Source organism: Rhineura floridana, chromosome 4, assembly GCF_030035675.1.
Source record: "Rhineura floridana isolate rRhiFlo1 chromosome 4, rRhiFlo1.hap2, whole genome shotgun sequence".
Lineage (NCBI taxonomy): Eukaryota > Metazoa > Chordata > Lepidosauria > Squamata > Rhineuridae > Rhineura > Rhineura floridana.
The window spans coordinates 204,618,939-204,691,027 of NC_084483.1; the positions used below are offsets into that span (position 1 = coordinate 204,618,939).

General features: G+C 45.8%; 1 protein-coding gene across 3 annotated transcripts; it reads right to left on the bottom strand.

Moving 5' to 3' along the window:
* Positions 1-826: 826 nt before the first annotated feature.
* MTMR9 (myotubularin related protein 9) lies at positions 827-44,434 on the bottom strand. 3 transcript variants are annotated; one of them, XM_061625807.1, is made up of 11 exons: positions 44,291-44,434; positions 42,606-42,975; positions 33,750-33,858; positions 32,201-32,326; positions 29,163-29,336; positions 26,597-26,814; positions 17,596-17,757; positions 16,006-16,147; positions 13,552-13,772; positions 9,569-9,720; positions 827-1,326 (listed from the first exon to the last, which is right to left on the bottom strand). In XM_061625807.1, the coding sequence occupies exons 2-11, from the start codon at positions 42,788-42,790 to the stop codon at positions 1,148-1,150; spliced, it is 1,668 nt and encodes a 555-aa protein (XP_061481791.1). In that variant the 5' UTR covers positions 42,791-42,975; positions 44,291-44,434; the 3' UTR covers positions 827-1,147. The 3 variants fall into 3 exon arrangements, with proteins under 3 accessions (XP_061481791.1, XP_061481790.1, XP_061481792.1); XM_061625806.1 differs by lacking the exon at positions 44,291-44,434 and adding an exon at positions 43,994-44,284; XM_061625808.1 differs by lacking the exons at positions 9,569-9,720; positions 44,291-44,434 and adding an exon at positions 43,994-44,284 and having other exon boundaries at positions 1,199-1,326.
* Between the last annotated feature and the right edge of the window lie 27,655 nt (positions 44,435-72,089).

The following is a 72,089-nucleotide window of genomic DNA, read 5'->3' on the forward strand; positions in this document are numbered from 1 at the left end:
TGCAGGCTTCATCACCTATGGAGCCAATCTACTCAGATTTCATGGTGTTAGCATAAAGGCATGAGGCTATACGCATTGCCTTGCCATCAGGGGCTGACCCCCATTTTCTTCCTACCTAATAAACAATATATGGAACTCTTAGAATGCTCCAGTTTAAGAGATTTGGGGTCCATAATTTTGGCATGCATGCAGACTTGCAGAAAAGGTCTTCCTGCATGGATCCTTGCAGATCCTCATAGCTGAGAGCCAATTGAAAAGGTGTAAAGGGAGTGGGTGGGTGGTGCATGGGACAACCTTCCTAATACCGCACAGCTCCAGAATGCAAGTGAGATGAACCATCAGTTTGGATGTTTCCTCCGCAGCAGAAAGACTCCATGTTCCTGGCAGGCCTCTGAATGTCAAGTCACTGGGGGAACCAACAGGAGAGGGCTACTTGCCTCATGCCCTGCCTGTGGGCTTTCCAGAGGCATCTGACTGGCCACTGTGGGGAATGGGATGCTGGACTACATCTACACCTTTGGTCTGATCCAGTAGGGCTCTTCTCACGTTCTTACATTCTTATGCTCGCTTTCCACATGCGGAGCTTAAGAACAACCTCCCCCACATTTACTTTCTAACTCGGAAACAAAAACATGCATTTGGGAGAAATAATCTCTCTCTCTCTCTCTCTCCACCCCCCCCCAGATACCCTTTTGCAGCCTGTGCAAAGTTTGAAAAACATCTGCCAACCCAGAATGAAATCTCTCTCAAGTCAAAACCAAGGCACCCCTGTTGTAAAAATCACACAAAGTGAGGTTCAGGAGCGGTTCAAGAGCCAGGGCTGACATTGGGACTGTACACACAATTTATTAGAGATGGCAGAGGGGCCGAGGAGGGGACAATCAGCTCAATTAAACCAAGAGTTTTCTCCTGTAAACAAAACAAAAGAAGAAAAGAAATGCCACCTTCCCAAATAGAGGGCGATGACTACAGTGTCAAGTGAGGAACTGAGATGGAAAAAGGAAGGGGGGGGGAAATGTTCAACTCGACTGCACCAAAAGGAGCTTGAGCGCATGCAAGTCTTGGGTGTTTAGTGCTTTCTAGTGTGTAGAGGTGACTCTTGCCCGACAGAGGAGGGACAACCTGGCCCAACGAGCACGGCGTGACGTCAAGGGCTCTCTGGCATCCCATCATCCTGTGTGCCGTCATCCGTCTCCAGCTCTGCCAGCTGCCGCCTCAGCATGTTCACCTTCACTTGGAGTTCCTTGTTGTACTTGATGATGTTGATCATTTCTTCGTAGGATTCATCCAAGAACTTGGACGAGCGGTTCCAGCGGAGGAAGACCCCTGGTACAGCAAAGAAACAGTAGTTTTTAAAAAAGCAGTCTTAACCCAAAGGCAGTGATGGCCACCAACTTGGATGGCTTTAAAAGAAGATTAGACCAATTCATGGAGGAAAAGTCAAAGAGACTAAAGTAATGACAACAGAAGATTTATGTAACTTTAAACTTGACAATGAGGACATTGAACTTATCAAGGATTATCAATACCTTGGCACAGTCATTAACCAAAATGGAGACAACAGTCAAGAAATCAGAAGGCGGCTAGGACTGGAGAGGGCAGCTATGACAGAACTAGAAAAGGTCCTCAAATGCAAAGATGTATCACTGAACACTAAAGTCAGGATCATTCAGACCATGGTATTCCTGATCTCTATGTATGGATGTGAAAGTTGGACAGGGAAACAAGCAGATAAGAGAAAAATCAACGCATTTGAAATGTGGTGTTGGAGGAGAGCTTTGCACATACCATGGACTGCAAAAAAGACCAATAATTGGGTGTTAGAACAAATTAAACCAGAACTATCATTAGAAGCTAAAATGATGAAACTGAGGTTATCATACTTTCGACACATCATGAGAAGACCTGATTCATTAGAAAAGATAATAATGCTGGGAAAAACAGAAGGGAGTAGAAAAAGAGAAAGGCCAAACAAGAGACGGATTGATTCCATAAAGGAAGCCACAGACCCGAACTTACAAGATCTGAACAGGGTGGTTCATGACAGATGCTATTGGAGGTCACTGATTCACAGGGTCGACATAAGTCGTAACTGACTTGAAGGTACATAACAACAACATGGAGGATAAGGCTGTCAATGGCTTCTAGCCAAAATGGCTATGCTCTGCTTCCACAGATGGAGGCAGTATGCTTCTGAATACCAGTTCCTGGAAACGGCAGAAGGGGAGAGTGCTTTGGCAATAAGGCCCTGCTTGCAGGCTTCCCTTTGGGACATCTGGTTGGTTGCTGTGAGAACAGGATGCTGGATTAGATGGGCCTTTGCAAAGCTCTTCCTATGTTCAAAAAAGGTTCAGTCCATTTCCTACATTTGGGAAAGTGATTTTATTTCAGGAGAGACCTGATCGCTGCTGCTATTAACTCTCAAGTGGCTAATCATGCCAAGCACTTTAGAGCACTTTAGAGTGAGGAGTAGCAATGAAGAAAAACAAAGTCCAGAGGGTCACATCACTCGAAAATGCTTGGAAGTTGTTTAAAAACACTACATTAGAAGCTCAACCGGAGTGCATACCGCAGATCAGAAAAGGTACCACCAGGGCCAAGAAGATGCCAGCATGGTTAACGAGCAAAGTCAAGGAAGCTCTTAGAGGCAAAAAGTCTTCCTTCAGAAAATGGAAGTCTTGTCCGAATGAAGAAAATAAAAAAGAACACAAACTCTGGCAAAAGAAATGCAAGAAGACAATAAGGGATGCTAAAAAAGAATTTGAGGAGCACATTGCTAAGAACATAAAAACCAACAACAAAAAATTCTATAAATACATTCAAAGCAGGAGACCATCTAGGGAGGCGATTGGACCCTTGGATGACAAGGGAGTCAAAGGTGTACTAAAGAACGATAAGGAGATTGCAGAGAAGCTAAATGAATTCTTTGCATCTGTCTTCACAGTGGAAGATATAGGGCAGATCCCTGAACCTGAACTAACATTTGCAGGAAGGGATTCTGAGGAACTGAGACAAATAGTGGTAATGAGAGAGGAAGTTCTAGGCTTAATGAACAATTTAAAAACTGACAAATCACCGGGCCCGGATGGCATCCACCCGAGAGTTCTCAAAGAACTCAAATGTGAAATTGCTGATCTGCTAACTAAAATATGTAACCTGTCCCTCGGGTCCTCCTCCGTGCCTGAGGACTGGAAAGTGGCAAATGTAACGCCAATCTTCAAAAAGGGATCCAGAGGGGATCCCGGAAATTACAGGCCAGTTAGCTTATCTTCTGTCCCTGGAAAACTGGTAGAAAGTATTATTAAAGCTAGATTAACTAAGCACATAGAAGAACAAGCCTTGCTGAGGCAGAGCCAGCATGGCTTCTGCAGGGGAAAGTCCTGTCTCAGTAACCTATTAGAATTCTTTGAGAGTGTCAACAAGCATATAGATAGAGGTGATCCAGTGGACATAGTGTACTTAGACTTTCAAAAAGCGTTTGACAAGGTACCTCACCAAAGACTTCTGAGGAAGCTTAGCAGTCATGGAATCAGAGGAGAGGTCCTCTTGTGGATAAGGAATTGGTTAAGAAGCAGAAAGCAGAGAGTAGGAATCAACGGACAGTTCTCCCAATGGAGGGCTGTAGAAAGTGGAGTCCCTCAAGGATTGGTATTGGGACCTGTACTTTTCAACTTGTTCATTAATGACCTAGAATTAGGAGTGAGCAGTGAAGTGGCCAAGTTTGCTGACGACACTAAATTGTTCAGGGTTGTTAAAACAAAAAGGGATTGCGAAGAGCTCCAAAAAGACCTCTCCAAACTGAGTGAATGGGCGGAAAAATGGCAAATGCAATTCAATATAAACAAGTGTAAAATTATGCATATTGGAGCAAAAAATCTGAATTTCACATATACGCTCATGGGGTCTGAACTGACGGTGACCGACCAGGAGAAAGACCTCGGGGTTGTAGTGGACAGCACGATGAAAATGTCGACCCAGTGTGCGGCAGCTGTGAAAAAGGCAAATTCCATGCTAGCGATAATTAGGAAAGGTATTGAAAATAAAACAGTAGATATCATAATGCCGTTGTATAAATCTATGGTGCGGCCGCATTTGGAATACTGTGTACAGTTCTGGTCGCCTCATCTCAAAAAGGATATTATAGAGTTGCAAAAGGTTCAGAAGAGGGCAACCAGAATGATCAAGGGGATGGAGCGACTCCCTTATGAGGAAAGGTTGCAGCATTTGGGGCTTTTTAGTTTAGAGAAAAGGCGGGTCAGAGGAGACATGATAGAAGTGTATAAAATTATGCATGGCATTGTGAAAGTGGATAGAGAAAAGTTCTTCTCCCTCTCTCATAATACTAGAACTCGTGGACATTCAAAGAAGCTGAATGTTGGAAGATTCAGGACAGACAAAAAGAAGTACTTCTTTACTCAGCGCATAGTTAAACTATGGAATTTGCTCCCACAAGATGCGGTAATGGCCACCAGCCTGGATGGCTTTAAAAGAAGATTAGACAAGTTCATGGAGGACAGGGCTATCAATGGCTACTAGCCGTGATGGCTGTGCTCTGCCACCCTAGTCAGAGGCAGCATGCTTCTGAAAACCAGTTGCCGGAAGCCTCAGGAGGGGAGAGTGTCCTTGCACTCGGGTCCTGCTTGCGGGCTTCCCCCAGGCACCTGGTTGGCCACTGTGAGAACAGGATGCTGGACTAGATGGGCCACTGGCCTGATCCAGCAGGCTCTTCTTATGTTCTTATGTTCTTAAGATCAGGTGCCCACACCTCCAACTCTAAACACCTCCAACTCCAAACCGGCTTTCTTTACCTGAAAGGAGGCAGCTTTGAAGTTTCTAAACAGGCACACCTGCCTGAATTTAGGTGTAATATGCAGAAGGGCTCTCACAAAGGAAGGCAGGAATAATAATACCTAACATTAATGTTGCTTCACAAACATATATACTGTATTCCTCACAACAACCCTGCGAGATAAGTTAATAGCATTACCCCCACGGTGCACATGAAGATCTGAGGGTGAGAGACAATGCCTTGCCTAAGCCCACCTAATGGAGTTCACAGCAGAGGAAAGACCTCAACCAAGGACTTCCTGGAGGAATTAGTATAATCATTCTTATTACTGCTACCACTAGCACCTATAGATCCCACCTCTCCTTCTAGGAGCTCAAGGTGGCGTACACAGTTCTCTCTCCTCCACATTTCATCCTCACAACAATCCTGCGAGGTAGGTTAGGCTGAGAGACAATGACTGGCCCCTGGGGGGAGTGAGCATTATGGCTGACTGATCTGAACTCTGGTCTCCCAGGTCCTCGTGCAACCCTCTCTCTCCAGCTGCTTCTCCTGCCCCAGCAGGGGGGGGGGGAGGGAAACAGGCCTGCATTTTTTCTTCCCCCAGTCCAAGGAAAACAGCTTACAGTTATTGAAGCGTGCTAGGCTCACTTGCCAAACCTCTAATGGTAGGAGGAAATGGGGCAGGACCTCTGCTATTGAACATACGGGAAGATAGTTCCAGCAGGCAGTCCTTAAAGTGGGAAGCTTTTTGAACCTCTCCCCTGTTCAGAACAGAAGTGAGGGCGGGGATCCCATCCTGGCATCCAAGGAAATGTGGGCATGTTTAAGGGGGGTGTCCAATGTGGGAGAGGCTGGGCCAGTAACTGAGGAAGAAGAGCTGTCTCCTGTGCACTGTGGATTTTGGAGGGGGATATTTGCTGAGAAGCCTACAGCCATACTACCCTGAAGATGCCCGATCTCATCTGTGTTGGTCAGTGACGCAGGCTGTGAGACTCACAGACAAAGGTTTTTAGCAGAGAGAGTGAAACCTGAAGCAGAAGGGTTAAGCTGTGAGAACAGAGTGCCAGACTATCAAGGTCAGTGGCTGGCTGGAAGTGTGATAAGGTGGGAAACTTGCGGAATCTCAGTGTGGGGGAAGAAATGTCAATGGAGAGAGCTGTGTCTAATGTCTTTGCCTAGTAAAGACTCTTACAAGAAACTTGCCTGGCCTGTCTTATTCCTGTTCTATACGGCGCTTGAATTCATTCCACGTATGACCTATACACGCACTTGCCAACAGGGGTTATGGGCCCAGCTTATCATACGTGGTAGCGGGTTCAAGAGCCGGTGAAGTGGCGTTGTTGCAGAGAGAAACAAAGCGCAAGTAAGAGGCAAGTAAGAGTGGGCAACATGGCTGTAAATCTATCATCCGGGATGCCGATGGAGAGACTGAATGCTGTAAACTACTCCAGCTGGAAGTGGAGAATGAGAGCAGTTCTGATTAAAGAGGATTTGAATGATGTCGTGGAAAAAACCCCTCCGGCAGCTCCTTCAGCAGCGTGGCTGAAGAAAGATGAGAAAGCGAAGGCTTTTATTACTCTGGGGCTATCAGATTCACAACTGTTGCTGGTGAGTAATGAGCCGACAGCTAATCAGATGTGGGAAAAGCTAAGAGCCGCTCATGTGCAACAAACTGCGGGGAGCAGGCTGTGTTTAGCACGGAAACTATATCAGATGCGTTTTACAGAAGAAGTGACTATGGAAGAGCATTTGGCTGAATTTCGTAGATTAAATGCTGAGCTGCAAGATCGAGGCGTGCATCATAATGACCTACAGATGGTCTATCTCCTGTTATCTTCATTTGATCAAAAATGGGAAGTTCTGGTATCTAGTCTGGAAACCCAACCTGACGGGAATCTGAATTTGGACTTTGTGGAACAGAAACTTCAACAAGAGTGGAATAGGAGACAAGAGAATAAGAAAACAGAATTAAAAGAGACTGTGGCTGTACAACAACAACAACATCAAAGAAGCAAGCAAGAGAATAAAATATGTTACTTTTGTGGATCCCGTGGACATATTCAGAGACATTGTTTAAAGAAGAGAAATAACAGGGACTTTGAAAGACAGAGAGCAAGCGTGAACTTTGTTACTAAGGACAATAAACTCATTAACTCTAAGTGGCTTCTTGACAGTGGAGCGTCTAATTGCCTAATCACAGACTCTAGTTTATTTTACACTTCAAAGCCGACGCAGGAGAAGATTTATCTGGCTGACGGATCGACTCAGGACGCGACTGCGAGAGGCACGCTCTGGCTGGGTAATATGGGAACTATTTTAACAGATGTATTATTGATTTCTGGTTTAAAATATAACATTCTATCAGTGAGAAAATTGGCTCAAATAGGTTGCAAAGTTACATTTGAAGGGGATAGATGTTTTGTGAGAAAAGATGGTGAAATATGCATGCAAGGGAAATTACAGAACCAAATGTTTATGGTTGAGTGCAATCTTGATAAACCCACCTGTGCATGGATAGGAGTTAATAAAGATAAACATGATAATTGTTTCCATGAATGGCACAGAAAACTGGCACACGCAAATTTTCAAAAGATACAAAACACCCCAAAGCATAGTCAAGATTTGAAATTAACACACTGTGAGCATGTGGATGACTGTGAGGTATGCTATAAAACAAAAATGACAGTAACTCCAGTAAATAAGAGCTGTGAAAGCACGACTACTGAACCCTATCAGTTCATACATGTGGATTTGGCTGGACCTTTTCAGTGCTCAAAAGGTGGAGCAAGGTTTTATTTAGTGATTGTGGTTGATTTCTCCAGATTTACACATGTGTTCTTATTGAAAAAGAAAAGTGATGCAGAAGAGAAATTAAAGGCATTCATACAGAGAACAGAAACACAACATGGGGTTGTTATCAAGAATATCAGATCAGATAGAGGTGGAGAATTTACCAGTAATTCATTTAAAACATATTTGGAAAAGAAGGGAATAATACAGAGTCTCACTGCTCCCTTCAGCCCATCCTCCAACGGAACGGCAGAGAGGAGGAACCGGTCATTGCAGGATTCAATGAGAGCCATGCTAGCAGATGCTGATATGAATCAATCTTATTGGGGTGAATGTATTCTGTACACTGTTTATATTCAGAACCGCCTGATGCACAGAACAATAGGCATGTCTCCCTATGAGAAACTGACTGGAAGAAAACCCAGGGTGAAACACATAGAACGTTTTGGGGCAAAATGCTGGGTACATGTAGTAAAACAAAGAAGACATGGTAAATTAGGCTCAAGAGCTCAGGCAGGACGCATTTTGGGATTTCAGAATTCATATTATAGAGTTTGATTACCTGAGAAACAACAAGTAGTGTTAAGCAAAAGCATAAAGCTGATAGATAAACCTTGGAGAGACAGTCAAACAGTGATCCTAGATAGTGCAAGCAAGCAGGAAGCTGCAGATGTTCCTTTTGGACAGCAAATTCCATTAAAAACTGCATTAACTGATTTAATACACGGTGGCAAACGTACTTTAAAAAGACTGAGAAGTGAAGACATAGCAACACAAGATACAGAAATGCCAAGTACCAGTGGTGCAGGTCCAAGTAAAATTGAAAGTGAGGAAGAAATGGAAATAGATACTGTCAGGAAATCAGAGAGAAAAACGAAAGGTCAACCACCTCAGAGGTTTGCATTTAATGTTACACAACAGAATAATGAAACAGATGAATATCCAGTAGAATGGGAAAAAGAAGGACCAATAGACAAAGAAACAATGGATCTCATGTGGAAGTTTTGTGTTGAGGAATGAAATATAAATGTATTATCAAATAAAAGTGAACAAACATGACTCAGTGAAACTTGTGTAAATAAAGAAATAAAGAAACTGAACTGAACTGAAAGTGTAAACTGTAAGAAAACAAACCATGTACTGAAATGTATTGTAATGAAAAGTTAATGTTGTAGAAATGTAATAATTGTAACATGAAGGTTTGTAGTCTGTAAGTCTCAGGTGGGGGCTGTTGGTCAGTGACGCAGGCTGTGAGACTCACAGACAAAGGTTTTTAGCAGAGAGAGTGAAACCTGAAGCAGAAGGGTTAAGCTGTGAGAACAGAGTGCCAGACTATCAAGGTCAGTGGCTGGCTGGAAGTGTGATAAGGTGGGAAACTTGCGGAATCTCAGTGTGGGGGAAGAAATGTCAATGGAGAGAGCTGTGTCTAATGTCTTTGCCTAGTAAAGACTCTTACAAGAAACTTGCCTGGCCTGTCTTATTCCTGTTCTATACGGCGCTTGAATTCATTCCACGTATGACCTATACACGCACTCGCCAACAATCTGATCTCGGAAGCTAAGCAGGGTTAGGCCTGGTTCGTGCTTGGATGAGAGAGTACCTGGGAATACTGGGTGCCGTAGGCTTGGAGGAAGGCAACGGTAAACCACCTCTGAATACCTCTTACCATGAAAACCCTATGAATATATCCAAAAAAGATTCACAGGGTCGCCATAAGTCAAAATTGACTTGAAGGCATGTAACAGCAACAATTTGCTGAGACCTATCACAGGCACCAAGGGAGGTACTGCTGTCCGGGCGTCATGTTGGCAACCCCCAATTTGGACGTGAAGGCACGCAGCCAGGAATGTCTATCTTCTCCAGGGAGAGGAAGGAGCTGGCACACCACCCTATGCTGGCAGAAAGCCCAGCTAGCTGCCGCCACTCCCTGAGGACTGCATCAGATCAAAGAATTTCTCGGGACGGATGGCCTGCTTGGGGCCGACCTACCTTCCCAGAGCTGCAGGCTCTGCGGGGCAACGGAAGGCCAGATGACCAGGCTGTTGGCCTCAAAGAGAGGGTTCTTGAACCTGTTGATCTCTTCTGGCCGATTCACCCAGGACCACAGGGACATCGTCTTCTGGGGCAGCTTGAGCTTACACCTGCCGAGAGATCACAAGTGAACCACAAGGCTCTTTTGATAATAATAATAAAAAATCAATAGAAACACCAACTCCATTCACTAAGCGACCCCTGAGGGTTTAGAAAGCATTGAACGTAGGAAAAGTACACAGGAAGCTGCCTTATAGCAAGTCAGGCCCATTGGTCCACCTAGCTCAATACTGTTTACACTGACTATCAGCAGTTCTTTAAAGTCTCTTGAAGGTGTCAGGGATTGAACCTGGGACTTTCTGCAAGCAAAGCAGATGCTCTGTCATTGAGCTATGCTCTCTTTCTCCTAGTTTCTCCGGAACTTTGCAAACAACCTAGAGGAAGGAGGATCTCTTGCTCTGCACAGGGCATCTGAAGAAGGCAGAAACAAAAGACACTCAGGCCCCTTCTGCCTTCTGATCAAGCCCCATGGAAAGTAACAAAAGGGTGCCACACAATGTGCTCGCCAGGATGCCTCGTGGCTTCAGCAGCAAAGATGTGTTTTGTGTCCATGCCAAAGCTGATCTATCCGTCAGCTGTTTCATCGCCTCGGCTGAGCGACTAGCTGCCCTTGCCCTCTCCAGTAGCCACCGTGCTATCAGGCTACCTGCTTCCATTCCAGCTGGTCATGATAAGAACTGTAATTTGAGAACTGGCGCCTGAGCGTGCTTTTTTTCCTTGTTCTTCCCTGTCCCTTTTCCCTTGTGTGTCGTGCATTTTACATTGTTAGCCTAAGAGCAGTTATTTAACTTTTGTATATTGTATTTTGTAAATTGTATTGTTTTATTGATGTATTTTATATTTGTGTTTTTTGTAAGTTGCCTTGAGGGCCTTTGGCCGAAAGGCAGGGTATAAATAAATTAATAACAACAACAACAGCAGCTCCTGTCCCTTTCCAGCATAATCTGACTGGCCAGGAGTGGTTTGGGGAGAGGGAGGTTAATGAGAGAATCAAGGTGATGCCAAATGAACGCCGGGATACCAAACCTGACCCTAGGCAAAACAGTACAGCGTGTGCTCCTGTATATGTAAAATGCAGGTGCAAGGGAATTCTCGTACAGGGTGATAAAAAGCAAGTCTGTAATACACTTTGCAAATGTAGGCATTTAAAAGAAAAGAAAAGGAGAGGAGAAAAGAGAGGTTGGGAGCAGTAAAACAAAACCGACACTTAGAAAAGGTGCCTCTTTGCCACTCTGTATAAATAAAAGTGATGTTTCAGAAAAGCTATCTCCAGCAACGCGATCTAAAGGTTCCCTCTTGTGGCAGGAAACATCAACACGTGGATTAGCGGGCTGTTTCACGAAGCATGTACAGTTCAAGGTCACCTCTGAGATATAAACTTGAAGCACTTGCACAAAATCCAATAAGTGCAAGGACACACACTGCAGGTTGTTATTATGTGCCTTCAGGTCGATTATGACTTATGGCAACCCTACGAATCAGCGACCTCCAAGAGCATCTGTCGTGAACCATCCTGTTCAGATCTTGTAAGTTCAGGTCTGTGGCTTCCTTTACGGAATCAATTCATCTCTTGTTTGGCCTTCCTCTTTTTCTATTCCCTTCTGTTTTTCCCAGCATTACTGTCTTCTCTAGTGAATCCTGTCTTCTCATTATGTGTCCAAAGTATGATAACCTCAGTTTCATCATTTTAGCTTCTAGGGATAGTTCTGGTTTAATTTGTTCTATGACCGAGTTATTTGTCTTTTTCACCGTCTGTGGTGTGCACAAAGCTCTCCTCCAACACCACATTTCAAATGAGCTGATTTTTCTCTTATCTGCCTTTTTCACTGTCCAACTTTCACATCCATACATAGATTGGGAATACCATGGTCTGAATGATCCTGACTTTGGTGTTCAGTGATACATCTTTGCATCTGAGGACCTTTTCTAGTTCTCTCACAGCTGCCCTCCCCAGTCCGAGCCTTCTTCTGATTTCTTGACTATTGTCTCCATTTTGGTTAATGACTGTGCCAAGGTATTGATAATCCTTGACAAATTCAATGTCACTGGAAACTTTGAAGTTCCACTATACAAATTGTATAGGAATTTTTCTACAATGAGAGACCCACAGTCACTAGCTCACAGGACCTCACCTTAGAACAACACATTACCGACAGATGATAGATAGGTACATAGGTAGATACATAGATACATAAATAGATACATAGATAGATTTGTTGTTGTTATGTGCCTGCAAGTCGATTATGACTTATGGTGACCCTATGAATCAGCAACCTCCAAGAGCATCTGTCATGAACCACCCTGATCAGATCTTGTAAGTTCAGGTCTGTGGCTTCCTTTATGGAATCAATCTATCTCTTGTTTGGCCTTCCTCTTTTTCTACTCCCTTCTGTTTTTCCCAGCATTATTGTTTTGTCTAGTGAATCATGCCTTCCCATGATGTGTCCAAAGTATGATAACCTCAGTTTCATCATTTTAGCTTCTAGTGACAGTTCTGGTTTAATTTATTCTAACACCCAAGTATTTGTCTTTTTTGCAGTCCATGGTATCCGCAAAGCTCTCCTCCAGCACATTTCAAATGAGTTGATTTTTCTCTTATCCGCCTTTTTCACTGTCCAACTTTCACATCCATACATAGATATCGGGAATACCATGGTCTGAATGATCCTGACTTTGATGTTCAGTGATACATCTTTGCATTTGAGGACCTTTTCTAGTTCTCTCATAGCCTTCTTCTGATTTCTTGACTATTGTCTCCATTTTTGGTTAATGACTGTGCCGAGGTATTGATGATCCTTGACAACTGCAGGTTACTCGCTCAGACTTTGAGAGGGAAAGACTATTTACTAGGCTGGAGGCTCGGTAAGACGGAACACTGCTGGACGTAAGCACCGGCGTTATGCCAAGTCACACCATCAACGCAGACCTAGATCAGGGATGGGCAACCTCAGGCTTGTAGGACAAATGTAGCCCTCCAAGCCTTTGTATCTGGCCCTGGGGACTCTCACTACGACACCCCTCTCTCCCCAGGCCAAGACCCTCACTGTCCCTGCTGGAGCGCTTTTGTCTGGCATTTTGTCTGAACTCTGATTATGCCACTCACTTCACAGGATGGAGGAGAGAGTGAGTGAATGAGAGAAGGGGCTATGTGAGAGAGTGGCAGGAAGTAGCCCACTGGGCAAAGGTAAGATTTAGATGCATTGCCTCACCCATGTGCCTCTGGCCCTGCCCATCACTGGCAGGTGGCCCCCAAAAGGTTGTCCAGAAGGGAATGCGGCCCTCCGTCTCAAAAATAGGCACCCGCCCCGATTGCAGAGGTAGGCCAAGACATCATCTGAGCCACAGTTCATCAAGAGCATTTCCCCAATTTTATTCAATTTTTATTCATTTATTTACATTTAAATATCTACCCTGCCTTTCTAGCGCCCTTGCACCATTCAGTGTGTTACAATGAATCGAAACCATAAAAAATTAAAAATATTAGAATACACCGCCACACAAAATACACAATATTAAAACCCATTGAAATACAAGAGTAGAGAGCCAGTGTGGTGTAGTGGTTAGAGTGTGGGACTATGACCTGGGAGACCAGGGTTCGAATCCCCACAGCCATGAAGCTCACTGGGTGACCAGTCACTGCCTCTCGGCCTCAGAGGAAGGCAATGGTAAACCCTGTCTGAATACCGCTTACCATGAAAACCCTATTCATAGGGTTGCCATACGTTGGGATCGACTTGAAGGCAGTCCATTTTCAAAAATAGATCAAAGAGCCAAGATTCTCCATTTAATCTCCTCATCCATGGTGTGAAGCACAACTGCCTAGAGTCCCAACATCTCTTCCTCTCTGCTTCCGAGAAGCCCAGAACAAAATGCTGACCTACCTTTCGTTTTCATTGTTGCCCAGAAAAGTGCCGAACTGGGAGGCGTACGAGTGTTCGAAAAGAGTGATGAGGAAGTGGTAGTTGAACTCAAAGGAGCAAGGGAACTGGCGGAGGATCTGCCAGACACAGTCTAAGAACAGCAGGAAAACGGGGGCCTCCCACTTCTGCTTGCTGTTCGAGTAGGCGGATTGGGCACAGCGCTGCTGAAATGGGTGGCCGGCCTGCAGAGGCAAAGCAGACAACATTGCCGTTAGACAAAGTAAGGGTGCAGCCAGGAAAGAGCTTAAACAGTTCTGCAACATGACAAACAACAACAACAACAACAACAAATCCTGCTGGACGGAACACCGGAAAGCTGCACCTTATAAAAAGGTTTCTCCTGGGTTGCACAGAGGAACACATAACAGCAGCAAGGTGCATGGCACTTTACAGAATACGCTAGGAGAGGTCCCTGCCCCAAGGAACATACAATTCCACTCAGGGAAGAAAATCTTGTAGTTATTCTTGTGGACCAGGAACTGGTGAAGGAACAGGAAGCAGAGACTAGGAATAAAGGGACGGTTCTCCCAATGGAGGGGTGTAGAAGGTGGTGTCCCTCAAGGATCAGAATTGGGACCTGTGCCTTTTCACTTGAAATGGAAATGGACTGCCTTCAAGTTGATTCTGACTTATGACGAACCTATGAATAGGGTTTTCATGGTAAGCGGTATTCAGAAGTGGTTTATCATTGCCTGCTTCTGAGCCTTTTAACTTGTTCATACATTCATCTTTTATTTATTTATTTATATCCCACCCTTCCTCCCAGCAGGAGCCCAGGGCAGCAAACAAAAGCACTAAAAACACTTTAAAACATCATAAAAACCGACTTTAAAATACATTAAAACAAAACAAGTTTAAAAACATTTTTTAAAAACAGCTTTCAAAATCTTTTTTTTAAAAAAAGGTTTAAAACATTTAAAAAACAAAACAAAAACCAAGGTTTAAAAACATATTAAAAAGCAATTCCAAACACAGACGCAGATAAATAATCTAGTAGGTGAGCAGTGAGGTGGCCAAATTTACCAAATTGTTCAGGGACTGTGAAAATCTACAGAAAGATCTCTCCAGACTGGGTGAACAGGCAGTAAAATGAGAAGCACAACTTAATACAAGCTAGCGTAAAGTGATGCACATCAGGGCAAAATAATCTTAATTTTATATATACGCCTGTAGGGTCAGTACTGGTGGTGACTGACCAGGAAGACAATCTTGGGATAGCAGTAGCAGTTCCCCATTTGCGGAATGTCCTTCCTGGTGCGAGGCACCTGTCTCCCTCATTATTCACTTTCAAGAGAAATTTAAAGATATTCCCGTCTAGCCAGGCATTTGATGTTTGAAAGATACTGCTACTGAAGACCCTATAATCATTGTTTTTAGATTTTTTTCAAAAAAAATGTTTTATTATTGATATAGTTTTTACCCTAGGGTCCTTTGGGAGGAAGGGCAGGATATAGATTGAATAAATAATACTACTAATAAAATTAGGAAAGGTTATTGAAAATAAAACTGCTAATATCATAATGCTGTTATGCAAATCTATGGTGCGGCCGCATTTGGAATACTGTTTTGGTCGTCTCACCTCAAAAAGGATATTTGCAGAGCTGGAAAAGGTTCAGAAAAAGGTGACCAAAACGATCAAGGGGATGAAGCAACTGCCCTATGAGGGAAGGTTGCAGCGTTTGGAGCTTTTTAGTTTGGAGAAAAGGCGATGGAAGTGTGTAAACATTATGCCTGGCGGGGGGAAGTGGATAAGAGAAGTTTCTCCCTATCCCTCACACACACACACACAATAGTGGGAGATCCAGGACAGACAAAAAGTGTTTCCTCACACAGCGCAGTTAAACTATGGAATTTGCTCCTACAAGAGTTAGAGATGACCACATGAATGTTAAAAAGAGGATTAGAGAGATTCATGGAGGACAAGGCTGTCAGTGGCTACTAGTCATAGTGACTATGTACTGCCTCCAGCGCCAGAGACTGCAGGCCTTTGGATCCCAGTCACTGGGGACCACAAGTGGGAGAGTCCTACTGCCCTCACATCCTGCTTGTGGGCTTCTCATAGGCAGCTGGTTGGCCACGGTGAGTGAGGACAAGAAGCTGGACTAGATGGGCCTTTGCCCTGATCCAGCAGGGCTCCTCTTATGTTCTTAAAAACCCATCTTGTCCGGCATTCTGTCAGATGCCTCTGGGAAGCCCACAAGCAGCACATGAAGGCAACAGCACTCGCATCTTGTTGCTTCCCAAGAACAGGTAACTCGGTGGCAAGCTGCCTCCAAACCTCACTCCACAGCCACTGGGAGACCGCCACGAATTTGCCCGACACCCCTTTTTATCTGCAGCCCGGGTATTTATCAGTGTGGGCTTCTCACCAGGAATGAGCAAGTCATCACCACAGGCAGAAAGGGCGGGTCTTACCTGCAGCCACTCCCTCTCGACCAGAGCTTCAAAGCCGCGTATGGTCCTGCACCTGGGGTCCAGAATGATCTGAGCCAGGGAGGTTACCTGTAGTGTTGAATCGGTGCCTTCAGTCCCGTGGACCAAGACAGACGCTCCCTCCCTAGGAGAGAGACAGGGGCATTTCCAAGACAGGCAAACTTGCTCGGCCGGCCACATGCATACGTAACGCACTGCTGGTAGGGGAGGAGTGTTTGCAGCCAGAGGTCCACATTCTCTCATGGGCAACTTTTCGAGGTCTGCATGCCAGCAGTGTGCATGTCCAAAGGCAAAGGGGGGGGGAAGGGAAACTCACATGACTTTTACCTTTGTACAATAGGCTATATTCCAGCTACGGAAAAATCAGAGGTTTATATCCACATATGCAGCAGAGCAAGAGGCATTGTCACATTTGAAGGACACCAATTCTTGCACCAAGGACCCAAGAATTGTGCAGACCAGGGCCAGCAAGGATTAAAAAGGCCGTTGCAGACGCACATCCAGGGGCAATGCACCTCTAGGTACCAGTTTCTTGGGACAAAACTGTTGTGGTGTAAATTAGTATATTTGTTAAGCAGAGAATAACAGTGGTCTGAGATGCGCGTGTGCCAGTGTGTGTGTTTACCTAAGTGGCAGGCTTTTACCCTGCATTGAGATCACTGAGACTTAAGACTTAGTAAAATAAGAAAAGCTACTTTATTTGTAGAAATACATAGTAGATAGAAAGGCATACCTAGTTCTAACTAGCTAACTAAGTTGGAGGCGCAATGTCCTGGCTTGGGAGTTGACCTCATGGCTAGGAGAGAGAGAGCAGAGACAAAGGTGTCTCCTCTCTCTCAGGCAGTCGGAGAAGAGAGGAAAGAAGACGTATCAGTCTAACAAAGGAAGGAAGGAAGCCAGAGCATCACAGGTAAAGTAATCAAGCCTATCTATCTGGAGGACCCTGTCTCCCTTCTGGAACATAAAAGAGCAAAACAGGAGTTGCTCTTGTCCCACTTCCAACAAAAACAACAGAGGCTGTGAATACTAGAGCTTTCCCAGAGGAATCTACTGTGGACTCCACCAAAGGCGGACCTTTGGTCTGATCTAGGAGCGTTCCCCTTACAATGTTCTTTACTAACGTCCTAAACATGCAAAGCAGTCTGGAACATCTCTGCCAGTGGGTCATTCCATGAAACGCTCTGCTCCAGTTCATCTCAAAAGTCCTAAACAATTAGAGACCAAGGGGCCCCCTCGCCTCATATATTCCTGCCTGGCAAACTGCCCTCCTCAGATGGGGCACCACTGAGAGTACTGCACAACCCAAGTGGTGCACTTAGCATGCACCAGAGACCAGAGTTACCAACCAAAATTAGACAAGCACCTAGCGCTTTGATATTTAGGCAGCTGCCGAAGACATTTTTGTTTGAAACGGTTTTCCCTGAAATATGACCCAACTGTAGAAGTGGATCTTTAAAAAAAAAAAAGTTTGCTGACTTTGTAATCTTTTATAGTACACCACTCTGGTGACTTTTGGTTGTGAAGTGGTTTATTAATCTGAAAATAAATAAAGAGATGAAAGGGAGGCTCTACCTGTCGATGCACTGAGCAGCCAAGCAGGCGGTGGTTAGGATCTCCTTGATGTGCGTCAGCCAATTGGAAGCCTCCAGCTTGCTCAGCCAGCGGTCCATGTTATGCGACTGGTCATTGCAGGCCTCCACAAGCTTGATGAGACTCTCCTGCAGAATATTGTACCTGCAGGGAAGAAACAAAAATGACCATAGCGCGTACAGGTAGCAGAATTTACCATAATACTGGTAGTAACTGAAGCCAGGTTCAAGGGCCTTCTATCAATTTATAAAGCCGTTAACAACTTAGGTCCAGGGTACCGCAGAGACCACCTGGACCCTTCTATCCCAGTTCGATGACAGAGATCGTCTGCAGGGGCATCTCTGGTTGCTCCCTGAGCGGCTGAGGCTCATTTGACAGTAAGAAGAAGCTGAGCCTTTAGTGTCATCGGCCCAGCCCTGTGGAACGGCTCTGCCAACAGAGATTCAGCAGGCAAGTCTTGGCTTTGGAACCTTGGCAAATATAGATAAGCCAAGATTCCGAAGGATGCAAGAAAGCACTATAAAATTAAACATGAAGAAGGATCTGTGTGGACCATGATCACTTGAGGGGGGGCATTATCCAGTTGCCTGAGACATTTTCTGCTGCAGGGGTAGACATCGTGGTGCCTTCCAGGTCTACGAGCAGATTCTGATCTACCTTCTGCCCACCCCTGATGAAACGGCTTCTGAGCTGCCTCTTCAGGAAGAAGACAAGTTTTTTTTAAGCAGGGTCTGCAAAATGATCTCAAACACACACACTCTGCTCTGAAAGAACTGGGCATGTTTAACCTGGAGAAGAGAAGACTGAGGGGAGATATGATAGCACTCTTCAAGTACATGAAAGGCTGCCACACAGAGGAGGGCCGGGATCTCTTCTCGATCGTCCCAGAGTGCAGGACACAGGATAATGGGCTCAAGTTACAGGAAGCCAGATTTCGACTGGACATCAGGAAGAACTTCCTAACTGTTAGAGCCATACGACAATGGAACCAATTCCCTAGAGAGGTAGTGGGCTCTCCAACACTGGAGGCATTCAAGAGGCAGCCATCTGTCGGGAATGCTTTGATTTGGATTCCTGCATTGAGCAGGGGGTTGGACTTGATGGCCTTATAGGCCCCTTCCAACTCTACTATTCTATGATGCTATAATATAGGGCTGTCTGATGGGGAAGGGGAGGAAGTGACAAGCTGAACCTCCACCCCCACCTCCCAAATATTCAGCACAGGGGATGCCAGAAGATTCTGGGGTGCTATAGACACAGGAATTCTAGCTGACGTTTCTTTTCCTCCCCCACACCCCCACCTTAAAGCTACTTGGAGGCGAAGCAGGAGAGAGATGTAGGAAGAATTGGAAGCCACAGAAAAGTCAGGGTGGTCGTTGCCAAATGGAGCCCTGAAACACCCCACGGACCTCTAGAGCAAAATGGCTTTGGTTCAAGACCCGCTCCCTCGGGCCTGTGAGGCTGACGTGTCGTGGAACAGAAAGAGGCCAGGGAGGGCCCCCTCCCTCTGAAGAGACTTTGTGCTTTCCAAGTACACCACGATCAGCGCTGCCTGGCTTTTGTCATTTGTCTACTGACTCTGTGCAACGCTATCTTATCTGCGCACTTGGATTCAAACACAGAAAGGGGTGGGGAGTATGTGTTGTGTTGCTCCCCGCCCTCGCAGGCAGGACAAGAGCCAGCGATAAGCTGGACAGCAGGCTGGCAGAATTCATGTGTGAGTCAGCAATGCCTCAGCTGAACGTGCAAGATCCCTTTAGTTGTGTCACTAGCATGAGTCAAAGCATGATGGGGCAAAACACGTGCAGTGACCCCACTGCCTTGTTGTTTACAGACACCGATAACAGGCTGAGGCCTGGGTCGCATGCTTCCCTTTGATGCTGTGTGGAAACGCACCTAATGGCACACCCATAAGCAGTGGAGACCGGCCCACGGGGAGAAATGGGGCACTTCCCTAGGAACCTCACTCTGCCCTCAGCCAGCCCCCACCTGCCTGCCTCCTTACTTACAGCCAGTCCAGGGAGTGGCCCTGCCTGTCTGATCCATCCTCACCCTCAGATGTATATTGCTTACATAAGCGGTTCATATCTATTTTTTTTAAAAGCACGCATAATTGGAAGCAAGGAATGGCTGCAGTTCGGGGTGGAGGATCTGCGTGGCATGCAGAAGGTCCTGGGTTCAATCCCCAACGGCACCTCCTGGTTGGGCTGAGAGAGACTGCCTGCCTGAAACCCTGCCAGCCGCTGCCAGCCAGTGTAGGCAGTACTGAGCTAGATGGACTAATGGCCTGACTCAGTATAGGGCAGCTTCTGGTGTTCCTAAAATACACAATTACTGGCTGCTGGATCAGGCCAGTGGCCCATCTAGTCCAGCATCCTGTTCATGAAAATATCATGAAAAACAATAATAAAAGTATCAGCAAATACTGCATTGGTTGGAAGGGCGGGGGAATCAGGTTTTCAAGCACAGATTCCAACACCAATCCTTGGGGGACTCCACATTTTACATCCCTCCACTGGGTGAACTGTCCATTTATTCCTACTCTTTGTTTCCAAAGAACGTAAGAGCATAAGCAGAGCCTGCTGGATCAGGCCTGTGGTCCACCTAGTCCAGCTTCCTCTTCTCAGTGGCCAACCAGATGCCTGAATGGGAAGCCCACATGCAGGAGCTAAGCGTAAGAGCACTCTCCCTTCCTGCGGTTTCCAGCAACTGGGATTCAGAAGCACGCTACCTCCAAATTCAATCCAAACATTAAAGCATTCTTAATTGAAATGGAAAATGGAAATGGACTGCTTTCATCCTGACTTATGGCGACCCTACGAATAGGGTTTTCATGGTAAGTGGTATTCAGAGGTGGTTTACCATTGCCTTCCTCTGAGGCTGAGAGGCAGTGACTGGCCCAAGGTCACTCAGTCAGCTTCATGGCTGTGTGGGGATTCGAACCCTGGTCTCCCATAGTCCATGGTCGTAGTCCAGCACTCTAACCACTACACCACACTGGCTCTCTAATTAAAATAAATAAAAATGTGCAATAAAACAAACCAGTTAAAAAACATGTTTTGTAAAAAAAAAAGACAAGAACCCAAAACAAACGTTAATAAAACCAGTTTAGAGGAGTGCTGCCCTAAGCAGGAGCCAGCAGAAAGCCACTGCTCCTATTTCCGCAGCACCACCAGTGACAAGGCCCGCCTCCGTGTTTCCACAAGCCAATAATCATCCTTAGTCTCAGCACTGCCCTTGTGCAACTCAGCAGGGAGGAGCCTTCCCCCCTCCTGGTCCCAACAGGCACCAGCTACGACCGCCCATAAGGAAGCGCAGCAAGCCGGATGGGATGCTGGCAGTCGCTATGGGTCCTCTCTCTCTCATCACTTCTGCATGGCAACGGGAGGCGGAGAAGCGTCGGCCGGGCAGATGGGTCGGAGAAGCGTGGAAGAGGGGCATGTCACGAAAACACCAATGAAGATGCAATCATTTGTTGCATGCGCTTCAGCTTAGTAAGTGTAGGGGGAATGCTGACTAGGGGAGCCGTGCCAAAGGGCAAGAATTCAACTAAATTGTTGAGCTAATGGAATGACTTCAACTAGCACAAGGGGATTCCTATCTCCCTCTTCTCTATATGCACCCCATACCATCTCCAAATCTGCTCTTGAGGGTTGTGGGAATTGCCAGAACACATTTAGGGGGTGCATCGGGGGGGGGAGAGGACATTCTGTTTTGCAAGGAAAAATCCTTGCGCTGACTAAATGTTCAATTTAGCGCTATGCTCGCTGAATACAACCCAAGGGCTTCATAGAAAAGGGTAGGCCGAGGAAGGACTGGGGCACAGGCTGAGGAAGGATTGCACAGCCTGGGCTTAGCACTCAGACATCTCTTTTGCAGAACCCCCAGGGATTTAAAATGGATTGTTTCAATAACTATTGCACAAGGAATAGGGGCATGGATATAGGGCAACCTGAACTGTGCAACCATCTCTGGGCTGAGCTTTTGCTGGGTTCATAGCCTTATTGCACATCCAGAGAAGGTAAGGATGGGGTGGGAGATTCATCACCCTGACAATCCCAGCTGCTCGTCCTTGAGATGTTCCAAGTAGACTTGCTGAAGAGGATTCCTAATGGACAGAAGGCATGGCATCTCCCCAATGACAGGAAGCAGCATGTATTATTCACATATTAGCCAAGTTACACTTCTGTTGCATCATTTATACAAAGAAGGGCAGGAAGTTTTCTTTGGGAGAACCCAGGAATCAGTTGTCAGCTACAGCAGCAGCATGAAACTGGGCAGGGACCTGCAGTGCACGGATGCTTAAGGGACAGGATTTAAAGGGATGTGTACAGGATCCTCCTCGCTGCCTACTTTTTCGCTGGATTTGGGGGTCCTGATTTATTGGATATGTTTAACCAGAATGACACCAATTAACACAGGAGTTCATGGAAGTGTATTTCCAGAATGTGGCAAGACTTTTTTTTTTTTTTTTAAACCCAAAACACCTAAACCTGAAACAAAAAAACCTCCAATCCCAGGTGGGTGTTAACTGTTAAGGGCGGGGTATAAATGTAATAAACAAACAAACAGAGAAGAGACTTTCTCTCTCCTCCCTACACACACAACTTACCTGGGGAGATCTATCTGGAATAGTGAATGAATGAATGAATCTTTATTGTTCAAAGCCATAGGCCACCACAATTAAACAGGCATAAAAAAATACAAATCTAGAATAGTTTCCCCCCTTTTTTTTTTGGAAAAAGAAATATCTTGCAATTGAGCACAGACAATTTAAAAATAAAAACAAACCTAAGATGGTGTAATTTTCATATGCACTCAGAATGTTTTTAACTTTGTGTTAGCTTTTACATATTTTCCTTGCAAGATTGGGGTTTATTTTTAGGGGGGGGGAATCCTCTGCCCCTCAGGGGTGCAATTGCACTTCTCTATTATACTTTTTTAAAAAGTTATTTTCTTCAGAAACAATGGAAATATCAGCAGCAGTAGGAGCATGTGAGAGCACACATGAATAAGCCAGTATCACATTTTCAAACTCTTATCATTCTTGGGGGAAGATGAGGGCAGCTTAACCCAAGTAATTTCCAAACAGCAGCTGTGCCAAACTAGGGGAAGCTCCCCAGTCCTAATCAAAATGAAGTGCACTGAATGGTATGCACCCCCACAAATTCCACCACCATAATCCTTAACAGGAGGGTCATGACCCACAACTGACCGAAGGAGGCACACACCAGTGGAACGCACCACTACCGGGGGGGGGGGGGCAGGGGCTAATTAAAAAAAACATGTTGGGGGGGGAGAGTCAGGAGAAAGAACACAGAAATGCACTTTATTTAAAAGCAGGCCCTGTGTTACTGTTGGTACTATGTGCCTCCAAGTCAACTACGACTTATGGTGACCCTATGAATCAGCGACCTCCAAGAGCATCTGTCATGAACTACCCTGTTCAGATCTTGTAAGTTCAGGTCTGTGGCTTCCTTTATGGAGTCAATCCATCTCTTGTTTGGCCTTCCTCTTTTTCTACTCCCTGCTGTTTTTCCCAGCATTATTGTCTTTTCTAGCGAATCATGTCTTCTCATGATGTGTCCAAAGTATGATAACCTCAGTTTCATCATTTTAGCTTCTAGTGATAGTTCTGGTTTAATTTGTTCTAACACCCAATTATTTGTCTTTTTTGCAGTCCATGATATCTGCAAAGCTCTTCTCCAACACCACATTTCAAATGAGTTGATTTTTCTCTTATCCACTTTTTTCACTGTCCAACTTTCACATCCATACATAGAGATTGGGAATACCATGGTCTGAATGATCCTGACTTTAGCGTTCAGTGATACAGCTTTGCATTTGAGGACCTTTTCTAGTTCTGTCATAGCTGCCCTCCCCAGTCCTAGCCTTCTTCTGATTTCTTGACTATTGTCTCCATTTTGGTTAATGACTGTGCCGAGGTATTGATAATCCTTGACTTCAATGTCCTCACTGTCAACTGTAAAGTTGCATAAATCTTCTGTTGTCATTACTAGTTAGGAGTTAAAAGGTATTTTCCAGATCTGAAAGGGCAGAAGATGACTGCTCCCTCTAAAAGGAGAGGGCAGCCTTCAGGCTTGCACAATTCTTTTTACTACCGCCCCAAAATCCAGCAACCAGAGCCAAGTGCAAAATGGGGGCTGGAGGAGGGGAGGGGCCAAATAACTGGCTCCACTTCCTAAGCCACCTAGTTACCATATCCAAAAGGCAATTCCCATGGATGATCCGCACATACAAAGCACCGGTCTGCATCAACATCGCTGTGAATCAGGGATTCCAGAGGCCTTAAGGGAGAGGAGGGAAGCAGCCATAGCTCTGTGGCAGAGCATCTGTTCTGCATGCAGAAGTCCCAGGTTCCATCCCCGGCATCTCCAGGTAGGGCTGGGAATGTCCCCCGTCTGAAACCCCAGAGAACCACTGTCAGTCAGTGTCGACAATCCTCAGCTAAATGGACCAGCAGTTTGACTCAGCGTAAGGCAGCCTCCTATGTCCCTTTCTGCTGTTACTATTGCTAAACAACTGGGAGTGAGAAACCTTCCTTGACCTACAGCAAATCATCCTGTGATCTACCAGGATATCTCAGTCTACCTTCTGCCCACCATGCTCTGCAGGATTACATGGCAAGTCGCTGCATTTAAAAATAAAGAAATAAATAAAAATTACTACATTTGTAACCCTCTTCCCTTCCATGATAGAATCCCAAAGAGGCACCCCGAAGGTTCCCAGCAGGTTTCCTAACCAGGCACTGGACAGACTCAGACCTGCTCAGTGTCCGCCAGGGTATGGCATCATAGGCCTGGCAATGCACGCCAGGTATATAAAACACAGCCAGACTTGCATGCTTTTTGGCTTGAGAGCACATATCACAGCAGAAGACACGCAGACACATTTTGTAGCAACTCACTCCAATGTTTCCAAGTAAAAACCACACAAAAGCTACAGAGCTAGAAGAACTGTTCAAAAACTGAACAAAAAAAATCGTATCAGATCTTTTTTTAAAAAAAAAATGGTAGCCATTTATTGTTGGGCCTGTGCAAAAAATATTCATATTTCTCAGGGCGAGCATCATACACTCGTAGGAATTCGGTAATAAAGAGGCTCCTGATAATTTCTACTGTGTGCACAGCTTGGCTATTCTCTGGCTAAGGATTTTAAGATGTTTTCAGATTTCACGCTGCAACACAGCCATGAGGACCAGACACTTGATTTAAGGGGGGGGGGGAGAATGAAAGCTGAAGCTCTTGGCATGCGTGCGCGCATATGTATATTTTACATTTTGACACCACACTGCAGTCAAAGTTGTGAAGATGTCTAGCTGCCCCTAATTTACAATAAATAATGATAAGCTGGCCAAATTGAAACCCCAGACACAATAGTTTGGAAATGGGTTTGCCCCAGTGGAGGCTGGTTCATTGGGGCTAGTGAGGCTCCCCCTCACGCAACCAGTCCGTCCACAATAAGGCTGCACCTGCCTTCTTACTTGTAACCAGTCCAGAGACTGGCTCTGGCTATCAGCTTCCTCCTCTTTGGTAATCTCCGTGTTGCCCTTGCGGAACGCAGCAGGGAGGAGCAGGAGGACAAACTTAGTATTGGTTGGCTTGGCCTGTCATTGGCTCTGGCGCCACCTACTGCTGGGCTCCCTGCCTTCCGCCCCACCAGCCGCCAGTGGTTCGCACAGAAACACAGCTGTTACTTCTTTTGCTTCCCAACAGATCTGACTTACCGATTCTGCTCTCTGAGCTATTTCAGACAGAGAACCACATCCATTTGCAGGTTCATCACCAGCTGCGTCATGATCTCAGTATTATCACAGACACACTGCACACGCACCTGTTGACATCACGGGTGGTGTGTCAGCATGGGCTTAAAATCTCACGTGCTAAAACCATCCATTATATTTTTAATCCTACCCTCCCTCCAAAGAGCTCATCAAAGTGGATTCCCTAACCCCATGCACCACCTTAACCTCGCAACCGCCCTGCAAGGTAGGTTATGCGGACAAACTGCAACTGGTTCAAGGTGGCTTCGCAGTGAACTGTAGGACCCTAAGAAGTGCAACTAGTCATTGCCAGCCTTCAGGAGGGACTTCAGCCCAGTGGCAGGGGCCCAGATTCAGTTACTGCCCTCTACAGCTGATGCGGCCACAAGGCAGTTTTCAGTGCAATGTTATTTTCAGCTTGCTTGCTCTTTACTCTAAGTGCCCCCAACCGCTAGGCCTAGACCAACAGCGGGGAACCCGTGATCCTCTAGATGCTACTGGATCCCAGCTCCCATAATTCCTGACCGCTGCCCATGCCGCCCAGGGTTGATAAGGAGCTGAAGTCCAACAACATCTGGAGTGCCACAGGAAATAGGGTTGCCAGGTTCATGGCCTGAGACTGATCCTGTATCTTTAGGAGATGAGAAAGTCAGCCAAGTGCAGGTGTTCTTGCTACACTGTAATGGGAAAAACCAGAAGGTGGAATTCTCCCTTCCCCCTGTACAGCTTTTGGAGGTCGGGCCTGGCAACCAAGAGCTCTTCTGTATCTTTGTGCAGGGGAAAGGGAGAATTCCACCTTGTGGTTTTTCCCATTACAGCGTTGCAAGAACACCTGCACTTGGCTGACTTTCTCTTCTCCTAAAGATACAGGATCAGTCTCAGGCCATGAACCTGGCAACCCTAATGGGAAACAGCCTCACACTGAGTCAGACCATTAGCCAACCCAGCTCAGCGCTGCCTGTGCTAGCAGGCAGTGGCTTTCCAGGGTTTCAGGCAGGAATCTTTCTCAGCCCTACTGGGAGATGCCTCAGGGATCGAACTCAGGACTGTCTGCGTGTAAGGCAGATGCTCTGCCACTGAGCTATGGCCCGTCTCCATCCCTACGGACAGGCTCCCCCACTTGTCCTAGACCTTGGAAACAGCTCTAAGCAGGTGCTGAGAGGTTCTTTAAGGCAAGCCACGCCTCCCTCCCTGACTTGCCTCTCGATGGACTTGTGGATCCTTCGCCATTGAGGATAGTGCGCCTCCTGCTCAAAGCCTCCACCTTTCGCCCGGGCTTGCTGCGCTACATTGAGAGAGCGGGTGTCGATGATGTAGCCCCGCTTGCCGGCCCTCAGGGTGGCGTTGATGAGCTTCTCATCCTCCTTGCAGCGCTTTCCATTTGTACCCGTCAGCGGCTGGCTGCTGCGCATCATCACCTAGAGAGGGCAACGGAGTCCAGTGAGCGGGCAGCAGATCATGCCTGTGACCTCACTCGAACAAGAAAGTCGGCACAGCCCATGGCAAAGGCAAAATCAGTATTCAGAATCCTTGGCCCAGCAAAGCAAAGTCTTTCATTGTCCTTGCCAACCCACCTGTTATTTTATTTACTTATTATTTGATTTCTTTGATTTGATTTTGAAAGCACACGCCATCTCCCCTGAACACAATTTTATTTATTTATTTTATTTTATTAGATTTTTAAACCGCCCTATAGCTTTCTAGCTCTCAGGGCGGTGTACAAAAAGGTAAAAACAGATTAAAATACAATAAACATTATAACAATACACTGTAAAATATAGAAACAAAATCAAGACAAAGACAAATTAAAATAAAATTAAAATGCCTGGGCAAAGAGGTAGGTATTTACCTGGCGCCGAAAAGATAACAAAGAAGGCGCCAGGCGTATCTCATCAGGGAGGGCATTCCATAACTCGGGGGCCACCACTGAGAAGGCCCTAGCTCTGGTTATTACTCTCCGGGCCTCCATATGCGTTGGAACCCGGAGAAGGGCCTTCGATGTCAAACGTAGTGAACGGGCAGGTATATAGTGGGAGAGGCGTTCCACCAGGTATTGCGGTCCAATGCCGTTAAGGGCTTTATAGGTAAGAACCAACACTTTCAATCTGGCCCGGAAACATATTGGTAGCCAGTGCAGCTGGGCCAGGACAGGGGTTATATGATCATATTTTTTAATCCCAGTAAGAACTCTGGCCGCAGCATTCTGCACCAGCTGAAGTTTCCGTACAATAGCAGAATGAACATTGGTATGCACACTCAGGGTACAATTGTGTGTTCCAAGCTAGAGTGCCAGCCCAACTTCTGCAATCATTTTCAAAGCGAGAGTGGTGGTGGAACGTAATACCCATGGCAACACAGTATTTGCCTTGAAGAATAAGATTTCAGAATAAAAATTAGCATGTATGCCCAGGATGCAATTCTGCACTTCAAGTTTAAACCTTGCCTTCCCCCCCTCCCCAAATATTCATTCTGGGCCTTTGAGCACCGAGACAGCACAATGTAACTTGATATCTACAGTTACAAGATCATTCTGCTTTGAATACAGCTAGTAGATGACCTCAAGAGACCTCTCAAGCAGGCCACGCTTGCATTCTCAGGAGGGACCACCACAGTCTGCCAAGCTTCTCTCTGGGAAACAATACATGCACAGAACTCTCTGTAGGAATTCCTAAAACGCCTTCTCTCATTAATCTGTTCCAGTGGGTTTGTAGCCTTTTAATGCTACCAAGAGGAAATTGAGAGATGCCTACTCAGCATCCAAACCCAAGCTCTGTACTATGCTGCACTATGGAGCTGAATCTAGGGAGCTCTCTCTCTCTCTCTCTCTCTTAACATTAAAGGACTAGCAAGAAAGAGGAGTCAACCATGGCTTGAAAGTCAGGAATGGGCAATTCCCTACCCTATAGACATTATTTATGTGGAAGGGCTGTAGCTCTGTTGTGGCGCTTGTGCCTTGCATGCAGCAGGTAGGGTTGGGAACTTCTCCTTTCTCAAGCCCTAGAGAGCCTCTGCCAGGCAGTGTTGACAACAGTGAGGTAGATGGGCCAAAGGTCTGACTCCGTACAAAACAGCTTCCTCTGTTTCTGTGACAGCATTCAGTTAACATACTCCCAACATTTCTCATGTTTTGGAATGGGAGAATGGGGGACTCCTCCTTCCAAACCCCACCCCTGCCCACTTCCTAAGGTCAACTAGGTCCTCCTCTGTAGCTAACATCATTCACTCCGCTAAGAAAGGAAGGGAGCCTGGGCACAAGCAAGGCCTTTCCAGTTGGGATGCCTAAGCTTTGGAACGCCTTCAGTCTGCCTTCGTCACTGGCCGCTTTCCATGAAGCAGATGAGGCGTGGCTTCTCAAGCAAGGCTCTGCATATCACTTTAGGCTGACCAGGTGATTTGTAGTAGCCTGCGCCAAGCTGACACCTTCTGGATGTTTTGGACTACAACTCCCATCAGCCCCAGCCAGCACAGTGTGTTGCCTAGGGCTGATGGGAATTGTAGTCCAAAAACATCTGACGAGCACCAGGTTAATACAGGGTGATTTGTAGGCTGTTGGGGCTGAATTTGTTGTGCTATGGGTTTGTTTTTTTTAACTTCTGAGGTTCTTGTTTTAAACTTCACATATATACCAGGAGCTGCCTAAAAAGGCAGAGTAGACGTTTTATTACATACATGTTTTCCTATCTGAGTTGGCCCTGGGAAGGTGCTCACGCCTCCTTTGCACAGCGTGGGGTTGGGAGGGGGGCATATCCAGGCACCTACAACTCACCATCCCATTTTTCTTGTGGTAATAACTGAGGACCGGGAAGCGCCCACCGTGGCGAAACGTGGAAACCTTCCAGAGAGATTCGTCGTCGATTGACTTGGGGACGGTGACAATGGGTGGGTAAGAAGGGCAGACGGAGAAATCTTTGTTGATGTAGCTCAGCCGCCATTCGTTTGTCTGGAAAAACATAATAAACTAAGGATGATGCTAGTAAGGGATAACGTAATGGTTTCCGGGGGGAGGGAGTCAGAAAAAAAGTAAGCTATTGCAGTTTTAAGCCATCACGTTGCTGCAGCAGACGGAAGTCCCCCAGGACATTGAGCCTGCTAAGAACAGCCTCTTTTCAACATGGATTTCTTAGCTTGTTCTTCCTTCTTTCGAAGCATATACCCACCCACTCAAGAGACATCTTGTCGATTGTCCTTCCCCGCCTTTCAACGCTGTGCATAATTCAGTACCCTACAAGGCAGCTGCTTCCCCAGCTTACACTTTGCTGGTGTGCAAAGTTACACACAAACGGAGCCAATAATATTCTGCAATCCCACAAAGTGCAGAATGCAAAGTTCGGTGCGAAGCAAAAGTGATATTTATTTAATCCGGGGGGAGGGATCTTTCGCAGCCTGAGGGCCGCATGCCACTCTGAGCAGCCTTCCATGGGCACAGCAATTGATGTAAATTTTACCTTTGCACAGTAGGCTACTTTCTATAAATGCTCACACACCCCTTTCCATCCAAGGAAGCAAGAAGGATGAATCAAGAATTCAAGGACACATTCCGGCCTTGGGCAAAAATATGTTAGATGCAAACAAGGCCAGAGAAGGGTATGGGCCACAGGAGAGTTCTGAGGGCCAGAGACAGAGGTCTGGAGGGCCATACTTGGCCCCTAGGCTTGAGGTTCCCTTGTCCCTGATTTAATCAGTCAGTTTATAGACCACTTAACATAACATATCTAAGTAGTTAACAAAGGAAGAACCGTAAAAGCCCAAAGTTAAAATACAACCTATATATGTAGCTCTAAAGTTGACAACAAGGACTGAACTTGTCAAGGATTATCAATACCTTGGCACAGTCATTAACCAAAATGGAGACAATAGTCAAGAAATCAGAAGAAGCCTAGGACTGGGGAGGGCAGCTGTGAGAGAACTAGAAAAGGTCCTCAAATGCAAAGATGTATCACTGAACACTAAAGTCAGGATCATTCAGACCATGGTATTCCCAATCTCTATGTGTGGATGCGAAAGTTGGACAGTGAAAAAAGTGGATAAGAGAAAAATCAACTCATTTGAAATGTGGTGTTGGAGGAGAGCTTTCCAGATACCTTGGACTGTGAAATAGACAAATAATTGGATGTTAGAACAAATTAAACCAGAACTGTAACTAAAAGCTAAAATGATGAAACTGAGGTTATCATACTTTGGACAAATCATGAGACGACATGATTCACTAGAAAAGACAGTAATGCTGGGGAAAACAGAAGGGAGTAGAAAAAGAGGAAGGCCAAACAAGAGACGGATTGATTCCATCAAGGAAGCCACAGACCTGAACTTACAAGCTCTGAACAGGGCGGTTCATGACAGATGTTCTTGGAGGTCGCTGATTCATAGGGTCGCCATAAGTCATGATCGACTTGAAGGCACATAACAACAACAAAACCCAGAATCAAAGTACTGAGCAGTGCACTCTAACAGTCAGGAACAAGTTGATGCCTCTCGGATTGCACCAGCATGTGTGTGTGTCCCAAGTGGGCCAGTGCCAATGATGCAACATATGCCGTGCATGAGGTCAGAATTCGGAGTGTCAACAGGGCAGAGGAATCCGCTTTTAATCTTTTCTCTGCCCACAGCTTCTCTGCCAGGAATCACAACACACGCGGCTGCTTTTCCTTCATGCGGTTCGAAACAATCATTTGCCCTTGTAAATGATGCCTTTTGAAGCTTGCCAGTTTGAGGGTGGAGGGGACATGGCTTGGAGCACTGAAGCTGCACAGGGAAGGGTTGAGCACCCTTCCTCCCCCTGCTCCTTTTTTATTCCAAACTCCCACCTCTGCCGGCTGCTTTCCTTTAAAACAACAAAAACAGAAACAAGGGCAACCACAAGAACCCCGGATGTCAAGGTTATCTTTTTGCACGTGTGTTACATGTCGTTTTACCCTCCACTTCCATTTTCTCTTTAGAAAGTAAAGTAAGCTTCCAGGGATTTGGAGGTGCAGAAATAGGGTTAGGAGGAAGCCTCCAAGAAACCTCAGCAGCTGGGGCCACAATGAGATCCAGGGGGGCTTCAGTGAAACTCCAGGAGGCCAGCCAGAATCTGTAGAGTCCAAGGCCAGAGACCCCATCGTCACGTATGTTCTGCTTAAGGCCCTGGTCCAAAAGCTGCCTGCTCCAGTTAGAACTTTCTCTGGTGCTTAAACTGAAGAGAGACTAACCCTCTGAGGTGAGAGGGACCATTGGTCTGCCAATGGCAGTTTTTAATGTCCTCAGGGGCCTGCCCTACCTAGCCATGCACCAGACCGTCCTTTTGCTTCTCCAGATGGTTTGCCTGCCACCTGCTGGATACTCGCTGCCTCTCCGTCTGCAGATGGTTAGACCCGGCCGGCGTCACACAAAGGCCCGACTTCATCTTCCCTTCACTTGGTTATGTACATTCACCTGCCCCCACCAATACTCAACACTTAGTCTATTTATAATTTATTAAATCATTTTTTGTCTGAAACAGCCACTGCCACCATCAGGTACAATCCACAGAAACCACAAAACCTAAAACAAAAGCAACATTTCTAATAAGGCCACAGCTAGTGGCGTCACGTCAGGTTAAAACGCCAGGAAGAAGACAAGTTGTCATGCTGCACGTCACACCCACCAGCAAGATGGTCCACGTGGACCTTCCTGGGGGTCCCGAAAATGGCAGCGCTTGCACCACGGAGAACTGTGCCCTCCCCCCAACCCGACCCACCCCTCATTCTCATTTTATGCAAGGAGGGAACTCAGCGCAAGGCCTCTCTAGCTGAGCTCAAAGAACAGGGCAGAATATCTGGGACTTACGACTGAACTGAGAAGCTCAAATTCGCGCTCGGGCAAGAAGGAGTGCCAGCCGTCCTCGATGACTTCAAACATGGGCCGGTAAAAGAAAGGGTACATCAGGGTGATGGAATCCAAGGTGGACAGTGCCTATGGGAAGGAAAACACATAAACACACAGTCAGAATTTGCTGGATGTTCCTTTCCTGAAGAGGGTGGTACCTCAATGGGCTTCCAGCTCAAATCTACTCTTAGATTCCTTCTACAGCCTCTGCAGCTAAAGGCCTGCGTTAGTTGTGGACGCTGTGCTCCCTTAGCATATTGTGCACGCACAGTGTCATATTGAAACATAGCAGGTGGGAAGAATGAGGCCACACTTCAGAGCAGCCCACTCTTACAAGTGAATAATGCGGGTAATGTCAAATGCAATGAAAGATTTCCTCCCTCTGCTGTTGCTGGTCTCCGTGCAAGTATCTTCTGCCAGCCCAACTGACTTTTCCACTTGCCTCACTGAAGGTTCACAGTCTGTCAACACAACGCCGATGGCAGCTTTCCCCCTGAGCAGGTAGGAGGTTCGCAAACATCCCACAGCATCACAGCAGCTTAGTCAATAACTAGGCTGTAGGTGTAAGTTAGATTTCAGCCTATCAGATAGAAAGCTATCCTTCGGAATGGGGAGCTACATGTGTGAATGTAGAACAAGAAGAGCCTTACTTTTCAGTGACCCCACCCCCTGGCGTGTGGAATGCTCTCCTGAGGGAGATGCACCAGGAACCATACCATCCTTTTCAGCCTTTAGACACCACGCTAAGACCTTTTTGTTTACCCAGGCCTTTGGCAATTAAGTTGCTTCCCTACAGTGGGGTGGGGAGAACTTATCTTTATTAATATGTTACATTGTTCGTTAAATTTTTCTGGTTTTAAATTGCTTTTATGCGTTGTATTTTATCTTGTCAAGTCACTTTGAGGGTCCCCATCTGTGGAATGTGCCACCCAACCAGGTCCATTTCGCACCATCACTGACATCTTTCAGTGCCTAGTAAAGATTTATCTTTCTACCCAGGCTTTTTGATAGACTGGGGCTGCAATCCAATACATGTCTACTCAGAAGTTAGCTTCATTGGGTTCAATGAGATTTACTTCCATGTAAGTGTGCCTTGGATTGCACCCTAAGATTATACTGCATGTTAGTAGTGACCTGGCAAAGCTTCCTCTATCTGTTATGGGGGTGGTAATGGTTGTTGTTATGGTATAATGCATTTATTTGTGTTTTTAACAGTGTTGTAAGTTGCTCGGAGACCTTCGGGTAACAAGCAATTAACAAATAATATATAAATAAATAATAAAAGTAATAAATCTAAGTAAGCAAACAAGCCATCTGCCAATACCTCAGATATATGTAATATTCAGTTATTGCTATACACACAGCTTTGTTGTTTCTTGGTTTGCAGTGGTTAGATGAGCCTAGAAATAGCCCACTGCTCTTGGGGAACTGAGCACCGCCCCAGCCTCCAATGATGATCCCCACAAAACAGGCTCAGATGTTTGCCAGTTACTTCCAACTTCAGGCTTACCTCAATGGAGCCAGCTATGTTCAAAGACTCCTCCATGCCAGGGACGTCAAGCTGAATAATCCGCAGGTCTTTGCATTTGATAATGATGGTTCCCAAGGAGCCAATAAAACTGTAGCAACATAAAAGGCAAGAGCAATTATTATTATTATTATTATTATTATTATTATCCCGCCCTTCCTCCCAGGGCAGCAAACAAAGGATAAAGCACCAAAAAAGAATGGTTGTAAACCGCCCAGAGAGCTTCGGCTATGGGGCAGTATACAAATGCAATCAATCAATCAATCAATCAATAATAAAAACATCTTTAAAACAATTCCAGTTCAGATGCAGACTGGGATAAGTTGTCGACTTAAGAAGAGGACGCAAAGATGATGTCTGAACTTTCAAATGCAGACTATTGACCTCATTACACGCAGTGCAACCGGCAAGAGATTACAACCCAACACAATTTAGCTGATAACACACCCCTTATTTAACATGAAGAAGTTGCTGGTTTGAAAAACAGTAAAGACTGAATTACACGCTGTCTTAGCAACTGGAGATTTTCCAAACACAGGGGTGGGATGTAATTTGTAAAGGAGAATTGGGTGGGTGGGCAGGCGGGGCGCTTTGCTCTTCCCACACCTGCAAGCGCCATCCCACCTCACGGTCTAAAATATAAACCTTAACATTATGTAAACTGCTTAGAGGTTTTTGCAGTTAAGCAGTATACAAATAAATTAATATTAATCTCCATCCTCAGGGTGGTTCATGACAGATGCTCTTGGAGGTCGCTAATTCTTAGGGTAGTCAACTTGGAGGCACATAACAACAATCTCCATACTTAGCCTCTGGGGACCCTGCCTGGATGCCTCTTTGATTCTGTCCCCTTCACAAAACATAGCAGTTTTTCTCCAAAACCACGAGGACTAGGAGCTTGATATTAAGAGTTTTGGGGGTGGGGGATATGAAGAGAGGAGAGCGATTGTAACAATGTAGAAAACTGAGGTGCTCCAGTAGAGGCACAGAAGAGAAGAACAACTTGCTCATAAGGAAAGCTGGAATGAGGACAACTCCAGTCCCATTACGGTTTGAAACGTTAGAAAACAGAGAAAATGAAGTAAGCTTAAAAAACACAAAGCAGATCACAGCTGTGATCAAGTTAAGCTTGATCAAGCAACCAACAAGGAATAGGGAGAATCAGATATGAAGGAACAGACACAAAATGCGGCAGCCAGGTTGTTAACGAGGACCCGCTGGTCTGCGCATATAACACCTGTCCTGGCCCGCCTGCACTGGCTGCCTATTTGTTTCCGAGCCAGATTCAAGGTGCTGGTTTTGACCTATAAAGCCTTACACGGTGTGGGACCACAATACCTTGTGGAACGCCTCTCCCGCTATGAACCTACCCGTTCACTTCGTTCAATATCCAAGGCCCTCCTCCGGGTACCAACTCATCAGGTTGCCCGGAGGATTGTTATTAGATCTAGGGCCTTTTCTGTGGTGGCCCCCAAACTGTGGAACAGCCTACCTGTGGAGATACGCCTGGCGCCTTCGGTACTTTCTTTTAGGCGCCAGGTTAAGACCTGGCTATACTCCCAGGCATTTTAATGTTCAATGTGTTTCATTTAATGTTTTTTTAGTTTAACTTGTTGCTGATTTTATTGTAATTTTATTGTAATATTGTATTTTAATCTTGTTTTGTTCACCGCCCAGAGAGCTATTCGCTATGGGCGGTTTAAAAATGAAATAAATAAATAAAATAAAATAAATAAATAAAAATAAAAGATCAGGGTTTCCACGGCGAGCAACTGCTAACTGCAGATGCGCCAAATTAGCAAGAGTGGATGATGTCAGCCAGGGATTTGGGCACTGCACTGTCAGGCCAGCACAACGTTTTTCCTCTAACACAAGGACAAATGCTACCTGCACACACATACGTCCTCAACAGAAAATGCTTTCCCCCACCCCAGAGGGCCGTACCTCAGTGGTAGTGCATCTGCCTTGAATGAAGAAGGTCCCAGATTCGATGCCAGGTATCTCCAGGTAGGGCCGGAAAAGACCCCTGCTAGATATCCTGGACCTGCTGCCAGTCAGTGTAGACAATACTGAGCTAGAGGGCCCCTTTGTCTGACAGGCAGCTTCCTCTGTTCCTACAAACAAGTTAGAAGGGATAGCTACTGTGCAGTGCTTCTCCCTCCGCTCGACATGTGGATTCTCGTGCTGAGTTTACTGAACATGGATCTAATTCTCACTTAGTGGTGGTACATATCCGGTGCCTGCCCTGTAGGCTTTGTCACTCTGCCAGTCGATGACAGCGGCCTGTGGAGACTGGTGGCTCCGATGTCAGCGGAGCAGTGGAATTCACTCCGGGGTTTAATCCGAACCTTCAAGGAGCTGTCCAAGGTGCATTCAGCAAAGGTGGGTTTTGACCCGAGGGTCACATTCACCCTGAGACAACACTCTGGGCAGCTGCTGCATGCAAGCAGTTGGCATGACCAGCCCACCCTTTCACACACAGACTGTCACATGCACACACAAACATAGGACACACACACAGCCCCCCCCTCCACTCCTCAGTGAACCAGTTCAGATCAGCTGAGCTGCTGTCACCCAAATATGTTTTTTCGCTACTGTTGCTCTGCTGCTGTCAAATTAGCGGGACCTTGGAGGGCCAGGAAGAATTGCTTGAGGGGTAAACCAAAGTGGGTCTTACCCACCCCTGTAGCAAAGGCTAAAGTGCTGGGTTTGGATGCTGGAGACAAAAATACAAAGTTTAGAAAACTGTTAAGCAAGGGGGGGGACATTAGAGAGGGGTATAAAATTATGCATGGCGTGGAGAAAACAGATAGGCCTCTCTCGTAGGCCTCTCTCATAATACTAGAACTCAGTGGGGTCTTCCCATGAAGCTGAACGGTGGGAGACTCAGGACAGGAAAAAAGAAAGCATTCTTCATGCAGCACATACTTTTATTTATTTATTATTTGATTTATATCCCGCCCTTCCTCCCAGCAGGAGCCCATAGTTAAACAGTGATGGCTGCCATCTTGGACAGCTTTAAAAGGGGACTGGACAAGCTCATGGTGGATAGGGCCCTCAATGGCTGCTAGCCACAATGGCTATGTTCTACCTCCATTGCTGAAGGCAGCATGCCTCCGAATACCAGTCGCTGGGAAGCATGCGTGGGGAAGAGTTCTATGGTGCTCCTGTCCTGTTTGTGGGGTCCCCATAAATCTCTGTGTGGGCCCTGTCAGAACAGGATACTGGACCAGAAGGGCCCTTTGCCTGATCCAGCAAGGCTTCTTACGCTCTTAAACCCATTCAGCCCCGAAGTAAACGGGGAAACTTTAACTGGACAAGTTGCTATTTCTCAGCTGAGCCTGCTTCTATTGATTCAAGTATCTTGGAGACAGGGAGGAAACTTGATAATAAGAGGTGAAATATTTACACTAACAGATCACTACTTACTTGCTACGGCACACAGTAAATTACTAATAGAAAATCCAGCAACGTCCCAGGGTCTAGCCCTGAACAGTGTGTATGTTGTCTGTCTTCCACCATCCTCCTTTCAGTTATTAACCCAGAGGCAACCAAGAGTGGTGTGCGAAGTGGAGTTTGCAGCCACAGGAGGCAGCAGCTGGGCATTTGGGGGGCCAGGGAAGCTGGGGCCCTGGTCCACCATTGGTCACTGCCTTTCCCAGTAAACCCTGGTCAGTTGCTGACCAAGGCTCTAGGAAGCTTGGAAGATACAGCATAGATGGTACTGCAGAGAGAGACTTGCTTCGGTCCTCCTGGGCAGAAACGGTTGGGCAGAGCGCCCATTTCCAAGGCAGCAACCCCATCCCCTTAGTGCAAGGGAACGAGTAATATCCAGCATTTTTTGCAGTCTGAGAGGAAAGCAAGCCACAGCAGAGATTTAATCTCCTCTGAGGCTGCTACTACACCAGTTGCACAGCAGCAAAGTATTTTGGTGCTGAAACCTACATAGGAATAAAGCATTGTTTTAAAAATCAGGTGAATGTGCTTCACACTAACAGCTAGATGATCTCCAGAGTCCCTTCCAAATTGACGATTTTATGGTTCAATTCAGACGCTTCACCCTGGGCTCACACATTCCCATCTGGTGCAATTCTCTCCTCCTTTACTGGTTCACTAACCATAGTTGACTGTAATGTCTAAATTAGGCAAATAATGGTCAATGCTAAACAAAGTGGAACCCTTGTTATCATGATTAGTTTCAAGCTTAAGGTAGAGACAACCTTTCTGTTCTGCCAATTCCAGTGCATCTCCACCTCTCTTTTCAAACCCAGCTCCTTTTTACTGTAAAACCTGTTGGGATCAGCGTGAGTGTGTGTGATTTTTTAACTGGCTTCAAAGAGATTTTGCAACTGATCGGCAGATCAACCCGTTCCCCCTCTAGGCGTAGCCAACAGAAACGCTTTGCTGTAGGCGACTAGCGCGCTCACAGCCTTAGTGGTAATCACCATTGGCCTGATTTGGAGGCCACAACAAACCATGGTTATAGGGAATCAAGAGGCAGAGGAGGGAATGAAAGGGAAGGAGTGGGAAATCCCACAGCACATTCCCAGTCCTTTCAACCATGGTTAGGCAGAGTGGAAGAAAACATCTCTAAACTGAGTTATTTTAAGCTTACAAATCTCAGAGTTAGGTACACTGAATATGCACAAAATGTATATATCTAAGTGTGCCTTGGCAAGCAGGACTCACTGATTGGTGCTGACAGCAAGCCCCACTGGGATTTGCAGCAATATGGAGTTCCCCATCAGGAACTTCATCCTGCAGCTAATGGGGCTTGTTCTCAGGACCGATCAGCAGATTGGCACTGACAGCTAGCCTCTTTGAAGGCTCAGAGATTGTCTTCTCATCTTACAATAATTTACACACCAGTTTCAAACAGCATCCCACCTACCTTGCCTTGCATCGTGTTACGTGAATAATGTGTGTGCACATGCCTGCCATCAACCAAGATGGCAGTAGGGACAGCCCCTTATGGAAGCCCCCGCCACCATCTTGGTTGATGGTAGGCGTGTGCATGCAGGGCATTCTTAAGGACAGGAGAGGTAGGTGGGGCATGCGTGCAGATTTATTGAAGCCCACACTGCCTGTATTTGGGAGGGGTGCCTGGGAGCTCTGACTCCGTGATCTGCGGCAGGGTCGGGACCCAACGCTGCTGCACATCATGGAATGGGAGGGCTACCCTCCCACCCTACAGAGGGACCCTTCAGATGCCCCTCTGGGCTGCAGGAGCCCTCAACTAGGGCCCGACTTGCCCTCCCTCTGGCGCCAGCCCTGCAAACAGCAAAGCATACTGTTAGTGGCTGCCCTAAATCCATGGCCCTTCCTTCTTCCTCAAGGGATCTCTCTATATAAAACTTTCCTCCCAAGGGCTGCCATCCAACAGCTAGGATTAAACAGATGTGAGGCATATTCTATTTAATAGGAATTGTTTACAGCATGCATTCTGCTTTATTGAAAACTGTTGTCTGCCCCAAGACTTCTGCAATGTGTGGGATAGAAACGGAACTAGGAACACAAATATAATGTCCTCCCCCCTCCCTTTAAGGAAATACACACAGTTCAAACTCATTCTTAGGGACACAGGAAGCTGCCTTTTAGCAAGCCAGACCATTGGTCCAACCAGTTCAGTACTGACTACGCTGACTGGCAGCGGCAGTCTATGGTTTCAGGCAGTCCTGTTGGGAGATGCCAGGGATTGAATCTGGGACCTTCTGCATGCAAAGCAGATGCTCTGCCGCTGAGTCTCCTGTAAGGTCACCTAATCCCATGCAAGTGACTAGCTACACACCATGCTACAGAAACTTCCTTTCAGTAAGCCTGCGAACGGCAAACCTGCCCTGGTAATATTTAAAAAAGAGGAACCAGCCAATGCCCTTACAAGGAGAAGCTCTGCTGTGCCAGTTCCCCATTTACTCACATTCAAGGAAATTGCAAAAGAGCCTGGCAGGAGGGTGAACAGGTTAATTGTCCCATTTCAACTCTGCTCCAAACTGCTTGCTGCTCTTTAGTTCGGAAGAAAGGAGTATGTGCAAGAGAGTAGGACGCAAGAACAAAAATGAAGGCTCCGCAGATTATAATTTATCTTTCTCTCCCAGGCTATCAGAAGAAAAGCAGCGCTGAACCCTTGCGAGCAAATTGCCGCTCTCTCTCTTGCTCGGGATTCGAAATGGCAGGGGAGAAGTCAAGGAAACAAAGGCCAAGGAAGGGCCCCCAAAGTTATCAAGCTCAATGCCTTTCCCAAAGTACGGTCCACCCACCCCATCTGACCTATTCTGAGTAGCAGTAAATCCAGCCCAAACAAAAGGAAGTGTTTCTTCCACACAGCTATCTTACCACAGGGCTCACTAACGTGGTGCCCAGGGATGCAATGATACTCTTGAGGCCTTCTCCTGGTGCCCATGAAGCCTCTGAGCCCCCCACCCCCACTCACTACCCTCTTGGTCATGAGATGGTGGGGGGGTGTCACATTTTGCTCCCTTGAAAAGTACAGAGTTGAAGCAGGAAATTGGAAGCTCTTTCTCTTATCAGCTCTACGTGCTTTTCAATGCTCAGATTAATTCCATTGGACCTGACTTTTATTCAGATCCCCCGCCAAGTGAAGCGTGGGCACACGAGCTTTAGGAATATATAGGAAGCTGCCTTAGACAGAGTCAGACCATTGGTCCATCTTGCTCAGTATTGTCTACACTGACTGGCAGCATCTCTCCAGCTTTTTCAGGAAGCGGTCTCTCCCAGCCCTGCCTAGTTGCCAGGGATTGAACCTTGGACCTTCCGCATGCAATGCAGGTAACTCTACCACTTTCTATGGCCATTCGCTAAGCTGTGGCTTTCTTTCCAGCTCTCACGGGGGGGGAGGGATTAATCTGGGGGAGGAGAGGGAGATCAGAGGGAGAGGTGCCTACAGCACTTGCTCAAAACTCCAAATGCGTCCACAGGTGTAAAAAGGTTGGCGACCCCTGGCTTAAGGAACTGAAAGAAAAACTAAACAAAAAAAAGATCAACCACATTAATGGAGGTCTCTTACCAGCTACTAGACAAAATAAAGAAAGCTTCCATGTTCAGGGGCAGTATACCTCTTAATAGTGGTTGCTGGAGGGGGGGCAACACTGAGGGCCTACTGCCTTCAAGCAGTCCTTGTGGGCTTCCTGAGGGCATCTGGCTGGCCACTGTTGGGAACAAGATGCTGGCCTAGGTGCACCTTGTGGTCTGATTCAGCAGCTTTGATGTGATTATTAATCCCGTCCCCTGAGTCCTGTCCTCCAGGGTTCCTTGTTTATACCCATGTGCAAATTTTAAAATCGACAGATGTACAAACTACAACTCTGTTGAGTAAGAACAGTCCTTTCACTTGTTTAGAGGCAAGGAGTGCCTCTTTCCCAGAATCACTGGCTACAACAGCAATTCTTAACCGTTTTTGGGATCAGGGACGTCTTTGGGGATCTGATGAAAGCCATGGACCTCCCGTTAATGAATAAACAAATGTATTTTATTGCATTAGAAATTTTCAAGAACCCCTGGGCTATAGCAAGGGTGGGGAATCTGTGGCCCTCCAGATGTTGTTGGACTACAACGTCCAACATCCCTGACCATTAGCCGTGCTGCCTGCCAGGATTGATGGGAGCTAGAGTCCAACACCACCTGGAGGGTCACAGGTTTTCCTATTCCTGAACTACAGGAAAAGGAAAAACAGATTGCTGGGTAATTTGACCAGGGTAAGAGTTTTTCCTGACCACAACTAAAGAAATCCAGTGCTGGAGTGAGTGTATGCATTGGTGGGGAATTCACCCACTCAGTTAAGGGAAGTATTACAGGCATACAAGTCAGCCTCAGCCAACCCTCATCCCTCAGTAAAACAGAGAATAATTAAACTGGCTTACTTGGAAAGCTGGCTGGAAGAATTACTGAGAGAACGTATATGACATTTACATATGTAAATTTATTTAGCACTTTGTTATATTTATTCCAACGGAAGGAGGAAGTCGAATCTCCGGTAAAAGGGGTCGAGGTCCACTCAGCCTTCCATCCATCCGTGGTCGGTAAAATGAGTACCCGGCATACGCTGGGGGGTAAAGAAAGGCCAGGGAAGGAACCGGCAATCCCACCCCATATACACGGTCTACCTAGTAAACGTCGCAAGACGTCACCCTAAAAGTCGGAAACGACTCGCACTACAAGTGCGGGGACACCTTTACCTTTATATCCCATCAAATGATGCTCACGGCAATAGACAGATTGGATGCTGTACACCGCCCTGAGAGCCTCTGGCTTTGGGCGGTATAAAAATCGAATAAAATAATAAATAAATTAATAAATAAATAAAATAGATAAAACCAAGGCAGGTCAAAACACATCAATGAAACCTTACAGCGGCCATAGAAAAATAAACAACTTATGAGGCTGAAGGCCTACCTGAATAGTAAAGAAGTATTTGCAAGCCAGCAGAAGGTAAAGAGAGAGAACAAATTACCTAGTATCTGCCAGTGACACTCCAGCACTAAGCAGGGGATTGGACTAGATCACCCCCAAGAACTCTGCGATTCTGTATAAGGAGCCGGCAAACCGCCCTTGGCAAGGTCCACCTTGCGGGTTTCCCATTGGGATCTAGAGGGCAAGCAGGGATGGGACAGAATACAGACTTTCAAATAACTGCTCCCATATCACGGTGGGCTTTGCAGGACATGCTCAGTTGGTACCCTGCTCCCTCCATGCTTTTCCCAATGCTATTTTCTTAACAAAGTGTTCCAATTCTGGTCTTGCAGCAAGAACACAGGTTTCTTGAGTAGCATCCCGTTCATTCCACCACCACCCAATAACTGTCTGGAATACGATGGTTCTCACCGTTTTTCAATGGAATCGATGTTGGAATGCAGAAGCCACAGTTCTTCCATGTTGTCTTGCCGCCGTGAGGAGAAGATAAGGTGATGCCCCGTCAAGCACAGCGTCCCCTCTACTGCTGGATAGAAGGGACGGTGAAGGACCACATTGTCAGCCCGCGGGGTCTTGATCAACTCAGCAAACTCCATGGTTCCCCCAGATCCAGCACAACGTCCCCGCTGGCAAATCAGTGCCAATCCAAATCCTCCAGCAAGACGTAACCCAAAATTCTTAGTAGCTTTCCCAAGAGACCACGGCCCCTCACGATCACAGTACTAGCTGAGAGTCAATGGTCCAGCAGAGGTCATTGCTGCAAGATCCAATTTCTTACCGGCTGGGAGGAGGAAAGATAGAAAAACCATGAACCATTTCTAGCTTGGAAGAGAAAGATAAAAATATTAACGGGGGTTTATAGAAAGGCCAAGATAACTTACAGGTATGGGAGAGGTTTTAGGGAAGGGGAAAGGTAGGACCTCAGCTCCTAGGGGAGGGGGAGCTGGGAGGGGGAGAGGAAAGATGTCACAATCCAAGGTGCTACTGGAGAGGTGGTTCTGGGGATGTCATAATTGCAGCTCTCTCCAGGTGCAGCAAAAGGTCAGATGTAAATATGTGAAATAAAATATAACAAAAGTCTAACCCCCATAGATGGTTTAAGGACTTTTAGAGAGAATTCAAGCATCCTGTCCTCTTTTCATACTCTCTCTCAGGACTAAAGCCACAGCACCTGTTGTGGCCAGAATGCCTCATCCCCACAAACCACCAGGAGCGGGGCAGAGCTGGGACTTTGGAGGAGATCCATTTCCAGCTTCCAGCCTTGGAAAGCAGGTGCAGAATAAATCCGGGCTGTTTAACACAGCAGGCAGGGAAGAAACTGCATAGTAAAGATCCCAACTCTAGATTTACAGAACAAATTGGATGAGAATGGATATTTCCCTCCTCCCCAGGGGAGACGGTTTAACTTCCTGCTCCTACAAGCAAACAAAAAGACAACAGCTTCCTCTGTTTTACTAACAGATTTAGGGGAGCCCAGCATAAGAAGGAAGATGGGGAGTTAACTGACAGATGCCGCTACATGGAATAAGAAGGGGGTAATTAGAAGATGACCTGGGAGACCAGGGCTCAAATCCCCATTCAGCCACAAAGCTCACTGGGTGACCTTGGGCCAGTCACTGCCTGTGAGCCTACCCTACCTCACAGGGCTGTTGCAGGGATTAAATGAGGATGGGAGGGAGAACCATGTATGCCACCTTGAGCTCCCTGAAGAAAAAAGTGGGATATAAATCCAATAAATAAAATAAAACAAACCCCTAATTTCAAAAGACTTTGGGGGAAAGAAAGGGATGAATACCCACCTTTTGGAGAGGGGGAAAGAGAGGGGTTCAGCCCCCAGCTGCCAGAGGGGGGTGTCAGACTCCATAGTGGAAGGAGGAGGGGGGAGAGATGGAGACTGGCAGAAAAGGGGTTAACCAGTAGCTCTGTTTTAAAAGGGGGTCTGGGGGACGCGCACCCTTACAGCCCCACACACGCACCACCCTTGAGCCCCTTATCCTAGCCTGGGGAGCCCCTCTCCAACACACAAACACACCCCTCCGCCGCCGCCTCCCTAACTAAAGAGGCTCCAGCCCACAGGAAGAACTCCCAATCCATACCCCGGATGTTGAGGGGGGAGGGAAAAGACAGACACCAAAGCGGGCACCCCTGCAGCCGAGAGGCGGGACAAACGCTGCCCAGTCGCCGGCTCGGCTCGCCCACGTGACTCTCCTCAGCACCCAATCCGTCTTCGTTGGCTCCTCCGGGGGAGGGTGGGAACGGAAGGGAAAGGACAGGACACGACAGGACCTCTAAGCCGGGGCTCTTCCCCTTACCGGAAAAGGCTGGTACGAAAAACTGCCGGCCGGAAACGTGAGCTTCGAGCACAAAAGTTCCGACATGAAATACTCCCTGTCCCTGCCTCTGCGTGTGTGTGTGTATATATACTTTAGTGTGTGTTATATTGCTATATAACACATTTTTATTAATTCATTTATTTAATTAATTTCTATATCTATATCTACATTGTCACTAGAAGCAAAAATGATGAAACAGGTTATCATACTTTGGACACATCATGAGAAGACATGATTCGCTAGAAAAGACAACAATGCTGGGAAAAACAGAAGGCAGTAGAAAAAGAGGAAGGCCAAACAAGAGATGGATTGATTCCATAAAGGAAGCCATAGACCTGAACTTACAAGATTTGAGCAGGGTGGTTCATGACAGATACTCTTGGAGGTCGCTGATTCATAGGGTCGCCATAAGTCATAATCGACTTGAAGGCACATAACAACAACAAATATCTACATATATATGTATATAGTGTGTGTGTGTGTTTGTTGTCTATATTACTGGGATAAAGTCTCTACTTAAAAGGCTTAACTAACAGAGCAATCCAAATGCCAGGGGACCAGCGGAGAAGGAGCAGGCGGAAAACTCTGCGGGATCCTCCTGCTTGGGAGCCACCTGTCTGGCTGAACACCAGCTCCATTGGGAGCCACACACATGAGCCGGCTGAGAAGCGCCAGTGGCCATGAGCAGGCCTCTGGGGGAGTAAGCACTCCCCGTAGATGGCCATTACAATTTTTTTCACTGTGCCAGCCTTTTGGCCAGTGGAGTTTCCAGGCAGATCAGGACCTTGGGGAGGGCTCCGGATGCAAGGAGGATCTCGCCTAAGTCCCCCCCACAGCTCCACCATGCCATGCCCCAATTTTTGGGCTTCTGCTGGCCCTCCATCTGCTAGGGTGGCCATCCCTGGCAAACCCCCAGCAGTGCCAGCAGGCTCCTGGTGACGCTGCAGCTCAGCCACGGCGGAGGGCTGCTTCTGGTAGAGGCCAGCGGAGCCCGCCAATGGAGCCTGCCAGCAGAGCTAGGGGTGCACAGCATCCAACTCCCCCCAGCCCGGCATAAAGTTCAGTTGGATTGCACCCTAACTCTACACACATACTCTGGGAACTGTAGCTCTGTGAGGGGAATAGGTATAGAGTTGCAATGATTGTGAAGGCTGCACCAGTTGAATTTCTGCCTGCCTGTAATGAAGCGTAGGAGGTCTGATTGGTTGTGGTGGTGGGAATGGTGGCAGTCTAGGCATTAATAATAAAAGTTAAATATGCTTTTTATTCTGTGATTTCTTCAGCGTGCAGAATCCAATCCAATCCAAAGACAATTTTTGGGAGGTGCTAGTGGTAGTGACCCTAAACGGCCAGACTCTAATATTCACTGTGTGAGCATCCATTCACTCTGAGATTTATATATGTTAGTGGACTTTCTGAACCGGAGTACCTAATTGCTCTGGCTGTTCGGAAGCAACCAATAGATGCACATCAATATGGAACTGGCACTTTTACAAGTGCTACATAGTGTGTATTTCACAGTTGCGAGGAATCTATCCTTCAGTGTGGCCACACCTATACTTTAGGACTCCCTGACCATAGACATTAGGCAGGTGCCTTCGTTGTACTGTTTTTAGTGCTGCTAAAAACATTTTATTCTTTTAGGCAAGCCTACCCAGACATGTGAATTTGACACATATTTTTAATATGTCATTTTATTTTATAATGTATTTTTTTAAAACTGCTGGTTTTGTTTTGAAAAAAAATTAGGCTAGCTAGTTTTTAAACCTCGGATTTGATTGGAAATTTTAATGTATAATTTATATTTTATAAAAACCACTTAGAGATGTTGATGATTGAAGTGGTATATAAATCCTGTAAATAAAAATAAAATAGTCATTCTTTGTTTTTCATACATCCCAGTGTTGAACAATTTCGGGTTGGAGTGCTCTCTGTGCATCCTTCACTTATGGACTAACCCCATAATGAAGTACATTTATTTGGGAAGGGGAATGTTGTTAAAGCAACTAACAGGCCATTGTGATTTTTGTGGATCTGGACACTGGTTACCGTTCCAGTGTTGGTCATACTGTGCACAGAAGTCTAGCCCTTCCATTCAACAATATTTCATTGGCATCATGGTGCACACAGTTACATAGGGTTGTACCCATCTAAGTCATACCCAAGTAGACCCACTGAAATCTGTGGACATGTTAATCATGTCCATTCATTTCAGTGGATTGTATTCAACTAAGTCCTACTCTGAGCAGACTCATTGAAACGAATGAACTTACGTTAGTCATGTCTATCAATTTCAATAGGTCTGCTCCAGAGCTTGGAATATTACTTTTAAAAAGTAATAAATTACAGTTACAATTACTTGGCCCAAAAAAGTAGTAATTACCGTTACAATTACAATTGCTCTGAAAGTAACTGATTACTTTACTTTTTCTCAAAAGTAATCACTACAATTACATTTCAGTTACTTTTTTAAAAAAACTCCTACAAGGTGCTGGCCTTGGCTGCTGCACATCTAAGAAGCCTAAAACAATATTAAAAATAAACACACACACACACAGGGGGTAGTAGAATAAAAAAAATTATCCATAAGATTAACATAATGGCATAACAGAATCTCACATCCCCCCAAGCAATGAAGATACCCCAACTCTTGAAATCAAATTTTACACTTGAAATGCTTTTATAATATGTTTCTGTTATGTCTCAAAAGAACAAGATGCTCAAAGAGCATGTCAGACAAGGAATGTCTTTTTACAGTCATTACGTTGCCACCAGTACTGAACAGGCATTCTACTGCGGCGCTTGCAGGCATGCCTGTGTTGTGCTGCAAAAAACACCGCAGCACACGTGGAAAGCCATGGAGTGATGACACTTCCCTGCTGGGAGACCTCAGGTACCTCACCAGTTCCTCCTCAGCAGTGTCCACTGCTGACTTCTTGCCCTGGGGCAGAAAGTTAAAGAAGTCATCTTCTAAGTCATCTCCTTCCTGGTCTTTATCTGAAGACTGATCACTGTCCTCATTAAGTACACCCATCTTTATTTCAGCTTTCAACAAGGCTTCCATTGTGTATCTAAGAAAGAGAGAGGATATGTTAACACATATATGTTAGGAAACCATCATCTGCTCTTCATTTCCTGATGCTTGTAAGGAGAATTAGAGAGTTGTTGGGCAGGTTGTTCGAAAGCCACAATCCGACATACTCGGATGTGGAACATTTGCTGAGAAGGGTTCTGACAGGTGAAGAACGTAGCAGGTTGTGGACGTTGGAGACTGCATGGGCTGCGGAGGCAGCGGGAAATAGAGCTTGGTCGGACCAAGCACGGGTGGCTGCAGCGTGGGTAGCGGGAGACTGGACGCAGCCTCGCCGCGCCCAGCTGCAGACCGACAGGGATAGGCTGTTGACACACTTGGAGCGGATGTCACAGAAACCCCCCAACCAAGCTAAATTCATGGCAATAAAACAAGAAGCCAGTGAACCTCCCAGAAAATTCTGGTCGCGCTTGTTAGAGGGAGCACGTAGTTATACAAATCTGAACCCAGAAAACGTGTTGGATCACCCAACCCTCATTGCCAATTTCGTTCATCAAGCGCAGCCAGCGGTGAGGGATTATTTTCTGAATTTCAGACCCGGATGGGGGGGGGAAGCTGTGACAGTGATATTGGAAGTAGCGGATTTTGTGTGGGATAAGGACAAGGAGAAAAGTAGGAAGAAGGAGAAAAAAGAGGACTTTGAAATGCTGGCTCTTGCTATAAGAGGCCAGCCACCAAATAGAGGATTTCGAGGTAGAGGCAGAGGTTTTCCGAGGGGGCCGAGAGCCGGAAATCAGAGAGGAAGAGGACAAACGAGGAGTCCATGGCAAGGAGATAGGGCTTGTTTTCAGTGCGGAGAGTACACACATTTCAAGAAGGACTGTCCGTGGAGGACAGGGAACGTGCAACACATTTCTAACAACCCTTCTTACCCAGATTTCACAGGTGCGCAAGCGGATTACCCACCTCCACCCCCTCCCGTTGTCCAACAGACGCCGGCTTCATGGGATCAGTACGGAGGGCGCCCAGCACACCAACAATGACTAACTGTGGAAAGGGAGGGGGCAGGATCCGGTCTGATGAATCTGATGTCTTTAGCAGGGATGTTTCTTTCTCTCTCTCTCCCAACTCAAGAACCCAGACTGTCCCTAAACGTGCAAGGACAAGCGGTGACCTTTCTGGTAGATACGGGAGCTACATACTCCCTGATTAATGTAGCGCCAGGAAACTGGTTGAGTAAAGAAGTAAAAATGACAATGGGGGTAGATGGAAACCCCACGCCCATGTGCACAACACTACCGTTGCAAGTTAAATACAATGATAAAATGTTTAACCACATTTTTCTCTACTCTGTTTCTTGTCCCATTTCCTTAATGGGACGTGACATGTTGTGTAAACTGGAGGCTACCTTAACCTGCACCCCTGAAGGGGTGGGCTTGCTGATGAGTGTATTAGGGGTGCCTGCGGGTAATACACTTAGACACAAACATGCAGGAGACGGTTTACCGGGAGACCTTGCTGACCTGCCATCTGACTTGTGGGGCACGGAAGATACAGACGTGGGGCTATTGCGATCAGTAAGCCCCGTTCGAATTCAGGTAAAGCCATCCCTCCCGCCACCAAACGTTGCCCAGTACCCTCTGTCATTAGAAGCAAGAGAAGGCATACGCCCCATAATAGAAGGCTTCATTGCAAAAGGAGTTATCCGGCCGCAGCGGACCCCCTGCAACACGCCAATACTACCAATAAAGAAACCTCCAAAGAAACCCGGAGATCCAGTCCGGTGGAGGTTTTGCCAAGACTTGAGGGCGGTAAACAGGTATGTGATCCCTTTGCACACTGTTGTTCCAGATCCAGTAACGATTATCAGTCAGATTCCATGGGACGCGAAGTGGTTTACCGTGATTGATCTCAAAAATGCCTTTTTTAGCATTCCTCTCCACCCAGATTCGCAATATCTGTTCGGACTCGAATGGGACCAGCGCTCTTTCGTTTGGACCCGAATCCCACAGGGATACCGCGATAGTCCCGGGGTGTTTAGCCAATGCCTGAGGGACGATCTCGAAGGGTTCACCCCAAAAAGAGGTTCCGTGCTTGTTCTGTACGTTGATGATATTTTGATTACCAATGAGCACCAGGGGGCGCTGCGAGAAGACGGTAAGGCTTTTCTGTTATACTTGCATTCAAGGGGTCACAAAATAGACCCGAAGAAGATCCAGTGGCTATCAGAAAGAGTCAAATACTTGGGGTTTATCTTAACGCCAGAGGGGCGACAAATGGACCCAGGGCGTATTTCTACCATACAAAACTGCCCCCTTCCAAGAACAAAAAGGCAGTTAAGAGGGTTTCTGGGACTGATTGGGTTCTGTAGACCGTGGCTGCCATCATGTGGAGAATTGAGCAAGCCACTATATGCGCTTACTGCAAGCAAGGCTCCTGATCTGATACAATGGAGCCGGGACAACGAGAAGGCGTTTGAATTATTAAAGCAAAGCGTAGCCACGTCCATGTCCCTGAAACCGCCAAATTATGGGAAACCTTTTAATCTGTTTGTACATGAGAGATGTGGGGTGGCCAGTGGAGTTCTGACACAATTATACGGTCCCAGCCATTTCCCAGTGGCATTTTACTCTCAACAGATTGACAATGTAGCTCGTGGGACCCCCACATGCACGCGCACACTGACTGCGGCAGCCTTGCTGCTAACCAAAGTGAAAGGACTGACCCTCGGACACTCCACCACTGTATGGACCTCCCATGCCCTTTCGGCCTTGCTGCGAAAGGGTACCACACAGGTGTTTTCAGCACAAAGACAGCAACAGCTGGAAGCAGAGCTGCTAGAGGATCCAAATGTCAGATTTGAACGCTGTGGACCATTAAACCCAGCCACACTCTTACCCGATTTACCCCTGCCCCTCCCGGAGCATGACTGTGTGCAAGTCTTACAATCTACCTTACAGATCAGACCAGACTTGTCTGATGAGCCATTGCCAGAATCGGATATTATACTGTTTACAGATGGCAGCTCCTATTACCAAAATGGGGTAAGATATACAGGATTTGCGATAACAACACAGTGGGAGGTGGTGGAGGCGACAGCCCTCCCAGGACGATGGGGAGCGCAAGCAGCAGAGATTTATGCGCTGGCCAGAGCATGTCAATTGTCAGCAGGTAAGAAAGTGACTATTTTTACCGACAGCAGGTATGCTTTTGGAGTTATACACTGTCACATTCATCTGTGGAAATACAGGGGGTTTACAACTGCAGGGGGCAAGCCTATCCAACAGTTGGAGCTTGTGCAAAAACTGTTACAAACTATTCTTGATCCCTTACAGCTAGCAGTGGTGCATTGCAAGGCACATACTAAGGAACAGGACCCAGTGACTTTGGGAAATGCCCTGGCTGACCAGACTGCACGCCACGCAGCATTATTACCCATGAGTATGCCAACTCTGGCACTAGTGACCACTGCTTTTGTCCCGCCTGTATCTGTTTCAATACCCCCACAGGAAGTGAAGCAATGGACTGAACTAGGAGCGATCCTGAAACAACAACTATGGACCATGCCGGACGGCCGAGCGTGTCTACCCAGAGCATTGTATCACGCAGCAGCAAAATGGTTCCATGACCATGGAGGCCATTACGGCATACTTGCCTTATCAGATTCGATCACACGTTTCTGGTATGCCCCTGGAATCCAACCCGTATGCGGCGCAATAGTGAAAGCATGCCACATTTGCCAAGCCAACGGACCAGCTTTACCAAACAGGGCCCCACAAGGGGGTAGACCCGTGCCGGCTGCACCTTTTACTCAGCTCCAAATCGACTTCGTTGATCTCCCTAAGGCGGAAGGAAAGAAACATCTTCTAGTCATGGTATGCCCTTTAACAGCATGGGTAGAGGCATTCCCAACCACAAACGCTACGGCAACAACGGTGGCCAAAATATTACTGAAAGAAGTAATACCGCGATTCGGAATTCCAGAGGTAATAGACTCAGACCGAGGAACACACTTTACAGGACAGATTTTGACAAAAATTGAAGAAGGTCTGGGAATTAAACATGTGTTCCATACCGCTTACCATCCACAATCATCCGGAGCGACGGAAAGACAGAACCGGGAAATTAAGACAGCGTTGGCTAAGTATACTCAGGAAACAGGCTTAAGGTGGCCTCAGGTACTCCCTCTCGTTCTTTTCCATTTGCGTACCCGCCCTACCCGGGCGTTAGGGCTTTCACCGTTCGAATTAGTGTATGGCAGGCCTCCCACAAAAGGGGGGTGCTTGCCAAATGTGGAGGTTTCACTATTGGGGGGGGATCACATAACTGTATCCCAGTATCTTTCTTTGCAGACCAGGCTCCGGGAACTGTGGAAAGCTGCCGGATCCACTAAGACGGTACCCCTTGAGGACCAGGTGCATCCATACAACCCCGGGGACTTTGTTTGGGCAAAGAAATTCGTGAGGGGCGATTCCTTGCAGCCAAGATACACGGGACCACATCAAGTCCTGTTGACTACACAAGCTGCTGTTTTTCTAGAAGGACGAAAGTCGTGGATACACCATTCCCACGTAAAGCCAGCTGTAGTAGCGGCACCGCCACCACCCCAGGTCCCCAAGATACGGTTGCAGAGGAACGAAGAAACCGGCCAGTGGCAGGCGGCACAATTCCCTTTCCAGAACGCGGACATTGAATAAGACATCAACACAGAAATGCTCCAACAAACAGAAAGGATGTCTATTTACTTATGGGGGATGACTGTGTTAGCTCGATATGCCTTACCCCTTTGCTGCCCCCCAAACGTGAAGATATGCAATGATAATGATTATTACTACCTGAAAGACTTTGGACGAACAATCCCAAAAACACGGGATTGCCCAGACCCTTTTCTTTACGATGTAAATCAGATAAAGGAAGGGATAGTGAAGGCTGACATAGCGGGACAGTTGTGTCATAAAACAGCCGTTATCTTGCAACATAATTATACTGGCCGCTGGGTAACGCATTGCACCCAGGCTGAAATCGAATGGCCTATTAGACTTGCACTTCGATGCTGGCAATATCGACATATGCCTAATTACGGCTGCCCTCCAGAGGTAGACATAACATCTATAAGTTCAGAATATAACATGCTTACTTTCCAGGTTAAATATGGAACAACCCAGCCCAAGATGGCAGAAAGACCAAAGTTTTGTGTAGGTATTGGAGAACCATCATGTTATGCATGGCTAAGAGATAAACTGGGCGCTCAGAAACCCATACAAGACAAGGTGACACAAGCTACACAAACCAGGAAAACATGGGGCGGGTTCAAACATAGAAACACTAAAAGAGGCGATGGGTGGGACGGAAATACTTTTGTTGCCTTAATGGAAGAAACAGCTCCGGAAAAGGGCACCTGTTATGTTTGTGCACACACCCCACCGCACGGACAGGCGGGAGTCCCCTTGACGGGGGCCCCATTGCCGTTAAATGACTATCTCTCCTTCGCCTCACATTCCAGCTCACAGGAACTAGAAGGGGGGTTGGTTCTTAGTGGGCCCATCGCTAGATCAGTATGCGTAGGCAGCGGAAGCCAGCCAGCGGGAGGGATGTTATGCGATGGCTTAATTTACTCTACAAAACCAGGTAATTGGTCTTTTATAAATGAAACACGAAAAGCAGCGGGTTTAACGTGGCTTTCTATTTGGCAGCATTTGCTACACCTGACTTTTGCGGACCACCATTTAGTACCTTTCCTTACAGATCTAGTGGATCATCAAACCCCAGCTGGACTCTGGTGGCTTTGTGGGCACTCAGCGGTAAGGAAATTACCAGTAACGGGCTCCTGGACCTGTACATTGGGAAGGGTAGTTCCAGGACTCCGGGTTTCCTCCACATTGCCTACTCTGCGTCGCCGTAACAAAAGAAGCACAGGGGAGGCAGTGCTGAGAGGTTTCTTTCCACAGTATGGCGCAGCCAAAACATACCAGGAGCTCATAGAATTGTCTCAAGCTTTTGAGCGTTTTATGAATGATTCGGCCATTGCCTTTTCGGATCTCACCAACGAACAAGGGCAAATTAGAACTGTAGTTCTCCAGAACCGGCTCGCTTTGGACTTTTTATTGAGCTCCCACGGGGGGGTCTGTTCGCTGATAGGGAGCGAATGTTGTACCCACATAACAGACAGTAAGGCTGATGTCATAAAACACATTAACGACATCGGAAATATATATCACGAAGTAGAGCACATAGAAAATTTTTCCTTGTTCTCGAGCTTCTCCAATTGGTTTTCAGCCTGGCCCAGTTGGCATAAGATCTTATTTTATATTGTTGTAATAGGTGCCTTGTTAATTTCAGTTTGTTGCTGTGTACAATGTATTCCCAATTTAATGCAACTGGCCTCTGCCTGCCTGAACCGACTCACAGTGTCCCTTTTCAAAAAACCACAGCCAACTTACATGGAATTGGCTTTGAGACCGGCTTGGCAATCCAAACAAGGTGATGCAGCTACCTGAGAGACTAACTAGTCTCTCAGGGCTGAAAGGGGGGATTGTTGTGTTCAAATTGAAACCCCTGTGTTAATAAAACTATAATTCACTGGTCTTACCTAAACCAGCTTAGGCTTCATGAGAAATAGAACCAGAGTGGCATTTATCTGACTTTCGGTATAAAATGTAGATTTATTTCCTTGTGACCTGACCCTTACCAACATTCCAGTGGCTCACATAATAAAAGCCGGATTACGCTGGAGACTCCCCTACTATACATTTCATACCGTATATATGCTTATGGCTTTGCTTATTACTGTCAAAATGTTTCAGAACTCAGAAATGTCAAAGGCTGCTTTATTGTCCCTCATAGCTCTCGAGTTGTATCCCTCCCTTTTGATATGCAAGACGAAATGATACCATGTCTGTGTTTAAGTTAGAGGGCGCCCGGTTGCAATTGAACCTCCTCTTCCCATGCGCCTTTGTCCGTTCCTGCACAGTGCTTATCTCAAGGACATGTGAAATATGTAGACAAGTTGACAGTGCAATGTTTCCACTTTTGTTCTTCTCCTGTACCCCTTTTTTGTTTCTCACATACGTCCTAAAGCTAGGGCAGTTAGCAATTGTTTCTTTATGTTTTATGACGTGAACATGATACTGTAAATTTCGGGGTAAACCTATATAAACCCCCATCTATCAATAAACGCGGTTCCCATGCTCACCTGCTTTGGCTTGTAAGTATTGGGTCCCCTTTGCAAAGGCTTTGTTTTGTGTTGTTTGATCTCTGATAGTGGGTTCATTTTTACTCAGCTCCGCACTCTCCCGGGGTGTAATAAGTGAGCTGGGGTAACAGGACAGCTTGCGTGTTGGGTTTGGATCTAACACTTGTCATGTCCCCTGGTTCAGGGTCCAGCCTGAGCCTGTGGATGATGACATGGAAGGTAGGAAGGTGACCAAGTCACCACACTCATGGGGCAGCACAGCAGACCCTTAAGGATTACCTGCAGCAACCCAAGGTTGTGATGAGGAGCCCCAGGAAGAAAAGGCCCAGCCCCTGCCTACCACCTTAAGCCCTCTGATGCCTCCCTTGAGACAACATTTCCCTTGGAGTAATCCACCCAAAGGGCTTCCCTAATGTTCTTACTTGTTGGTATGGGTGGTGGCCTGACACGATTCCAGCCGATCTAGTTTGAAGCGAGGGTGTACACAGGCTGCCAGAAGAAGCAGATCCCTGCCAGATCCCCACCTCTCAAGGGTTGTCTGCTGCTGCTTCAGCATTTTGGGAGGAGGGGTGTCATGCATTGGTTCAGGAAGGCCACGTCTCCTTGCCTTTATTGCTTCTTCAATTGCTCTCAGCTTCTCAGGGTGTGCCCTCTGAGGAAGAAGAACAAAGCATGAATCCAAGAAAAAATGGAAGAGGAACTTCACAATTTAAACATAAATAGACAATGGACACTCTTTGAGGACCAGCATGACAAAGGCTTACCTCAAAATGTTTCTTCACATTGGATGAGGAGGAAACAGCTGATCTCAGATTTTTGATCCTTGGAAGGCAGTAATTGCATCGTACAACAACATTTTTCCCACTCTGGCTCACAAATGTACAAGCTTTCTCAAAGCCAAACCATGGTACTTGCTGTTCTGTAGATGTGGCTGTGGGCAACTGGCACTGCTTCATGCCCTCCTCCTCCTCGTGCACAGGGCCTCCTTTCTGAACCTCACTTTCTAGTTTTGCCTCCTCAGGATCAACAAGCTGTGACACAAGTGGCCACACTAACTGACTGCTGCTCTCAGCAGCAAAACCTGCAACAGGCGTCTCTGTAATAAACAAGAGATAATGCTCCTATGTGGGTGAACTTCAGCTGTGATGTGCCCCCATCTCTTCCCCATGCTGCAAGATGCCCCAGTCAGAGTGGAAGTAAGCAGGTCGATAGCACAATTAAAAGAGATCCTATTTGCATCATTTTTGCTCACTAAATAACCCTGCCTGGGCCAGTCTAACCTACTATCTCACAGGGTTGTTGTGAGAACAAAATGAGACTAGGGTTCAAATCCCCACATAGCCATGAAGCTCACTGAGTGACCTTGGGCCAGTCACTGCCTCTCAGCCTCATGAAAACCCTATTCATAGGGTCACCATAAGTTGGAATCAACTTGAAGGCGGTACATATATTTTTTATTTTGAATATGATGATTATGATAATAAATATGCAGCATTTCAAATTAATTCTGTATGAGAAGCATTCCATGCCAAGCTTGGAAAACCAAGGATGAGGTATAAAATGTAGACAAAAATACTTTTGACAAAATGCCGTTTATATTTTATATATATGAGCCTGGGTAGGGAACATTTAATCTAGCCTACTTGCTTTCAGCAAGAAGGGTTAAGTGCCTTCAGGCTAGGGCAGTCACCAGAAGGCCACAGCAGAGACAAAGGAGCCTAGTGTTGTGGAGATGTTAGATGGGAGCTTTGGGGAGTAAAGATGGAGGCTCCTGAAGGCTGCAATTCTAAACACACTTACTAAGGGATTAAGCCCCATAGAACTCAACAGGACTGACTTCTAAGTAGATATAGTTTGGACTGTGCTGTTGGTAAACCTTGACTAGGGTTCTTCTGCAAAGACATCCATATCCAAGCAGGGTTGGCAACCCCCTGCCTGGAATACCCTGCCCTTATCTTTTAATGTGGCTGCTCCAAATGTTTTTACAGATTTGACCCTTTACTTCAGAAAGAGGTCTGAAAAATGAGTAAGAATAAGAAGTATCTTTTAAAATTGTTCTTTTCAATTCACTCTCGAATGAACATCATACCTAGGGCAGATCCACACCATTCCTTTAAAGCACATTCAACACCCATTTGAAGCACATGAATCCCACCACAGAATCATGGGAACTGCAGTTTGTTAAGAGTGGTGAGAACTATAACTGTGAGGGGGAAATGACACTTCCCAGAATTCTTTAGGGGAAGTCATGCGCTTTAAATGCGAGTTGGATGTGCTTTACACATATTGTGTGAATCCACTTAATAAATTTTGCCTGCATGTAAATTGTTTTAATTAATTTTTCAAAATGAAAATAAGCTGTAAAGTGTAGTGGGTGACCATGGGCTACTCACCATTTCTCAGCCTATCTGCCCCTCAGGATGAAAACAATGGAGAACCATGACTACCCCAAGGCATACTTAAAATGTAAAGGAAGTATTGTACAACCATAGTATGCAATTGGATACTTATAGGGACACAGCATGACAAAACTGGGTGGAAGTAAAAGTTCTACACTTAGGAAAAAGAAACCAAATGCACAGTTATAAGATGGGGGATACTTGGCTCAGCAGTACGACATGCAAGAAGGATCTTGGAATTGTTGTTGATCACAAGCTGAATATGAGCCAACAGTGTGATGTGGCTGCAAAAAAGGCAAATGCTATATCAGGCTGCATTAACAGAAGTATAGTTTCCAAATCATGTGAAGTATTAGTTCCCCTCTATTCAGCACTGGTTAGGCCTCATCTTGAGTGCTGTGTCCAGTTCTGGTCTCTGCACTTCAAGAAGGATGCAGACAAACTGGAACAGGTTCAAAAGAGGGCAACAAGGATGATCAGGGGACTGGAAACAACGCCCTATGAGGAGAGACTGAAGGAACTGGGCATATTTAACCTGGAGAAGAGAAGACTGAGGGGAGATATGATAGCACTCTTCAAGTACTTGAAAGGTTGCCACACAGAGGAGGGCCGGGATCTCTTCTCAATGATCCCAGAGTGCAGGACACAGAATAATGGGCTAAAGTTGCAAGAAGCCAGATTTCGACTGGACATCAGGAAAAGCTTCCTAACTGTTAGAGCCATACAACAATGGAACTAATTACTAGAGAGGTAGTGGGATCTCCGACACTGGAGGCATTCAAGAGGCAGCTGGACAGCCATCTGTCGGGAATGCTTTGATTTGGATTCCTGCATTGAGCAGGGGGTTGGACTTGATGGCCTTATAGGCCCCTTCCAACTCTACTATTCTATGATTCTATTAAAATATTTATATAAGCATGACTATCAAATATGTTTATTTATATAACCTGTAAAGATATTTATAGTGCAATCCTATGTTTGTTTACTCAGAAGCAAGTCCCAATGTATTCAATGGGGCTTACTCAACCAGGGAAAACTGCAGCCTCAAGTGATAAGGAACTTGTTCTTTTAACAAGTCCTTTAAGTTGAGACCTTATCCCAGTCTGCGTCTGTGTTGAAATTGCTTTTTAATATGTTTTTAAACTTTTTCTTAAAAAAAATGTTTTTAAAGCTTTTAAAAATGTTTTTAAAGATGTTTTGTTTTAATATATTTTAAAGTCTGTTTTTATTATTTTTAAAGTGATTTTAGTGCTTTTGTTTGCTGCCCTGGGCTCCTACTGGGAGGAAGGGTGGGATATAAATAAAATAATAAAAATAAATAAATAAACGTCATTCATTTTTTAAAAAAATGAGTATTAGTTTCCTACATAATAAAAACTGTGATAAACTCTGCCTAATTTCTTTAAAAATAGGGTTGGAGGGAGAGAGATTTACAACACAAACACAAGTCTGCACTTTACTCACAATCATGAAAGGGCAGGGTTGCAGCCAGAGCTTTGAAAAGTTACTTTAAACTACAACTCCCATCAGCCCCAGCCAGCATGGCCACTGGATTGGGCTGATGGGAGTTGTAGCTAGAGCATGATCTGTTTAAAAAAAAGTTGTGCAGGGGGGGTTTACGTTTTGGTGTATATCTCGGGAATTAGACCACCTAGAAACTTAATTTCTTTTTAATTGAAGCGGAGAGTCCAGAGAGTAAGGGGTGGTAGCCAGAGAGCCGGAGCCCCCCCCCCAAAACCAGAGACTCCAGCCAAAAACACACACACTGGGGCACACACACACACAAATCATTGTCACTCACCTCCACAGCTCTTCGCCTTTCTGCTGCAGCCTTCTCCTCCGTTGTTGTCCTTGCCCTGGCTTTTTCCTCCGGCGTCCATTTTTTCCTCTCAGAGTCAGATGCTAGCAGGCTCCCCCTGCCTATTCATCTCTTCCCTCATGCCTCCTAACACAGATCACGAGGGAAGAGACAGTCTCCACAGAGGTCCAATCAGTGTGAGGCACATGTCTTGTGTTAACCAATCACAGCCAGGAGCTGACTTCCCCTTGTTCCCGCCCCCAAGTAACGTCCAACCTAACGTGGAAACGTTAAAGTTGAAGCTGAAAAGTCGGGAAATTACTATTCGTTCCGTTACGTGCCAAATGTAATGGAATTACCCACTCGTTATTTAAAATTGTAACGAATTAAAAGTAACTCGTTAAAAATAACGAGTTACTTCCAAGCTCTGGTCTGCTCTAAAAAGACAAAGAATGGTGTCAGAACAAATTAAATCAGAACTATCACTAGAAGCTAAAATGATGAAGCTGAGGTTATCATACTTTGGACACATGAGAAGACAATACTGGGAAAAACAGAAAATGGAAATGGAAATGGACTGCCTTCAGGTCAATCCCGACTTATGGTGACCCTATGAATAAGGTTTTCATGGTAAGCAGTATTCAGATGTGATATACCATTGCCTTCCTCTGAGGCTGAGAGGCAGTGACTGGCCCAGGGTCACCCAGTGAGCTTCATGGCTGTGTGAGAATTTGAACCCTGGTCTCCCAGGTTGTAGTCCAACACTCTAACCACTAAGGGAGTAGAAAAAGAGGAAGGCCAAACCAGAGATGGATTGATTCCATAAAGGAAGCCACAGACCTGAACTTATAAGATCTGAACAGGGGCTATTGGAGGTTGCTGATTCATAGGGTCGCATGAAGTCATAATCGACTTGAAGGCACATAACAACAACAATAACTATTTATTTATTTATTTATTTATTACATTTGTATACCATCCCATAGCTGAAGCTCTCTGGGCAGTTTACAACAATTAAAACATTAGAAACAAATATACAAATCACTAGAAGCTAAAATGATGAAACGGAAGTTATCATACTTTGGACACATAATGAGAAGACATGATCAGTGCCGTAACTAGCTTTTCATGTGCCCTGTGCAAGGTTTTATTTTTGGGCCCCTTATTTTTTTTTTAGGGGGGAAATAATATAAAATAAAATTTAAGAGCTTAAGAATTACAATGATAATCTTTTATATAAATATGTTTCTGTATTTATAATTATTTGCACTCAACGTTATCTTTACTTTAATAATAATGATAATTATGAGCTTTTTCTATGCCTTATAAATTACATTTCACAATCACATACGTATTTAATTTTTAATTTAATTTAATTTAATTTAATTTAATTTAATTTAATTTAATTTATGTACAATATAAATTTAATAAATTAAAATATAGTATAGAATTGTAGGAAAATAATGTAATATCGCTCAATTCAAATAGATGATTCGCCACCTTAACCTTAAAATATACGAAGGTATTTTTGAGATTTTTATTATTTAATAAAGCTTACCTACCTGTTTTCACAATAACACATAAACGCGAAAACAAAGTAATTCGTTCGTTATCGAATCACAAGTCGAAGTCAGACTAGTTAACAAACAGCGTCAACAATATTTTCAGCTGTGGTCGTTGGGTATAAAGCGGCATAAACCACGATGTAAACATAAACATTCGCTCCCGTCGTGCGCGTGACGCGTCGATCAGTCCTGCGATTCAGTCATTCAGATGTTGGTGAGCAGAGGGCGTCGAGGGCGTCCAGGGACCGAGCGGCGCAATGACCAATCGCTAAACCGCTAAATAACGCAGTGGGCTGCCTGGGCCCACTCGATGCACTCGGTTCACCGACATCTGAACCGCACAGCAGAGCACGGCGGTGAAATTTAAAATTTGAAAATATTATTATATTTGACAATTTTTTTTGTCAGTTCCATTTCAGGGCCCCCTTTGTCCTGGGCCCTGTGCCTGTGCACCTGTTGCACCTGCCTAGTTATGGCACTGGTCATGATTCACTAGAGAAGACAATAATGCTGGGGAAAACAGAAGGGAAAAGAAAAAGAGGAAGGCCAAACAAGAGATGGATTGACTCCATCAAGGAAGCCACAGACCTGAACTTACAAGGTCTGAACAGGGTGGTTCCTGACAGATGCTCTTGGAGGTCGCTGATTCATAGGGTCGCCACAAGTCGTAGTCGACTTGGAGGCACATAACAAACAAATAAGATTCCAGATTAATGATTAAGCTGCCATGCACCCAAGTGATTCTGTAATGCTATTCTTCTCTCTCTCTCAGTAAAATCAAGCTTTACTTTATCTTGGTTTGGACCTGCATTTCTTGGGTTATATATATATATATACACCATTTAGGCACATTTCAGGGCAAATCGCTTGTTCTTATCCCTAGCAAAAGATCCCCCTCCTCTCAAGGAGGTTCATTGTTCAGGGGGCTGGATGAAGGCTAATAAGCTGAATCCTTGGAAAACCAAGGCCCTGTGGATCTGCAGCCTGGGACCGGTCAGCACCACTAAACGCCCAACTTCTAATGGAGGCCAGCTGGGCCTCTGTAACATGGAGGACAACCAACAGCGCTCCTCCAGAGGATCTCAGCGATTTCCCCTCCTCTCCCCTCCCTCTTCAACATTGCATGCCTATAGAACATATCACTAGGAGGTTTGGGGGATTTTTTTCCCAACTGCAAGAATTATTTTGCCTTAAAAAAAAAGGTGTGTACTTCTGCAACCCCTCCCAAGCCTGTGGATACCTCCCTCTTGTGTATTTGTCTGGTGCTGTTTTGGCTACATAAGAATGAGTTTGTTATTATTAAATAATAATAATTTTCTGGTTGTTTTAAGGGATCGATGCATTCTCAAAGCTTATCAGGTACACCTGAGGTCTAGGACAAGTCACTCGGGACTGCTGCTTGTAAGTTGAACCAAAATCCTGCATCTTCTTCACGCTGGTGCTCTGCCTTAGTTCGACTGAGGACAGCGTACATCCCTTTCAAGCACATGACTTTCCCAAAGAATCCTAGAAACTGTAGTTTGTTAAGGATGCTGGGAGTTCTAGCTCTGTGAGGGGTAAACTACAGTTCCCACAATTCTTTGGGGGAAGCCCCGTGCTTTAAATGTGCTTTACATGTATGGGTTCACTACTCCCCATATTCCAGAAGCCAGGCAGACTGAGACACTTCTGCCCTTAAGAAAGACACCAAGACCTGCTTAAAACATGAGCCAGAATTTCATGACCAAACTTTCTTCCTTTGCACTCCAGGGCACTCTCTAGGGAGATCGCCTTCCTTCGCCATGAAGAAAGATGTGCCCCCGCCCAGAGTAGTGGGCTGGATGAGGGCTAATAAGCTGAATCCTTGGAAAACCAAGGCCCTGTGGGTCTACAGAATGGGACCGGCACCACTAAACGTCCAGCTTCTAACGGAGGCCAGTTAGGCATCTGCAACCTGGAGGACAACTAACAGCGCTCCTCCGGAGGATCTCAGCTATGAAGTTGGGAGAGAAGGGCTCAGGCAGTCCATAAATGATGCTGGATCCAAGCTGTTCAGGGCTTTGTATATCAACAGAGGAACCTTGAACCTGGTCTAGTGAAATCAAACTACAGACTTTGCTTCCTTAATCCTTTTCAGCAATGCTGAATTCCTTAAAAAAATATTAATCTGCTGGCACCACAAAGATTGATTTCATTAAAATAAAGTCATGAATATTTATATATTTATATGAAATATATAAATATAACCTTTATGTCAAACTGTGTGTTATGACAGGGGAATCTCAGCAGCCCTCCAACACGTTCTGCCCGCCCCTCAGGAATCTTCCCAGGCCATGCCCATCACAGGCCCAGCTCCAAACCCTCCTCAAGTGCTTTTGTGTCCTTGAACTGTGATGAGGCCTGTTGCTTAAGTGGACTGGAGAGATGGGAAAGTGCAGAAACTTTTGATTTTTGCATAACTAGAATGGAGCCGAATGTATGAAGATAAGTCACGGCCGTTGCTCCACCCACACTTGCATTTGACCACGCCTACTTTTTGCCTCTGGCCCTGCCCCCCTCTGGCATGGAGTCCCCGGAACGTTGCCTGCAAGGGAAGGCTATCCTTGGGCTGAACAATCTTCCCCAGCACAGTATGAGTACAGATGAAGGGTGGGCTATAAAACATTTTAATATTAAAAGAGCAATCAAATAAATCATAGCTGAGTTACACCCACAATTGTGAGGTGTGTGAAGAGATGATGATGATGAGGCCTCCCCAGCTGTTGCCATGGGCTGTGGACTGCCTGTGACATCACAAAACCACATGGCCGGTGAGTGGATATAAAGGTGGGCCAAGTGGACAGAGGCAAAAGCATTGCCTGGTCTTCTTTCACTTGGAGGAGGCGAATTGGTGAATGCAAGGAGGTGATCATCTGGCTACGGGATGCCATCATGGAGCGATAATGAGGCAAGTTTACTTGCTGAGAGGGATTGCGGCTTAAGGTGGCTGATACTCAAATCTGAAACTGGGTGATGTCTAGCGATGGACCTAGCGGATGGTGGATATTTGTGGGTTGAAGCCGGGGAACGAATGTGAATGAATGGGGGGGGGTGCGAGAGAGCTCAGCATCTAAGAGCTCAGCATCTAGGCTTTGAAGAGGACCTGGGTTCAAATCATGCCTGCACAGGAAGGGGGAGATGTTCTTTTCTCAGCTTTCCCTTCTCCCTCCCTGCCCCAAATATTTACAAAATGGTTTGTGTGTGTGTGTGGTTCCCCTGCCCCCCCCAACAGCTTTGTGCTGCCCTTTTGATCTGTTTGGTATAATTATCCCCATTTTGCAGGCTGGAGCTGAGGCTGAAGGAGAGGAGGCCAGCTAAGGCTGCCTGCCGAGGCCATGGGACAGCTGCAATTTCTTTTTTATTATTTCATTTATATCATAAGAACATAAGAAGAGCCTGCTGGATCAGGCCAGTGGCCCATCTAGTCCAGCATCCTGTTCTCACAGTGGCCAACCAGGTGCCTGGGGGAAGCCCGCAAGCAGGACCCGAGTGCAAGAACACTCTCCCCTCCTGAGGCTTCCGGCAACTGGTTTTCAGAAGCATGCTGCCTCTGACTAGGGTGGCACAGCACAGCCATCACGGCTAGTAGCCATTGATAGCCCTGTCCTCCATGAATTTGTCTAATCTTCTTTTAAAGCCATCCAAGCTGGTGGCCATTACTGCATCTTGTGGGAGCAAATTCCATAGTTTAACTATGAGCTGAGTAAAGAAGTACTTCCTTTTGTCTGTCCTGAATCTTCCAACATTCAGCTTCTTTGAATGTCCACGAGTTCTAGTATTATGAGAGAGGGAGAAGAACTTTTTTCTATCCACTTTCTCAATGCCATGCATAATTTTATACACTTCTATCATGTCTCCTCTGACCCACCTTTTCTCTAAACTAAAAAGCCCCAAATGCTGCAACCTTTCCTCGTAAGGGAGTCGCTCCATCCCCTTGATCATTCTGGTTGCCCTCTTCTGAACCTTTTCCAACTCTATAATATCCTTTTTGAGATGAGGCGACCAGAACTGTACACAGTATTCCAAATGCGGCCGCACCATAGATTTATACAACGGCATTATGATATCGGCTGTTTTATTTTCAATACCTTTCCTAATTATCGCTAGCATGGAATTTGCCTTTTTCACAGCTGCTGCACACTGGGTCGACATTTTAATCGTGCTGTCCACTACAACCCCGAGGTCTCTCTCCTGGTCGGTCACCGCCAGTTCAGACCTCATGAGCGTATATGTGAAATTCAGATTTTTTGCTCCAATATGCATAATTTTACACTTGTTTATATTGAATTGCATTTGCCATTTTTCTGCCCATTCACTCAGTTTGGAGAGGTCTTTTTGGAGCTCTTCGCAATCCCTTTTTGTTTTAACAACCCTGAACAATTTAGTGTCATCAGCAAAGTTGGCCACTTCACTGCTCACTCCTAATTCTGGGTCATTAATGAACAAGTTGAAAAGTACAAGTTGAAAACCTCCCCCCTGGGATAAAAACCAAAGAAATGATGAAATTTTAAAAGGGGTAGGCCTAGAAGTAGGCATTGTGAGAGCAGGGGCACAGGATATAAGTTCAGAAGAGCAAAATTACCACAGGCCTAACCACAAGTGCCAAAGACACTTGAAGAGAGACACTGCTTACAAGTGCCTGTACGCTAATGCTAGGAGCCTCCGAACCAAGATGGGAGAACTGGAGTGCTTGGTCTTAGAGAAGAGCATTGATATAGTGAGCATAACCGAGACCTGGTGGAATGGAGAAAACCAGTGGGATACGGTTATCCCTGGATATAAACTATATCGGAAGGACAGGGAAGGACGTATTGGTGGCGGAGTCGCTCTATACGTGAAAGAAGGCATTGAATCCAGCAAGCTCGAAACCCCAAAAGAGGCAGACTCCTCCACAGAATCGTTGTGGGTGGTGATACCGTGCCCCAGGAGGGACTTAATACTGGGAACGATCTATCGTCCCCCTGATCAAAATGCTCAGGGAGACCTTGAGATGAGATATGAAATTGAGGAAGCATCCAAACTAGGAAATGTGGTAGTAATGGGTGACTTCAACTACCCGGACATAGACTGGCTGCATATGTGTTCCAGTCATGACAAAGAAGCAAAGTTTCTAGATATTCTAAATGACTATTCCCTAGATCAGTTGGTCATGGAACCGACCAGAGGGACGGCAACCCTGGACTTAATCCTCAGTGGGGACCGGGACCTGGTGCCAGATGTAAGTGTTGTTGAACCGATTGGGAGCAGTGACCACAGTGCTATTAAATTAAACATACATGTAACTGGCCAATTGCCAAGAAAATCCAACACGGTCACATTTGACTTCAAAAGAGGAAACTTCACAAAAATGAGGGGATTGGTAAAAAGAAAGCTGAAAAACAAAGTCCAGAGGGTCACATCACTCGAAAATGCTTGGAAGTTGTTTAAAAACACTATATTAGAAGCTCAACTGGAGTGCATACTGCAGATCAGAAAAGGTACCGTCAGGGCCAAGAAGATACCATCATGGTTAACGAGCAAAGTCAAGGAAGCTCTTAGAGGCAAAAAGTCTTCCTTCAGAAAATGGAAGTCTTGTCCGAATGAAGAAAATAAAAAAGAACACAAACTCTGGCAAAAGAAATGCAAGAAGACAATAAGGGATGCTAAAAAAGAATTTGAGGAGCACATTGCTAAGAACATAAAAACCAACAACAAAAAATTCTATAAATACATTCAAAGCAGGAGACCATCTAGGGAGACAATTGGACCCTTGGATGATAAGGGAGTCAAAGGTGTCCTAAAGAACGATAAGGAGATTGCAGAGAAGCTAAATGAATTCTTTGCATCTGTCTTCACAGTGGAAGATATAGGGCAGATCCCTGAACCTGAACTAACATTTGCAGGAAGGGATTCTAAGGAACTAAGACAAATAGTGGTAACGAGAGAGGAAGTTCTAAGCTTAATGGATAATATAAAAACTGACAAATCACCGGGCCCGGATGGCATCCACCCGAGAGTTCTCAAAGAACTCAAAGGTGAAATTGCTGATCTGCTAACTAAAATATGTAACTTGTCCCTCGGGTCCTCCTCCGTGCCTGAGGACTGGAAAGTGGCAAATGTAACGCCAATCTTCAAAAAGGGATCCAGAGGGGATCCCGGAAATTACAGGCCAGTTAGCTTAACTTCTGTCCCTGGAAAACTGGTAGAAAGTATGATTAAAGCTAGATTAACTAAGCACATAGAAGAACAAGCCTTGCTGAAGCAGAGCCAGCATGGCTTCTGCAAGGGAAAGTCCTGTCTCAGTAACCTATTAGAATTCTTTGAGAGTGTCAACAAGCATATAGATAGAGGTGATCCAGTGGACATAGTGTACTTAGACTTTCAAAAAGCGTTTGACAAGGTACCTCACCAAAGGCTTCTGAGGAAGCTTAGCAGTCATGGAATCAGAGGAGAGGTCCTCTTGTGGATAAGGAATTGGTTAAGAAGCAGAAAGCAGAGAGTAGGAATAAACGGACAGTTCTCCCAATGGAGGGCTGTAGAAAGTGGAGTCCCTCAAGGATCGGTATTGGGACCTGTACTTTTCAACTTGTTCATTAATGACCTAGAATTAGGAGTGAGCAGTGAATTGGCCAAGTTTGCTGACGACACTAAATTGTTCAGGGTTGTTAAAACAAAAAGGGATTGCGAAGAGCTCCAAAAAGACCTCTCCAAACTGAGTGAATGGGCGGAACAATGGCAAATGCAATTCAATATAAACAAGTGTAAAATTATGCATATTGGAGCAAAAAATCTGAATTTCACATATACGCTCATGGGGTCTGAACTGGCGGTGACCGACCAGGAGAGAGACCTTGGGGTTGTGGTGGACAGCACGATGAAAATGTCGACCCAGTGTGCGGCAGCTGTGAAAAAGGCAAATTCCATGCTAGCAATAATTAGGAAAGGTATTGAAAATAAAACAGCCGATATCATAATGCCGTTGTATAAATCTATGGTGCGACCGCATTTGGAATACTGTGTACAGTTCTGGTCGCCTCATCTCAGAAAGGATATTATAGAGTTGGAAAAGGTTCAGAAGAGGGCAACCAGAATGATCAAGGGGATGGAGCGACTCCCTTACGAGGAAAGGTTGCAGCGTTTGGGGCTTTTTAGTTTAGAGAAAAGGCGGGTCAGAGGAGACATGATAGAAGTGTATAAAATTATGCATGGCATTGAGAAAGTGGATAGAGAAAAGTTCTTCTCCCTCTCTCATAATACTAGAACTCGTGGACATTCAAAGAAGCTGAATGTTGGAAGATTCAGGACAGACAAAAGGAAGTACTTCTTTACTCAGCGCATAGTTAAACTATGGAATTTGCTCCCACAAGATGCAGTAATGGCCACCAGCTTGGATGGCTTTAAAAGAAGATTAGACAAATTCATGGAGGACAGGGCTATCAATGGCTACTAGCCATGATGGCTGTGCTCTGCCACCCTAGTCAGAGGCAGCATGCTTCTGAAAACCAGTTGCCGGAAGCCTCAGGAGGGGAGAGTGTTCTTGCACTCGGGTCCTGCTTGCGGGCTTCCCCCAGGCACCTGGTTGGCCACTGTGAGAACAGGATGCTGGACTAGATGGGCCACTGGCCTGATCCAGCAGGCTCTTCTTATGTTCTTATGTACAGGTCCCAATACCGATCCTTGAGGGGCTCCACTTTCTACAGCCCTCCATTGGGAGAACTGTCCGTTTATTCCTACTCTCTGCTTTCTGCTTCTTAACCAATTCCTTATCCACAAGAGGACCTCTCCTCTTATTCCATGACTGCTAAGCTTCCTCAGAAGCCTTTGGTGAGGTACCTTGTCAAACGCTTTTTGAAAGTCTAAGTACACTATGTCCACTGGATCACCTCTATCTATATGCTTGTTGACACTCTCAAAGAATTCTAATAGGTTACTGAGACAGGACTTTCCCTTGCAGAAGCCATGCTGGCTCTGCTTCAGCAAGGCTTGTTCTTCTATGTGCTTAGTTAATCTAGCTTTAATCATACTTTCTACCAGTTTTCCAGGGACAGAAGTTAAGCTAACTGGCCTGTAATTTCCGGGATCCCCTCTGGATCCCTTTTTGAAGATTGGCGTTACATTTGCCACTTTCCAGTCCTCAGGCACGGAGGAGGACCCGAGGGACAAGTTACATATTTTAGTTAGCAGATCAGCAATTTCACCTTTGAGTTCTTTGAGAACTCTCGGGTGGATGCCATCCGGGCCCGGTGATTTGTCAGTTTTTATATTGTCCATTAAGCTTAGAACTTCCTCTCTCGTTACCACTATTTGTCTCAGTTCCTCAGAATCCCTTCCTGCAAATGTTAGTTCAGGGTCAGGGATCCGACCTATATCTTCCACTGTGAAGACAGATGCAAAGAATTCATTTAGCTTCTCTGCAATCTCCTTATCGTTCTTTAGTACACCTTTGACTCCCTTATCATCCAAGGGTCCAATTGTCTCCCTAGATGGTCTCCTGCTTTGAATGTATTTATAGAATTTTTTGTTGTTGGTTTTTATGTTCTTAGCAATGTGCTCCTCAAATTCTTTTTTAGCATCCCTTGTCTTCTTGCATTTCTTTTGCCAGAGTTTGTGTTCTTTTTTATTTTCTTCATTCGGACAAGACTTCCATTTTTTGAAGGAAGGCTTTTTGCCTCTAAGAGCTTCCTTGACTTTGCTCATTAACCATGCTGGCATCTTCTTGGCCCTGGCGGTACCTTTTCTGATCTGCGGTATGCACTCCAGTTGAGCTTCTAATATAGTGTTTTTAAACAACTTCCAAGCATTTTCGAGTGATATCCCGCCCTTCCTCCCAGCAGGAGCCCAGGGCTGCAAACAAAAGCAGTAAAAACACTTCATAACGTCATAAAAACAGACTTTAAAACACATTAAAACAAAACAACTTTAAAAACTTCAAAAAAAGCTTTGAAGACATCTTAAAAAAAAGGTTAAACAACATGTTTTTAAAAAGGGTTTAAAAACATATTAAAAAGCAGTTCCAACACAGAAGCAGACTGGGACAAGGTCTCAACTTAAAAGAGTCGTTGAAAGTGGAAATTCTTCAATAGGCGCCGAAAAGTTAACAGAGATGGCACCTGTCTAATATTTAAGGGGAGGGAATTCCACAGGGTAGGTGCCGCTTTACTAGGATTTCCAGTTTGCAGGGTGCTTCTTTCACACTAGACATTTGATTATGATGATGGTTGTGGCAGAGTAGTGCTTGGGCATTACTATGATTTAGTACTATTATTGATCCCATCCTTCCTCTTAGGAAAGTCCAGGGAGGCTAACAATATAATTTTTTTAAAAAAGCGGAACCACAATTCAAAATTCAACTCACCATGATAATCAACATTGCATCATACAAAAAGTGTCAGGTTTGTTATGCTCCAAAGGCCTTCCAGTCTTAAGGGCTTAAGGGCTAAACCTTGAATGAACATGGAAGGGACGGGACCAGCGATTTCCATAGTTTAACTACACTCCTGTGAAGAACTTCCTTTCTCTGGCCTGAATCTCCCACCATTCAGCTCCCTTGCATGTCCCTGAGTTCTAGTGTTATGAGACAGGGAGGGGAAAAAACTTTCCTCTGTCCACTTTCTCCATGCCATGCATAATCTTATAGCAAAGCATGTGTGCACATAAGCACCCTTGACAGGGAAAAGTTTCTCTGCCCATGTCCAGAGGTAATAATTTGGTTGGATTCCAACTCCCAGCAGCCCCAGCAGCCAACAATCAGGGATAATGGGAGTTGGAGTACAGCTACATCAGGAGGGCCCCACGTTGACTATCTCGGTCCTAGAATCTGACTCCGAATTCTCTACAGTGCTCAGGGGCACAAGCGCACAGTGGACTAGCACATGTGAAAAATGTTTCCCAAAGGTATCAGACCTACTGAGATAGAGAAATGATACAAAACAATCACTCAGTGGTACAATTTCGACAGACTAAAACAGCTACAATCTTGGGCATGCCTAGACCCTCCCTCAAAGGATTAATTCATTCGCTTTTATCCTCATTTCCTTGCACAGACCTTACACAGAGGCTTCTTAACAGGGGAGTTGCAGGTTGACTATGGGTTGCTCCAGTCAGCAGCCTAGCCGCTGCACTCTTCACCCGTTGAGACATACATGCATATATACATGGTGTCCTTGCATGTTTCCCCCCTCCTGATGTCTTTTGGTGGTGTAACTTTTCAGAGAAAAACTGTGGTATTAGATTTCATTCTTGCTGCTCATAGTAATTTTACAGGTATTTACAGGTAGGTTTTGGACAATTAAAAAAGCGGATAAAAGAAACATCAACTCATTTGAAATGTGGTGTTGGAGGAGAGCTTTGAGGATACCATGGACTGCGAAAAAGACGAATAATTGGGTGTTAGAACAAATTAAACCAGAACTGTCACTAGAAGCTAAAATGATGAAACTGAGGTTATCCTACTTTGAACACATCATGAGAAGACGTGATTCACTAGAAAAGACAATAATGCTGGGAAAAACAGAAGGGAGTAGAAAAAGAGGAAGGCCAAACAAGAGATGGATTGACTCCATCAAGGAAGCCACAGACAGACCTGAACTTACAAGATCTGAACAGGGTGGTTCATGACAGATGCTATTGGAGGTTGCTGATTCATAGGGTCGCCATAAGTCATAGTCGACTTGAAGGCACATAACAACAACAACAGGTAGATTTTTAGAGCTGAGTTTTCTATGTGCTTTTTGTACAGCTCTGATTAATTTTGTTACTTTTAGTTTTGGGAGATTTTACTTCTCCCTTGTCAGAACTGTTTCTTGCCAGTTTCGCACGGAGCTAGGTTTTTTCCTGAGCTTTCACCTTCAGACAGGTTTGCATGGGTTTGATTTTTATAGATTCATTTTCCTTTCTTCCTGATTGGATTAGTTTGCAATTCCTGTTCCCTGAAATTCCACTCTGGACGGCTGGTGCACCATTTGTCCGTTCAACTGCCTATAGGGGCAGTGGGGGGAAGGTTATTGCCCACTGACACTGGTGGGGCGGAAGGCGAGAAGGCCAACAGTAAGTGGATCCAGAGCCAACCGAGTAATTCAAGTTTCATCCCCGTCCTCCTCCCTGCTGAATTCTACAAGGGCAGCACTGAGACTACCGAGGACGAGGAAGAAGTTGACAGGCAGTGTTGTCCCCAGTAAGTAAGAAGGCAGGCAGGTGGGGGCTGGCAGTGAGCAGACTGAGGATGGTGGGGCAGTGCCCCATCCCTCTCCACTGCATAGGGAGAGTCCATAGAGAAATCTGGACACTGACTATATTTATGTTTCTGAAGTACGTGCAAAACACAAAAAAGAGATTCACAATACTGGCTACACTGGTGGTGGGTAGTCCCAGCCCTGGGGGCTGAATGCGCACCCCCCCAGCATCTCTGTCTGGCCCTCAAGATTCTCCCCACACCACACACCCCTACTGCCCAGTTTTAAAAACCCCTTGGTCACTGTTGCCTGGCTGGGATTTGTGTAGAAACTAGCCTACTGTATAAAGCTGAAATTTACAGTGGTTGCTCCGCCCACTTGTGCCTGTGCCCCGCCCCCCACAAGCGCA

Bases quoted from the DNA above. Each gene is read 5' to 3' on its own strand.
- MTMR9 (XM_061625807.1), bottom strand. From the start codon at position 42,790: ATGGAGTTTGCTGAGTTGATCAAGACCCCGCGGGCTGACAATGTGGTC. The intron at 17,758-26,596 runs GCAAGTCAGGGA...TCTTCCCTGCAG, and splicing joins ATCCACAAGTCCATCGAGAG to GTACAATATTCTGCAGGAGA. The intron at 16,148-17,595 runs GTAGAGCCTCCC...TCTCTCTCCTAG, and splicing joins GCTGCTCAGTGCATCGACAG to GGAGGGAGCGTCTGTCTTGG.